The following is a 72,089-nucleotide window of genomic DNA, read 5'->3' as shown; positions in this document are numbered from 1 at the left end:
CACTTTTTACATTTGGAAAACAGTGCACAAGCCCTATCTAGAACGTTATACTTTAAGTATCCTAAAATATCTGCCTTTAATGCTAGTATTGATGATTGGATGGGTAGACAGAAATTTATCTTAGGGTTATCTTGTATTGCCCTGCTCAGTTTGAGAGGTGAGCACCATACCTCTCAACTGCCCAGATTTTTACAGAATGTCTAGCTTTTGCATCATATTTTGGTCCAGTCCTCATAAAATCTGTGTTTTTTCTTGACAAATTACCGAGGAGTGAAGTCACTGAATAATGACAGACATTTGAGTTTCAGGCTTTATGGAATTAATTTCCTTCAGAAATGCAGGCTAATGCAAAACCTGTTATTCTAGTAACTTTCTAAGTTTTTAAAAGCAATTTTTAAAATCTGTCCCTATATTTAAACATTTGTCCCCTCCATTATTTTTGAAGTTGAGAGGTATGGTGAGCACTGTTAAGCGATACTAAAGGGTGACAAGATCTATTAAGTGTATCTACTTAATATGGATAGGCACCTGGTGGCTTCTGTTGAGTGTTTGCGTGGCACTTTTCCTGTGTTATTAAAAAGAGATGAGTGAATTTTAAAGTTTTCTCAGGAGTCCTTATAAGCAGAATTCTTTTCAAAGGAACATTTTTGTTCAGCAAACATATACAACAAATAAAAATGTATTTCTTCAAGGTAGAGCAGTTTTAAATTTAATGTATGAATTATGGGCAAAGAAAGGTTTTTGTCTGAATACATGAAGCTGCTTCCTTATTAGTATAAAAGCACAGCTGTTTTAAACTCATAATTCAGTGACAATCTGAGCAACTTAAACATTGAAACTATTTAATGAATTGAATACAATCTTTCTTTGTTTTCTGACAGCATTGGAGGAGATGAAAACTTAACAACTGTTACAACATTGCCAAGTGAGTTCTGAGTCTTACCTTTGTCCTTTTTGTTTACATTCCTCCATACTCTGCAAAGTGCCTGTGATTACTATGTTTGGAATTTATTTCTAGAACTATTTTTATTGAAAATGTACACTCAGAATACACAAACTCAACCCAACCAGATCATAATAGTGCATTATTTTTATCAGAATACTTCACACACACAGACCTGCCTTTTTATATTATTGTTAGCAGAGTACAGCCTCTCCCTATTACAGCTCTTACCTTGCAGAAACATATCCACTACAAACCTTTTCTCCTTCTAATTTAAGCACTCACCTTCCTTATCACTCTTCAGTTACTATGACCTCTACTCTGTTTTTACCATCTCCCCGCACCACATTCAATTTTTTCTTTAGTCTTTTTATCCACCTTCCCTAACCTTCAGTTACTGCTACCTGCCTTTTCCACTTTCCTATATTTTCTTCCTTAACACTTCTAATAACCCCAGCTTTCCTTCCCTTTGGGGTTTTCTTTTTCGACCACGTTGCCATTAATAGTATCTCACATACATACATCTCACACTTTGTCCACATTGAAAAAATGGAACACCCATCCCACCCTTACCTCTCTGTTATATACTTTACTCCATATTGCTTTCATGTTTCTCCTTTCCTTCAGCACCACTTTACTGCATGTGAACATTTGTCTGCTTTTTTCCCCCTCCACATGTGCGTTTTCGCACTGGCTTCCTCTCTTAATATATTTGAGGTTCTACATTATCACTGTATGAGGTCTTATATTATCACTGTAACAACCCCTTTGAGCCTTAAAAGAGTTTATGTTTACTAGGTTTTTAGAATTAGAGGAAGGGAGTGCCACATCTTTGCCAGGGAAGAGGAGTACAAAGAGTCACAAGCTGAGGTTGTTAGATTTGTAACAGTTATTTACATTTTGTCAGTGTATCTCAGCTGTCCACTTGAGTTAGAGGGCTGAAGAATATTTTTAAAAAGAGATTATTTTTCTGAATAATAAATGAGTTTATGGGAAGTGACTAGTTGGGAAAGTGTAAGATAATGTCTTAGCTCTAATCACAGAAGTTTTTTTTTTTAAGGCCAGATAGTGATGTGCCCAGTAATCGGGCGGCCACGGTGGTGCAGAGTTAGCATTGTCACCTCACAGCAAGAGGTTCTCTGGTTCAATCTTTGGCTGGGGTGCCATCTGTGTGGACTCTGCAGGTCCTCCCTGTGGTCTCGTGGGTTTCCTCCGGGTGCTCCGGTTTCCTCCCACATCCCAAAGACATGCTCTAGGTGGATTGGACACTCTAAATTGGCCCTAGGTGTGAGTCTGTGCATGTGTGTGCCTTCTGTGGAAGGTTGGGTGCCGGGCTGGCAACTCAACACTGTAAAACTCCACTGCCAATCATGAGCGGACAGGTGATCTGCTGTGGCGACCCCTAACCGGGAAAAGCCAAAAGAAGAAGAAGTGATGTGCCCAGTAATGATGATTTGTGGCAAATTTTACCACCTAATTATAGCACTGATCCATAAATGAGAGTCGAGTGGATTGTAGGTTAATCAAGATGGGAGAAGCATAAGGTAGTTTGGGAATGAGAAGTGATTGAGCAATACTTTCTTTGCATTATCTCTGAGGTATTGACTCTACAAAGTGCATCTAGCTTTTGGTGGGTGTTTTTTACTACTTATTTTATGTAATGATCAGAGTTTAAGCTTTTGTCAATAGTGACTCCTAGTAGCTTAGTTTGATGTGCTAATTCTATGTTGCTGTTGTTTGAAGAAGTGATATGGAAATTATTTATGTAGTCATCTGAATGTTTTAGGGTAAACAGAATCCAATAATTTTTTTTTTGGGGGGGGGGGTTAAGGAGCAGCTGTGAATCAGACAGCCAGGACCCTATTTTGGAGAAAGACTCTTGAGTGAGTTGTTTTAATTTTATCTATGCTTTTAGCAGGAAAGATGATTGTTGAATCATCTGCATACTGTTTGATAGGGGCTTGTTTGGAAGGTAGGTGGAGATCATTAATGAATATATTAAAAAAAACAGTGGACCTAAAATGGATCCTTGAGGGATACCTGCTGTGATATGAAGGAAAGAGGAGATGACATTTTGCCATTTTACTGCTGTTGCTTATTTGAGAGATAGCTGGAGAACCAAGATAGTAAAGTTTTATATATTTCTAGGCAAGCTAGTTTTTGAAGGAATTTTTGGTGGGATACAATGTCAAACATTTTAAATAATTCTAGGCAAAGTGCTGAGACTAAGTTCCCAGAGTTTTGATATTGATTAACAGATGTTATAAAGCTAAGGAGAACACAGCCATATCATGACTAAATGGGACCCTAGGCAGGGGAATGGAGCCCCCCTTGCAGCATTTCTGGGACCTTATTACTTGTCTCTCTTTCCCCCAAAATTACCATAAGCACTGCTCAAAACTGTCTGTGTGCTTACTTGTTTCTTCTTTACTTTTGAAATGAAGGCAGAAATATGCATTTAATTTAACATTTTTAATGTAAATATCATTTCTTGACCATGTTAGTCCAACAAGGCTACTAATGTGCTTTCAGGAAAAAATCTTGGTGACATTTATACTAATAGAGGAAATTTGGCTAGGACACTGTGGAACTTCCCCCTTGCTCATTTCAGTAGCTCAGGTAGATATAAAAGATGTCTCAGCACCTATCATTAATTCAGACTGTGGGAGCTGCAGTTTAACATCTCATCCAAAGAATGAAACTCTCAGGAGTGTAAGTGCACTGCAGTGTCAGCAATCCATCTACATGGTGTGAGAGTAGAATCCACAGCCTTCTGGAGCAAAGACAAATATGCTACCTGTTGTGCTACTAAGACTGCTTTCAAAGCCTACATCACAAAGACCAATAGTCATTTGCTAAACAAAACAGTTGCACATTAAGAACAAACTCAGCATGAGCAACAGTAAGCTTCTCTTCCTTTGATACTTACATTCCTTGAAAATGCACTGTTTCAACTGTTTGCTGTTTGAGGCTGTCTTTCCTGCACTTTGTATTTTCTAGTACTTGTGTATTTCATAGCATAGGCTATTCTGACTAGACTGTCTGGCATTATCTGAGCACTAAAAACAGTCATCTTACATTAAGACGGACCCCTGCACCCTTGTGGAAGAAGAGTATAGTAAAGGACCCGTCTGAGTTGGAGATTGTTGAAATAATGCTCAGTATTGAGCATTTCAGTTGGCCAGCTTGTTTAAAAATTGCTTAACTTAGCTTGTATTTAGGCAGCATGTTTGCAAGGGCCTGTGCTCAGTTTACAGGAGTTATAGGACTGGTGTGCTCTCTTTCTGATCTTTGGAGTGAATCCAAATAAAATCCAAGGCATTCTTTGAAATCTACAGAAAAATAAGTATTTTTATTCACTGTATTACACTTTTAAACTGTGTATTACTGAATTGCCACCAACTTTTAACTGTTTTTAGTCATTTTAACTGTTTTGCTATTTCACTGTTTCAACTATATGCCTTTTGAGACTGTTTTTCCTGCACTTTACATTTTTTACTACTTGCATATTTTATAGCATAGGCTAGATTCAGATTTGCTGAATCTAGACTGTCAGTCATTATCTGAGCACTACAGCCAGACATCTTACATTCAGAGGCCCCCCCCCAAACCCTTGTGGCAGAAGAGTGTAGTAAAGGACCCATCTGGGTTGGAGACTGTTGGAATAAGGCACAGTACTGAGTATTTTCATTGGCTTGTTTGAAAATTGCTTAACTAGTTTTAAAAAAGGGTTCTCACAGTTGTTTCATAAGCCTCACATTTGCACGTGTTTGCTCCTGTTTTAATACAGCTGCACAGAGTTTGGTGACCAGCCACTGCTCTACTATCTTCATCTGAGCAATCCAAGGCAATATGTTTGCTCGTAGCACACCTTTGCACAGCAGCACGCAGTGGAGGTAACCATTGGCAGTTATAGATGCAAAAGCTAAAGTAGATTTATTTTCCCTCAGAAGCTGCCCATGCTCCAACTGAAGAGTCCCTTAAATTGTGCTTAGCTGCTTGGAGAGCATCTCAGCTGGCCTTTCTACAGCATTTGCCACCTTAACTGAAATCTCCTAATCCCTAATAGTCTCGTACCCATTGACAGCCTTATTAGTATAGACCCAGCATTAATCCTCCAATTAAATGACATCCTTCCTCATGAAGAAAATTTAGGTACTTACATATTATCACAGCCACATTCTAAACGACTCGCAGCTGATGTACTGTGGCAGCCAATCATGCTATCATTTCCTTTGGGAAAGAGCATCCACCTTTTTTAGGATGTAATGTTTAAAACACAAAGTATATGGATTTTGAACACATGAAGATGTTTTAAAAGGTTATGCTAGTCAGCATGCAAGTCGCACTGTATGATCTGTATTTTTCTGACAGAAACTCCTGCTGATATTCAACTGTGCTTTCAGTTAACTTTTTCTTCTACTTCTTATGTAAAGCCGTTTGATCAAGGCAACGTTTTAATCATTGTAACTCCTTGTGTTCTTCAGGGTTGTTTATAACAGAATAAAAAATATGTGTGAAAACAAGAAAGAAAGATGCTGGTAGACTCCCAAATGGTAATGCCATCAGGAGGTAGAAGTTTGACGAGCTACATCAAGAGTAGTTTCTGTTTCTGATGAACAGCAGTATCTTCCTAACGTGGTTACACATACCCCCAAACCTCTGAGTTCAACGTATCTGCCCAAACACAAAACATAATAGTGGGGGACAGGGTAGATAAAAGAAAAAACAGGCACAGATTTTTAGACATTGCTGGTACAAACTTGGAAAGCTGCTACAATAACACAGTTTGTGTTAGCATTCATTTTCTTGAATGATAGGAAGTCTACATTAAAAGGTATGTCATTACTTAGGCACTTCAATCCTCAACGATTGCCAGAAAACCAAATATTTTATTAGGGAGCCCCCCCCCCAAAAAAAAATTGAGGATTCAATCCTCAACAACTGCCATAAAACAAAACACTTTATGAGGAACAACCCGAAAATTATGAGGTAAACATCAGCACATTCTGCGAAATTACGGAAAAGTGAGATGTCATTTAGAATGTGATTGCAGTAATACGTTACCTACCTAATATTATGGATGGTCAGTTCTCCTGTGTTTCTCCTGCCAGCCTGATTGACATGGGTATTCTGAGGCAGTGTAGCAATTGCCTTATGTACACTGACAATACACTACTCAACCACTCAAGCTGAATTTGTGATAGATGCATATAGACTAAGAATTTGGAATCCTTGCTCTCTCGTTCACAGAACAGTGAAAGTGAACAGGTTGTCAGCCCACATTACATCTCCTGCACAAACCACAACACATAAACCATCATAATCAGAGGTACTCACTAGAAATTTACCTAAACACCAGAGACCTCCAAAACACAAACATGCTACACCTAATACAGTACCTACAGCACTCAATACATATAAAACCACCAACACAAGCATCTCACCAAACAAGCCCCTGAGGCAAAGCACTTCTAAACCAACATTTTTGGTCATAGGCAACTCCATAGTGAGACACACAGATTTCCCACTCACCAGGCTGGACAAGGAGAAGGTTACGGTCAGCTGTCTTTCGGGTGCCAGGATCCACCAGATGACACATGCACTCAAGTTTCTCCACAGCAAGTACCATTATGACTTCATCATAGTTCATATTGTTGTGAATGACTTGAGAAGTACATCACTGGACTATATGAAGGGAGACATAACTGAGCTCTCTGAATATGTGTCTCAGGCAGGGATGTACCTAGAGTTTAGTAGCATACTACCTTCACCTAAGATGATACCACAATATAAACAAAACATAATTGATTTCAACAACTAGATTAGTTTGTAGTGTCATTCTAAGGGATTCAATACATGACAGCCTGGGATAACATGGCAGTTAGACCATGCTACTTTGCCAGACATGGTCTTCATCTGCCACCTCTGGGATTTCAGTTACTGGCTAAGACTCTTGCCTCCCCTACATTGCCTTTTTTGTCAATGTCACAACAAAATTCCCAATGTAAAAATATCTTTGAAAAAGCAACCTCAAGGTTATGCTGCTAAATGCTAAGAATCTTAACTTAAAACTGCACCCACTGAAAGCAGCCCTTACCATAGAAGATGCTGACATCTGTGCAGTCAGATATTTGGTTTAAGGTCGTGGAAAGCACCCTGGCCATACTGTGTTATAATGCTTTGCACACATTCAGACCACAAATTGAAAGTGCGAGAACTAGAAGTAGAGTATCAATATTCATCAAAGATAAATACACCTCTAGACTGGTTAAACAAAAAAACAATTCCCTAGAACTAATTCAGCTCCAATTGACTGTAGGTAAGACCAAGTCAGTGTGTCAGCTATAGGACCCATGAACCAGGATATCCACACTGCATACTTGGATCTACTTGAATCACTCAAGATACAACAAAATACTGTGGTTTTAGGTGACTTTAACTACCCAGCAATAGATTGGGTAAATTATATGTGTACTAGCACACTTGCCCAAAGGTTTTTTGACTTCATCAACTCCAATGCCCTGGGCCATTTGTTTGAAACCCCCACAAGGGGCCCAAATATTCTGGATCTGGTGTTCACTAACATAGGTGACTGTTGCACCACCCCATGTGTGTGGCCCTCCCCAGTGAGGTCTATCATAAATCAGTCTCATTAGAAGTAACAATAACATCTGACCCCTCCATTAGCAGCAACTAGACAAAAAAACTTCTCCAAAGCAATTACAGCCAAGTACGTGATGGCATTAATATCTTCATAGCCCCTCCCATCACTGATGGCATGGACACCTGTACTGGGATTTACAGCAATGCCTTGTATAAGCATCTATACAAATTTATTGACTCAGCCGTACCCGATAGGACCAAAATAAGATCCTCAAGAAAGGCAGATTATATAATAAGAGAAAGAAGTTGCTGTCCAAGAGCAGGAAGGAATGGTCTTTGAATTGGAAGCATTCCCTTCTTGGCTTAAACAAGCAAATAAGACAAAGAAGGCATTCTAAAGCTAACTATGAATCCAAATTAGCCTACTTCACTAAGGATAACCATAAGACATTTTTTAGCTATGTCAGAAACCTTAATGAAAAAAAACAGATCTGAGCAGAACTGGTAGTTAATAGCACCACATATATTGAACCCACACAAACAGCCAAACTGCTAGCTGACAGGTTCAGTGAAAACTACTCCCCCCTGTCTCCACCACATATCCCCCAAAGCATCCCTACCACCTGACCTGCACCTAGTATCCCCAAGGAGCAGATGGTAAATGCTCTCTCCAAAGCCAAAAACATAGTCTGTATGGGACCTGATAATATCCCAGGCTGCAATCTAAATGGATTAAAACAGGAAATAGTTGCACTGCTGGAATCTCTTTTTAACCACAGTCTAAGCATTGGGTCTGTACCTGTTAAATGGAAAACAGCAACCATCATCCTGTTACATAAAGGAGGTGCCTCCACTGACCCTGGGAGCTATAGACTCATAAGCCTAACCAGCCTAATCTGCAAGGATATGGAAAGAATAATCATGGACCTTATCAACAAAGATATAGGAGACCTCCAAATGCTTGAGCTGACCCAGTTTGGCTTTGTTAAAGGGAGATCCTGCCTCTTGAACTTGGTGGACTTGTTTGAGACAGTCACCAAAGCCCTGGACAAAGGCAAATCCATGCATACAGCCTACCTGGACTGACCAAGGCCTTTGACACTATTCTCCAATCAGGCATCATTGATAAACTCACCCAGCTGGAGATAAATCCGTATATTGCCAGGTGGGTTACAAACTGGCTCACCAAAAGAATGCACACAGTCAAAATAGGTAAATCTATCTCCACCAGCAGACCCATAACCAGTGGTGTCCCACAGGGATCACTGCTGGGACCCCTATTGCTTGTAATCTACTTCTAGAATGTACTGGGTAAAACAAAAGGCCCATGGCTGACAAAGTTAGTTGATGATTGCAAACTGGGTGCAGTCATCAAGTCCCCAAATGATGTCAACATCCTAACAAGAGGGACTTAGACAGACATACAACTGGTGCCAAACTCATGGGCTTAAACTCAATGCAAAAAAATGCATTATCATTCCCTTTGGAAAGGGTGATGACCCTGCAGATTACCACATTAATAACAACACCCTAAACTCACAATCAGTGGTGAGAGATTTGGGCACACAGGTTGACAGCAACCTTTCTTTGACCATCACGTATTCACAGTGGTAAGAAAGGCTTTCTACATCATCCACCTCATAAATAAGAGCATTGTGTCCAGAACAAAAGAGGTTATGATCCCCATGTACTCCTCAATCATCAGGGCAATAATAGAGTATAGTGCCACCATTGGTATGTGCCTTGCCAGGCACTTGTAGCAACCGGAAAGACCTCAAAGGTTTTTGCAAAGAAAATTCTGGGTCATCAGCATATGTCATATGTTGACAGACTGAAATCACTGTCACTATACTCTGTGTCTTACAGACTACTCAGAGGTGGCCTCTGCCTTGCATATAAAGCAATCTCACATCCTGCTCTAATGGAAATGCTGCACATTTGTAAATCAAATGGCATAAGATGCACTCAGTCTATGGAATTCAGCCTAGTATGTGACAATGGGTTCCCTTCATAATTTCGAAATACTGAAATCCCGAATTTCAGTATTTCGAAATTATAACACCGAAGCTTTGAAATCCTGAAACATCAGAAGGGTGAAATTCAAAATACCAAAGTTCAGAGATGCTGGTGTTGCGGTGTGTGAATGGTAAGTATGGTTGAGTTGGTTAGGGGCTTTAGTGTATGTTAGTGTGTGTTTTGATTGTGATGTGTATGTGCAAGGGGCTGTGAAATGTGTGGGTGTCAGTTACCTTTGTGTATGTGATAGTGCAATCTCAGAGTTAGTATATATAAGTAGGGGGGTGTGGGGTGCCGGGGGGCTTGCCCACCCTTCTTGTCTGTAGTGTAGGATTGTATATTTGATTGTGGGGAGAGATTGTGTGTATGTGTATGTGTGGTGTATTTGTAGTGTAGGTTCGCGATTTTAAATTTCGTGGTTATGAGGTTTCGGGATTTCAAGCTTTCGGTTATAGAATTTCAAAATACTGAAATTCGGGATTTCAGTATTTTGGGATTCTATAGTGAATCCATGCAGACAACAGGACTTGCTAAAGAGACAGATATCTCTAACAAAGGTTACCTCTCCTCTGAAACAAACTTCCGGTTCAGGTGAAGCAGAGCCCCTCACTGACCATATTTGAGAGTAATTTGGATGGTTGGATGGGAAACCATAAATTCACCCCCAGTGTTTTACCTGTGCCCCTCTTGGACAGGGGCAATAGTTGTTGACTTAGTTCTGCTTAATACCTTGATATTCTTGGGAACAGAGGTTGTACTTGGTTAGGCTTGTAAGGGCCCTAGGGCCATTATCCTAGTAACCTCCTATGATCCTGTGATTCTCTGATCCTGTGAAACTGACATTCCTTAAAAATATAAAACAGTTGCTCATTGAAAACAGACTTGGCATGAGTAACAGTAAATTTCTCTTCCCTTGACATTCACATTCCTTGAAAATGCACTGAAACTCACATTTTTGAAAATGCAGTTTTGAATATTTTTTCATTAAACAGTGAAACAAAATGTACGTACCAATAAAAACAAAATTATCCATTTCAGAATGTTTCAGTCTGGTATCTAGTGTGGGGGATTAAGGCTCTTATGTCCTGTATCCAAGGTACAAGGGTTGAGCCTGAGCAAGCTAATTAACTAACCTGCCATCTGTAACTAGAGCATTTCACACACACACACACACACACACACACACACACACACACACACACACACACACACACACACACACTCCTAGAGAATATCTGAAGGAATGCTTGTCTCATTTCAAGACTTCATGAAAGATCCACAATGATGGTAGCAAAAAGTCCTAAAGCCTGAAGTTCCAACACTCAGATGACACACACCTTGAGAGTACCAAAAGTAACAATTATTTCAAAACTTTCTGTGCAATGGTAGCAGCAGTTTTTAATGGCTGCCCTGAATTTCCACTGCTCGATGATACCTGCACAATGGTAGCAGCTATTCTTAATGGCAACCCTGAATTTCCACTGCTCGATGATACCTGCACAATGGTAGCAGCAGTTTTTAATGGCAGCCCTGAATTTCCAATGCTCGATGATACCTGCACAATGGTAGCAGCAGTTTTTAATGGCAGCCCTGAATTTCCACTGCTCGATGATACCTGCACAATGGTAGCAGCAGTTTTTAATGGCAGCCCTGAATTTCCACTGCTCGATGATACCTGCACAATGGTAGCAGCAGTTTTTAATGGCAGCCCTGAATTTCCAATGATCGATGATACCTGCACAATGGTAGCAGCAGTTTTTAATGGCAGCCCTGAATTTCCAATGACCGATGATACCTGCACAATGGTAGCAGCAGTTTTTAATGGCAGCCTTGAGTTTCCAATTATCGATGATACCTGCACAATGGTAGCAGCAGTTTTTAATGGCGACCCTGAATTTCCACTGCTCAATGATAGCTGCACAAAGGTAGCAGCAGTTTTTAATGGTAGCCCTGAATTTCCAGTGCTCGATGATACCTGCACAGTGGTAGCAGCAGTTTTTAATGGTAGCCCTGAATTTCCAGTGATCGATGATACCTGCACAATGGTAGCAGCAGTACAGTATTTTCAATGCTCAGTGAAATCCCCAGGGTTGCCATGCATGGGTCATAATAAAGAAATGTGTCAACATTATTTTAATTGTTTAATTAAAACTAAATGCCTAGTGCTGGATCCGACTCTGAAGGAGAGCTGTACATGTATTATGAAAAGGATTAGAATTGTGCTGTATTGGGGAAAGGAATCAGTTTTCAGTGAAAAAGCTAAGGAGTTGGGACTCAATATACTTTTCAGAGTCTCTGAAAGTAGAAACAGTATGTCTATAGGCCTGAAGTTTGAGAGCTCATTTGTGTTTCCACCTTTATGGAGAGGAAGAATGTAGCACTTTTTCTATGGGGTTGGGACATAGCTTTCTGTGATGGAGTGGCTGATTAGGATAGGGATAGGAAAAACTAGGCACTGGCAGCAATTTTTAAGTACTCATATGGTATGCTATCAGGGCGTGGGTAGTAGGTTTATGGTTAGTAACAGTTTTCTTATTGTAGAAATTGAGACTGGTTTAAGTGCAAGTGTTTTTAGGGCTAACAAGGGAGGACTGGAATGTGTTTCTACCTGTACTGAGGGTTTAATAAGAGAGGTTACTCTTTGGAAGAAGTAGGTAATGAATTTGCTGGCTCTACTGTCAGTATAGTTAGATGCAGTAAATGTAGGTTGTGTTGGTGTGCTGGGTTTTAACAGCTGGTTGATTATAGTCCAAAAAACTTTGAGTTGTTATAATTTGCTGCCTGTATATTAATACAGTATTTTTTATCAGTTTTGATTTGGTTTTTAGTGGAGTTTCTGAGACATTTATGGTATTGATGGGAATCTGTGGTTTTAACATGCTTCCATTTTCCTGGCTATGTCTTTCTTTCTTTCATGAGCAATTTAGTACTTTTTGAAAACGAGGGTGCTGGATTTGATTTAATTATTTTGATTCTTATTGGGGATAGTTCTTTTAGCATGTTAAGTAAAATTGAGTTGAACAGCGATACCGTTTCATTACGTGGAAGGGTTGCAGGAGACCACCAGTCAACTGATTTTAGTGCTGTGATGAACAGGTCCTTAATATAGGAAAAGAGGTTACCAGCAAGGTTGTACCAGTGCTGTTTTTGATTAGGTGTGTGAGGTGTTATGCAGAAGATGAGCAGGTGATCACTTAAGGTATCAGGTAAGGCATCTGTTAAGAGGACTTTGTTTGGGGCATTAGAGAGAATTCAGTCTAATTCAATCTAAGGTAGAAGGTAAAGAGTCCGAATTATAGGTCTTCTGATATCTATGAGTAGCAGTCCTGGCTCTTTTATCTTTTCCTTTAAAGCCAACTTATAAAATTTAACCATAGATGACCTAACTTTCAAAAAAGCTATTTTTGCTCTTTCCCAAACTTCAGTAATAGTATCAAACATATTCTAGCCATAGTTTTTCTATTACTATTGCATAAATAATATATTTTCATGCAATTTTGGGGGTGTAATCTTCCCTTTTCCATTTATATAATGCCACCACCTCTGACTGCCATGTCCATTCATGCAGCTTTCTTTTTCTTCTTCTCCTATATTATTAAAGAAACGTACTTGGTACTCCCCTCCCTGTATTCCTACAAAATAGTAATAATCAATTGGGAAATCATCTGGACCACTTGCTTTACCTTTTTTCACATACCATTTCTCCCATATTTACCTCTTTTTTTGTGCATCTCTTCTCTGTCTCCTACTTTGATTTCTGGCCCATCATATTACTCAGAATTCATCCCACCTAATTCTTTTTATGCATAAATACCCTCATAGAATTTTCAAAATGTTTGCCTTATCTCTTTATTCTTGGCAATCCTACTTCATACTGTTTGCACTGCAGTCACCCTTTTTCTCGTCTTTGAGTCTTTGAGTCTGTACACTAAATACTAATAAGTTCACATCTATTTTCCCTTTATTTATCTGCCTAGCTCCCATCTGCTCCACTCCTTCTTGAATCTATTCTTCTTCTAGCTTTCTATCTCCTCCTGCAGCTCTTTGAACCAACCAATCCTCAATCATCTCTTCCTCTAATTGCTCTTCCTCATCTTCAATTACGTGGAGTTTCATCTCTATTTCCCCTATCTGATCCTGTTGCCATCAATTTTAATGTCCTCTGTAGCACATCAACTCAAATCTCTAAGTAGCCTTGATTCCATTCTGCTCCTTCAGTCCTTCCTCTCACTTTTCTGATTTATTCTTCCTAAATACATTTCTCATCATTGTCTGCAATCCCTCTACCTGATTTTTACCTCTTCGTGTAACTTGGGTTCCATGTGTACTTTTCCAGCCAGTCTCTGCTCACTTTCTATAACCCTTACGATGTGTGGCCATGTGCATGCATGCTTCAGACAGGTACAAGTGCTTGCACCACACAGTCCTTGTTCATAATTGTGCAAAGTTCCTTACAATGATTGAAGCACATGAATATCTGTGCAGTAATGTGATTCATTAAGCAGCATGTCAAAAAGCTTCCTTTACACAAACAAACCCAATAAACTTACCTAAACCTTTTTAAACATTATTTCTGTAGACATTTTGTGTATTGCTGGTCACTGTTTTTCTAAGAACATTTCCTACAGTAAAAGCAAAACATATATCAAAATTGAAATTAAGGAGTGTAAGGTTTAACATATTTTGAATGTTTTCTTGCATTACGTTTAGGACAGAAAGTGTGCCTACATCACTGGGAAGAGAAATGCTACTGTTACTTCTAGAAACTATCATTCAGTTAACAATTTCAACATAAACACCTAGGAATGCTTCTTTTTATTACAAGTCACAGTAAACAGTATTATATTTGTTAGTGTCATTGACACTTGGCAACACAAATATAGTGAACCATTGTGCAGTGACAGGATTGAATGGAATAAAGCATACATCATCAAACATCTTGAAGGCCATTCAGTCAAACCCCACCACCACATGACAGTTCACAGTCAAGTGATACAGGCCATTCAGTTTTTGTACTATTTGGATCAGTGGTCAAGTGCACGCATACACACACAGACACACACACACACACACACACACACACACACACACACACACACACACACACACACACACACACACACACACACTCTCACTCCACTGTAATATTAATAATCAAAGCTGGACAGACTGACATATTAGTGTTAGGGGTGGGGTACAGATTATGTATGTTCAGTTTGGTATACGGCACTCCCAAAGCTAATAAAGCCTACTATGTTGCTTCTAGAGTCAATACATTACAGCAGCAGAGAACAAAACAAAAGCAGGATAATGTCACTCCTGAGAAGAACCACATACTCATGGAGACACTTAAGACCTGTGGTAAATGCCTATTTGAAAAACAGGGTCCTTGATAAGCAGAACATGCTATAAGATGGAGCCCAGTGCTGGAAGACATAAATGCTGTTAAAGGAATAAATCATGCATTGGAACAAAGTAGAGATAGAGCTAAAAACATGGTGTCCCCTCCCAGGAATAATGCATAACAAAATTTGATTGCTTATAACACCACTGGTGGGGGTCCATCTACTGTGCAAAGCCTTGCCCTTCATGAGGAGCATTTGATAACCCTTCACAGTGAGGATTTTATGGTGAGGAAGGTGGCATGGATATTGGCAATTTGGTACTTTTAGCTATTGATACATGTCAGTATTATTATATGGCAGGTTGGACAGTGTGTCATTTGGCCTATTTATAAACAGAATTCATTACACCATACATGTTTCATTGTTTTACCAACAAGTACTTCAGGTTTGCCTGTATAACCAGATCACACAAAAACATCAAATGGTACCTATGGATTTCTTCCTTATAACCTGTACTACTAGACATTCAAGGGTTTACTGATACAAAGCAATGCATCATACAATAGTAAAGTATTAGTCATTTGTTCACAGGTATGGCAGCAGCTGCACCATCAGTGATAGACTGTAGTGAGGACAGCAGGTTAATGTGGACAGATGTGGATGTAGATGCTGAAATACTCTCATTCTCATGCCGTGTCCTGAAAACAGTGGCACACAGCTGCAAAGTGTATTGACAGGAGCACTCTCTCAGCAGGTTAATAACTGCAGCATGGTGATGCTGGGTCACAAATAGTACATTCTGAGCACTTGTCTTTACCAGAAGTGGTCGAATCTCCATGAAGCTCATTCTTTCTCTCAGATGATAGTGTAGAACCTCTGGAAAAGGGCAAAACAATTTTTGATATTTAAATACCCACCATGCAGCCTGTTCATGGCAGAGCCAGATGAAGATGATCAAATAATGATCACTTCATTGTTCAAGAATTTTGGACAAGACCACAAATCACAAAACATTTTAAATTACTCATATTCACTTAAAATTAATTAGAGTAACACATTTTGCTTCTGCCCAGCCAATTTAGTGGTATATAAGGATAAAGTTCTTACTATGACCAAGGCAACCTGAGCTTGCTTATCTGCTCAGGTGACTGACTGGCTGGCAAAGGGAGATGGGTATTGAATATCCTGTGAGGGAAGGTGTTTGTTCCTGCTTGCCTGTTTCTGTCACTCTAGGATGGTGCTACAGAAATCACACTTAGCACTGGGGAAGCATAGGCAAACCATGTGGTGACACACTTGGACATATCACTACTGGTGGTGGGGTTAGGAACAGTACACTGGTACCCTCATGGCCAGGGTGCCAATGACACCACAAAGCACCTCTGAAGTTTGCCCAGATGATGGCTCTCTGCACAAGACTCCCCAGCATATCTGAAAGGATGATGGTCCTCACCATCAGGGAATCAGTGTTGATGTAAAACTGGGAAATCTTAATGGTTAGTGGAGAAGGCAAAAAGGTAAATAAATAAAAAAAAACAGGTTTTGCATCAACCTGCATTCTCCGTCTGGAATTACTAACCAAATGTAATCTTTAAGACTTTACCAGGAAATTCAAAATTTTACAAGTTACAGGGCAAAAATATGAAGTAAAATCAGTGACATTTTGCAAAATCCAGAAAAATTAAGAGACTTGACAATCACAGCTGACTTATGACTCAAGTAAGAAATGTGTGAGGACATCACTTAGGCACAGGCTGCTGCTACTGAAAGTCAGGTAGACATGATGAGAGTGCTGCAACAAAAATGTGAGAACATTAACAATACATGGGAATGGTGAAGGCTACTTAGAGTACTGTTATGATTCTTCCACAGAGCATGGTTGCTCACACAACATCCCTATAAGTCTCTGGCGACACCCTTGTGAAGACTTAGAAGACACACATAGCTGACCAGGTGAGCATGTAAAGGGCATGTCTACATGTCTACATGCATGGAGGCCATATTGGGCACACACCACAGGTAGCCCAGCCAGCCCCAGTATCTAGATATGTGTATTTCTCCACAAATAAGCATGCTGGATATTGTCAGACTTCAAAATCATGAAGTAGGTCTTCACAGCCACGGTCACACTAATGCAATATTGGATGGTCATAATTGTGGACACACTGTCATAGCAATTCAGTGTCAAACTTTCATGGCAGCACCCAGTCCTGTTCCTTTGGACCCTTCTCACTGTGATCATTAGGGGACATTGTGTATGAGATAGTCAAAATACTGCCTGCACACCTGATACCATATGTGCTTAAAGGTCCCACTTTCCAGCCAGTGGTGGCAGCAACTAAGCAGAGCACTAGTACAGACTAAAAAGAAACAAAACAAGAAATAGCTTTGATAAGACATAATTAAAAAAAAAACGAAAATATGCACTTATCCGTTGTCAGAAGAAATAAAAAGAAAAGAAATTCTAATTATACAGCACTCAGTCAACTATACACAGTCTGAAAACCATTAAAACATACTAATCCAACAGTCCCTTCACAGAAAGGATAAGACCTAATTAAGTAGGTAAAACAGAGCATCCACAAATTTGTTATTAAGACGGTATCTCCATGTGTCATTGAACTTGTCCTGCTTCATACCTTCACCACTGTTGCAACCATTGGATCCTTTTCCTGCTAGTATGCTTAGCACTTGTGCTTCTGTCCAAGGAACACTATGCAAATTAAGATAGCTGTGACTATATTGACTATAAATCAATGTATGATGTGTGGAGAAATGGCTGATATTGTGAAAGTCAAAAGTGCACTATTCAACATAGCCTGCAGTTAACACTGCACAGGTTTTATATTTGTGACTTTACACTGTCACTTAATGATTGTCAAGGCCCCAAGTTGTAGATTAGATGCCATCACTTTGCCTGAGCTGTCATGTACCATGCACAGGCTTATTTGAGGGGGATGTCTTGTTTCTGCTGCCATGGACAGGCCATCCTGACCGACTCAAGGCTTTTGGTGTTATATGGGAGGGAGTAGCATGACCAGTAGGGAATTCAACTTTCAACAAGCTGTAAACATTATGCATACAGTATCAGAGTCTTACTGGAAACTTTCCCCGCAAGTCTTTACCAACCATTGAAAATGGGCTTTAAACAAACAGAAGACTTGTTTAATGACTATCCAGGTCTGGGTCAGGGCAGGGTGGCTGTGCTACATTTCAGCTCCCTCTGGATTATGAACTACTCTCATTAGCCATAGTTTAAATGCATAGCCTGCATCACATACAAAACAGAATGGGGAGGGTGAACTTGAAGACAAAGTGATTAATCACTAAACCTTGATCACTGTATATAAAGGTAGTTAATTGGTATTTAGAGGTTTATGGTAGACATACCTACTTGATAGCCATGTGATATCCAATCATGTAAAAAGTGGTATTACAGTGAACTTACATGCCAAATGTAGGAATTATGGGCACTGCCAGGAGACTCATCCAAGACAGGGTGATACAGACATGTGCATCACATACTGCCTGGCACTTAACAGAATGGTGTCCCTTTCTGTTATGATACCTCCAACTAGGCTCTGATAGTCACATGGATCCACCAAGCACCTCAGGGAAGTGTGCCAGAATGTAAAACCCAAACATGGTGGTAGTGCATTCCTGTGCTGTCTGTGAATGACAGATATGTAATCTACATGGGCTAAAATTTCTGCTGCAGTACTTTCAAGCCCAAACCTGTGAGACACTCAATGTGCCTCCAGCCCGTCTGTTAAAGATCCTCATGACAAGTGTAATGAGAACTATATATGCCTTGGTATCCACAGGAATCATGAGGCCGTGCATTTCTCCAGTTCCAGTTTGTGTACCATACAAGCTCAATAGCACTATGATCATTTTACACCAACAACTTTCTCCTTTTTGAACTAGAATTCCTGCTTCTGTCTTTCCTCTTCCTAGAATACAATCCATTACACCCAACTTATCTTTTTTCATTTTTCTCATCACTATCAATAAAAACCTTAACTCCTGATGGCATACATGTTTTAAATGAACACTTATCTACTAGACTGATTTACAGTATATTTATTGTCTGATAAACAAAATTTGCTTACTAGTTTTAAATTAGAGAATTCTTAAATATATTTTCTAGTGTGAAATAGGTTCATAGGTTCATAGGATGATACTAGGCTATTGGCCCAGATGTGCTTATAAGTCTAGCCAAGAATTTCATCCATGTTCCCACAAAGCCAGCACCTGTTTTCCCTGTCCAGCAGGAACACAGGTGGGATCCCAGGGGTATATTTTCTGTTTCCCATCCAGTCATCCAGGTTCCTCTTAAAGAGGGTTAGTGAGGTATTCTCCTTGACATGGAAGGAAGTCTGTTCCACAAATGGAGTCATTGGGACACAAATCTTTCCCACCAACAAGTTCTATCAATGTCACAGACCAGGTTGAGACCTTGTGTGCGGGTTGTGCAAGTGGAGTTTGACTTACAGATATGCAGCAGCTCCATCAAGGCTGAGCCTGAGATGGCCTTGTATGGCAGACACAGGTCACCTCTGAGCAGTTTGTATGAGACTGAGTAGAGGGACAGGGCTTTTAGCCCATTTGTATAGGACAGGTGTTTGAGACCCTGGATTTTCCTAGTCAGGAACCTCTGCAGTCTCTCCAACTGCTGCATGTGCTTGGCAAGGTACATGCTGAAGGGGGCATTGTACTCGATAATGGGTCTGATAAGGGAGGAGTATAGGGATGTTATGACATCCTTGTTCCTGGATGAAATACCCTTTCTTATGAGATGGGCCATGTAGAAAGCCTTCCATAAAATGGAGGCAACACGGTGGTCATAAGTCAGATTCCTATCAACCTGGGTGCCCAAGTTTCTCACAACTGATTGCGTGTTTAGTACATTGTTATTAATGTGATAATTAGTGGTGACACCATTTTCCCAAAAGGGAATAATAATGCATTTCTTTGCATTCAGTTTGAGCCATGCTTCTGGCATCAGTCATTAGTTTGGTTAAAGTCCTCTTGGACGATGTTCACATCACTAGGGGAATTTATGACAGTACACAGCTTGCAGTCATCTGCAAACTTGGTCAGCCACAGACTACTAGTTTTGGCTTGCACGTCAGAAAAGTATATCACAACAGTAGAGGCACCAAGACCAATCCTTCAGGGTACGCCTCTTGTTATGGGTTTACTACTAGAGGTGGCTTCCCCTATTTTGACTGAGTGGGTTCTATTAGTGAGCCAGTTTGCTACCCATCTGGTAATAAATGGGTTGATGCCTAGCTGGAAGAGTTTATCTATTATACCCGAGAGGGGAATAGTGTCGAAGGCTTTTGCTAGGTCAAGGTAGGCAGTGTGCACTGTCTTGTCTATACATGGCTTTGGTGACTGTTTTGAAGAAGGTGACCAGGTTTAACAGGCATAATCTCCCTTTGACAAAACCAAACTGTGTGGGATCAAGAGTTTGGAGGTTACCAATGTCCTTGTTTATAAGGTCCATGATAATGTGTTCCATGGCCTTGCAGATCAAGCTAGTTAGGCTGATGGGCCTATAATTGCCTGGGTCAGTGGATGCTCCACCTTTGTGCAGAGGGATGACAGTGGCTGTCCTCCATTCTGCTGTGATGAAGCCAGAGCACAGGCTTTGATTGAATAGGGTGCCTAGTGGTGCTGAGAGCTCTTGCCTTAGTTCATGTAGGACACAGTCAGTGATGTTGTTGAGTCCCATGGAGGCTGTATTTTTTGCCTTTGAGAAGCCATTAATAACCTGCTCCCTGGTGATGAGGGAGGGGGGGTCAGGTGCTGGGGATGTCCTGTTTTACTGATGGGAGCAGGAGGGGATGAAGCTTTCACTGAACTTGTCTGCCAGTAGGTTGGCTATATCTATGGCATTTGTGTATGTGGTATTCTTGACCACCAATTCAGAGCAGATTTGGGAGTTACCTTTGAGATTGCGGAAGTATACGAAGACAGTCTTGTGATTGTCCTTAGTAGATGTGGCCAATTTAGACTCAAAGTTAGCCTTAGAGGATTTCACCAGTGACCTTATTTGCTTGTTCAGACAAAGGAAAGATTACTTCCAGCTTGGCACCTGCTCCTTCTTGGTCCTGGACAGCAATTTTTTCCTTTTACTATAGAGTCTGTTCATTGTTGCTGTCCACTAGACAGGTTTATTCTTCCTTGAGGAAGATGATTTGGTCCTGTCAGGTTTTGCTGAGTCCATGCAGCTATATAAGTGCTCATATAGTTTAGTTTTTTGGTGTAGGCCTGGACATTAGTGCTTGTTCCAGCTGTGGGGATGGTGACTGTGAAGCTGCTTATACTTACTCTGAGGAGATTGTAGTCAGCTTTGGAAAAGTTTTTTTGTTTGCCCCTGGCAAGGGGGGGGGGGGGTTGCAGGAGAGATGGTGACTTTGAAAGTGATTGCTTATGGTCGGATCTTACAAAGGAGGATGACACTGTAGGGGGTGCTACAGTGGCTACTCATCATGGTTAGTACCATGTGCAGGATATTTTCACCTCTTGTGGGGGTGTCGACCAGCTGATCCAATGCATTGGCATTGATGAAGTTGAGGAATCTCTGGGCATTCGTGTTTGAGTTAAAATAGGTCTTCCACTCTATGGTTGTGCAATTAAAGTCACCCAGGATCAGGGTAGAGGGTTGAATACTGATAAATTCAAGTAAGTACAGATAGGTGAAGTGGGCCTCCTGAGTCATGGTTGGAGGTCTGTAGCTAGCTATGATTTGAATAGGTGTTTTGTCAACAGTTAACTGCACCTGGGGTGTCTCCTGTGTGTCATACTGTTTGACCAGCCTGGAGGTGTGTATGTCTTTGATAAATATTCAAAATCCACTTCGGTTGGCTTTGTAGCCCTCTGTTTGGGATCTGAAAGCATGGTAGGAGAAGTAACCTGGTAAGGCTGGGATGCTCTCCGCAGCTTTGAACCAGGTTTCAGTGACTGCACAAAATGAAATGTACTGACTGTTAATAACAGAATTACTCAATTAAGAATATTTCAGCAATAAAAGTGCACTTGATGCACTGTCATTATAATCCTTAACTCCATAGTAAGTAATAAATATTGATTAATATATTCATTGCAGTGTATCCTAGACAAAAAAAACTAAGTACGATTTATTTTCTAATGCAGTTCCCTTTCACATGCTTCTTGTCATTAATTGGTAAGTTATTTGAGTAAGGCAGTTGGTATTGTTTCACTTTTACATTCTGTAATGCAAGCTTACTTTAATACAGTCACAAAACAATAGGTCAGCCACATCATAAATGTCAAAAATGCCAAGGACCACTCCACTAATAATGCACTCCTGGAAACTGATCTCCCACTGGGTCAGTGCAACAATGCAGCTGAGCTAATGACAAAGAGGAAATCAGAGCAGCCATCTGTCATATTAGGGCAGCTTTTTACTACTTATGAGGTACATACTATGAAAACACGAGGAGCATCTTTCAAGGACCATATATTGCATAACATGAGGCCTTGAAGCCAGTTGTTTGAGATCACATATGTACATGTGATACAAGTTTTCTGCACAGATAGGCTATCTAAATTTCTGAGACAGTAATGGTCTCAATATTTTGGAGGAATGTGTGGCCTGAACATCACATACACACCCTTTTACAGACTACAGTGGATGCTTCCTCAAAGTACCATCTGATTGGTATTTTATTCTGCTCTGATTTAATCTGGTGATTCATTTGTAATGACACGGTGAGTATTTTCCCTTAACAGATATCTGTACAATCCTTTTAACTTTCTCATTTGGGGGGAGAAAAACACATTTAAATTTACTGTATATATAATGTGTTGAACATCCATAGTAAAACAAAAAAGTATTACCTGCAACCGCCCCTAGAACATTAACATTTTAACATCTAAACAGCTGGCTTTACTCCAAATATCTTTCCATCCCACAGAGCCCCATTTATAAGACCCTACCTAACGCATTGGTTTCCTTAAGCTTATTTTAGCGAATACATTTTGTCAACCCAGACATTTAAATACACTTTAAACAGATTCAATTGGCTATCGTAAACTCATCCTTACTCCCCGATTCATTCACTTCCAGCTCATTTTGACCAATGTGTTTTGTCGAGAAATACATTTGATTGGTTACTGCAGACATACCCCAGTTGTTTGAGACCACATATGTACATGTGATACAAGTTTTCTGCACGGATAGGCTATCTAAATTTCTGAGACAGTAATGGTCTCAATATTTTGGTTTTTTTTTTCAAAACACGTTTATTGTTTTAACATACAAGAGAAATATCATAACAATTTTATACAAGTAATTAAAAATAGATATGATTATAACATTCAACAAAACAACTAAAGTATTTACAAAGACATCCACTACAATCAGATCAATTAATTAAACTAAAATTCCATGCTATTGAAATTAGGATTTTTTTAACAAATTTTGTAAATTATCCCATGCAATATAATAAGATGTTTTTCTAGTTGTTCTTGACCTAATTGTGTTTATTTCCATATGGCACACTATATTCATAACATTTTTAAATTCATTGAATGAAGGAGGTGTATCTGAAATCCAATTTCTGGTTATTATTTTCCTAGCCACTGCTAGAATAGACCATAACAAGGGAAACTTAACCTTTTTAACACTTTGAGGTACAGGTGTGTTGAATAATATAAGAGATTTAGAAATAATGAAATTATCTGTAAAAGAGCCTGCAAAAATTCATTAACTGACTTCCAGTATTCTTTCAATTTTATACAGTCATAAAACATATGAGCCCAGTCAGCATTAATTTCTACATTACATCTCTTACATAGATTATTTTATTATTTATTTTATTCATCATCAAAGGTGTATAAAAAGATCTATGTAAAAATTTCCATGTATAAAGTCTCCAGACAATGGAAGACGTAGTTCTATAGGCAGATTCCAATATATATTGCTTATCTTGTTGATTTGGTGGGTCCCCATTAATAGAAGTGAAATAATTCCAGTATGTATCTACACTGTAAAAAAGTTTCTTGTCTGATAATTTTATGTATGTATGAAAGTTTACCTTTATCAGAAACTTTATGTTGTAAATTTAATATCACGTAATCAATCAGTGTTGGAATAGATTCTTTAACTGTTATAGACATTAGATCTATTCTATCAATGAGATGTTGTCTAAAGGTCTGAACCTCTAACCAGCAAGTTTCTCTTAGATCAAATTCTTGTTTTAAGAAATCTAGATTTTTAACTTTATTATCAGATATCAACTGATACCAGTACTCTAGATCATTATCTATAGCTAAATGAGTTCCTTCAGAAGTAGATGACAAAAGCATACCCTGAGTATACATTATAGGGAATATAATAAAATTCCATTCCCTATACTTAGGGTGCATGAATATAAAGTTACGATAGCTAATAATAATATTTAATGGGTAACAAACCATATGTTTAGGTGTAATAGGTGAAGTACAAAATTCCTTTAGTAACCATAACATGGAGTTATTTACAATCATATTTTTATGTGTTAAGGAGATTTTCATGAAGTGCATACTAATTAGCTCCCAATAATCTTTCCATTTTGCGACATATGACTGATGTATTAATAAAGTAATAACTTTTACAATAGAAGAGATAGTATATAAATTAAAGTCTGGAAAAGAAATACAAAATGCAATCCTAGGTCTATTAGGTGCCCATAGGAAATTTAACATTAGTGTATTCAGTTTCTTGATAATTATTTTTGTAGGTGGAAGTATTATTGATTGTATTAAGTATAAAATCTTGGGGAATATTATCATTTTAATAATTGTAAGTTTCTCCTCCATAGTAAAAAACATATTATTCCAGATATTAAAAAGATTTTGTATATTAAGAAAACAGGTATTATAATTTTTATATATAATAGATTTAATATCTTTAGATAGTATTATACCTAAATAAGTTATCTGACCTGAATTGGGTACATATTTAGTAAAATCACTAATGAGAATATTTTTTCGTGTATATATAGGTAGTATTTTAGTTTTTTCTTCATTGAATATTAAACCAGAAATACTTTTAAAATTCATCATTTTATCAAATAGAGACTGCATAGAAGAATTAGATCCTGCTGATGTAATTAGAACATCATCTGCAAAAAGTTGAATTTTGGATGTTGTATTTTCATCTATTTCAAAACCCTCTATGTCAGTACTGTTTCTGATCAAATTAGCCCAAGGCTCCATTACTAAAGTGAATAATAGTGGAGAAAGTGGACATCCTTGTTTTGTACCTTTAAGAATGGGTATTTTTGTGAAACATATGTTCCTACCTTAATATAAGCCAACGTTCCTTTGTATAAATGCTCAATTAGATTTACAAATGCATCTGAGAAGTTTGTGCACTTCAGTAAGGTAAACAGATAGTCCCAACTTACTGAATCAAATGCTGAACTTATATCAAGACTAATAAGTTTTAAATCTTTCTTTTTCCTATTTGCAAAATCAATTAATGTTAAAGTTCTTCTTATATTATCAAAAGTATTTCTATTTACAATGAAGCCTGTCTGATCTATATCTATAATGCCGGGAATGATTGTCTTCAATCTATCAGCAAAAATACTCATAAACATTTTATAATCAACATTAAGTAATAAGATGGGCCGATATGAAGTACATCTAGTTGGATCTTTATTAGGTTTTAAAATTGGCGAAATAAATGTATATTGCCAAGATGGGGGGGTTATTAACTCAGTTTGGGCCAAAATAAAAACCTTATGTATTAATGAATATGTACTTTTAGAAAGGATTTTATATATCTCTGGTATAATACCATCATTACCCGGTGCTTTGTTTGATTTAAGCTTATTTATTTGTGCAATAACCTCTGTATATGAAATACTTTTGTCCAATATTTTAGTCTGTTGTTTATTAAGCTTTTTATTCATGTTTGTGGTTATAAACTCCTTTATTTTATCTTTAGGTTCCATGTTAATGTTATTATTGTTAATATTGTGAAAGTGATTTCTAAATTCATCTAGTATTTCTGGTAGACTAGAAACATTCTTCTTTTTCCTTAGAGAAAAGATTTCTTTGATATGGTTTTGTTTATTCAACCTTTTTGTTTTATTTTTAAGTCTATGTAAGTATTTGGGGCTTATTGAGTAAGACAAAACTTGTATTGCTCTAGCGTTATTTTAACTTTATGAGTTAAAATTTCTTTGTATTTCTCATTTAGTTTGTTTATTTCTTCAATGACTTTCTTATCCATAATATTTTCTTTATTATTATGTTTATAAGAGTCTAATTTACTTTGAATATCTAACAATTCCTTATCCCAAGATTTCCTTTTATTATTATACCATCTTATACTTTGTCCATATAGATATGATTTTAAGGCATCCCAAACATAGACAATGGAGACTTCAGGTGTATTATTTATGTCTAGAAAATGTTGTACTTCTGAAAGTATATATTCTTTATAGTCTTTTAGTTGAGTTAAGTAGGCTGGTATCCTTTTGATCTGAACATTATGAGTATTTTTTATCATGAATTCAAAAACAATTGAATTATGATCAGATATAGGACATGAAATGATTTTGGAATTAATTAAATCTGTTACCATCTGGTTAGAAATAAAGACCCTATCTATTTTTGAATAAGTTTTGTATCTGTTAGAAAAAAAGGTGTATGGTAATGATTTTGAATCTATCTGATTATTAATATCATTCAAATTATAAGACTTAGCAAAATCATTTAAATGTTTTGCATTAGATGTAATTCTTCTTTTTCCTATAGTGGTAGTATCACTTTCATGTAGTATACAATTAAAGTCACCAGCTAAAATAATATCTCCTATAGAGAATGATATGATCTTATCAAGATGATGCTTCACTGTATTAATACCAATTCCAGGTATCCAATATACATTAATTAAAGTGTAAGTCTTCCCATTAATTTGTATTGTAACCATACAAAACATTCCTTTGTCATCCTGATAAGACTTAATGGTTTTAGGAATGGGCATACTTTTATTCCATAAAATAGCCACTCCTCTTTTTTCTGAGTGTGCTCTGAACTAACCAATACTGTATATTTGTTTGTGGCTAGTTTATCAATATCTTTTTCAAGAGATGGGTTTCTTGCAGAAAGACTAAGTTGGCCTTATGTAAATTAATGTATCTTATTAGGCTTGCCCTTTTACATGGATTATTCAATCCATTAATGTTTAAAGAAATTCCTTTAAAGATGTCATTTGGCATTTTTAAAACTTAAGAATCTTATGATCAAAATAACAAATAACAACATAAGTAATGTTACATCTCCTCCTTTAGGTGTACCTTTAAATATAGCTGTATTTATTGAATCTCTTATGGGATTTTGTATAGGATTCAATTTTGTTTGTAGTGACAATGAGTGTACAAAATATATTGTGGATGTCAAAACTATATACATATAACAATGAACAAGTGAAAATAATGTAAGGATTAAACCTTGCATCCAGCCTGGAGTTAAAACTCCAACTTAGAGTAGTATTTACCACTCAAGTTAACCCCTAACCTAAGCAGCAGTACCTCAGCTACCACCTTATCAATTTAATACTGGTTATATTTAACTTAAATTTACAGCTTTCAATTCAATTATCTAGCAAGATAAGACTACACATTTGATAAAACAGCATCATATAAACTAAAATAAACTTTTTTAAAAAACTATTCATACTACTATATACATCTATGTAATATAATACACTTGTATTCAAATAGCATTCAAATAAACTTGATATTAGGAACCAAGAGGAGAGAGAGAAATAAAAGACATGAAAGAGGGAGAGAGAGTGAAAGAGAGAAAAAAAAAAAAAAAAGGAAGGCATATTTACATATTAATTTATTCAAAGTATGTAAAAATAAGTTCTAACATTCATTTAAATCAAAAACTTTGGCTAATATGGTTCAGACATTACATATATTAAGATGCATCTATTTTCTGTCATGTAAATGCAGTCAACAGCTTCCCAAAAAACCCCTTGAATTGCTTGTATATGAGCATTTTACTCATACTCATTATTGTCAATAGAATAAAATATTATATTTATAGAAATTGTTATAAATCATACTGCATAGTTATGCAAATTCTCAGAAACACTTGCATTATTGTAAAAAAAAACATCTGTATTTTGTATGTCTATACTACTGCTTTAAAATATATCACATGACAGTTTCTTCCAGAATAGAGTTATAAAGTTATTTATGCTTGTCAATCAGATGAATTAAATGAGTTATACTAATGTATATGTTTGGAACATAAGTTTTCAACACAGATTAGTATGCTGCAGTCAAGTAGATTTTCAAAAACACTTGAATAAATGTTTCATTTTCTATGCCTTCTAAAATAAGACATTTACTTACTACAAGAAACTGCATAATTTAAAATCATTATAACTGACATATTTTATGAATTATAACATAGATATTTAAGTAATTATATAAAATAACTCACATTTAAATGTCAAAGAGTTCATTTTCCTTCACATAGTCGCATTTGCATCAGTTCTACTTCCTGGTAGAGTGTTCTTCCTGAATCTGTGATGTGTCAGTGTGATATCTGGGTCAAAGGTCAGATTGACAGCTTTCAGCTTCTCTGTGAGAATTCTGAGAGATGAAGCTTTTGAAACAGCTCAAGGACATTGTTCATGAGGTAGCCCACATCCCAGATTGTCTCCCTTAACATTTTGGCGGGAAACTTGTTAAAAACTAGTGACAAAAATTCATTTAGCAGTGTAAATGCATCTAAACATGACAAAACCTTTGCGATGTATTTTACAGGTTATTACAGCCTCTATGTAAGTGAAATTAAGCCCAAAGTTATTAACAAGTAATAAAACTCAATATTTTTGTCCCAACTCAATTTTTATGCAAATCTTATTATTTACTGTGTCTAGAGGATCAAAAGCATTTCTATATATTAATATGAGAAAAAAAATAAAGAGAAAGAATAAAGAAAAGAAAAAGAGAGTAGAAAATAAAAGAGTGTAAAGCAGAAATAAAAAAATGTAAGAGAGAGCTATAAGAAGTATATACAATGGAATATTACTTACTGTTTATATTAATAGAGTTAAAAATAAAACATATTATTTACTATTATTTAGTTCTAATTATTATTAGTTAAAGCATGACAGATTATTTACAAACAAGCATAAGCAGTATAATCAAGAAAGTATAATTAGGAATAGCATTTAAAGAACATATAAACTTTTTACAAGGAATAAATATGTTATTATTCCTTTTATCATATTTTCATTACTCTTCTCTCCCTGCCCTCCCCCACCCTTTACCCACTACATAATCTAAATAGAAAGTCATTGTTTAAACAAAGAAAAGAAGAAAAGGAGAAAAAAAAAGAGAAAACAAAATGTATCAAATTACTGACCTTACTTCTCTTTTTCAGAAAGAGAAACAAATTGAATAATAGCTTGTTATTAGTTCCTCAGATATTTTGACTGGTTACGAAACAAAACGTTTCTTTGCACACAGAGAATAACTTTGATTAAATCTTTTTCAGAACATTTGTGGCTTTCTGGAAATGCAGGAACTATATTTAAAAAGATTAATAATGAAGTAAAATGATGAGAGAAAAAGAAAAAAAACATAGAACAAATCATTTGTTCTTTAGTCTCTTCTTCTTCTCTGAAGTCTTCCACGAAGTTTCAGTTGCCAGTCTCTTTAATGAAGGACTAGCCCATTCCATTTCCTCTATTTTATCCAAAATCTTATTTTTTTGATAAACAGTAAAGCAGAGTCTAAGTCATCAAAAATTTTAGGACCATCAGGAGGGAAGATTTTTAGCTTGGCAGGAAACAGAATGTATGTTTTAAACTGTGCTTTTAAGCTCCCTTATTAGTGGCAGAAAAACTTTTCTTTTAGCTATTACCAAGGAAGAATAGTCATTGTCAAAACGCACAGTTGTCTCATTAATCTTAACAGGAGCTTTAGCCCAAGCAGATTTAAGAACCATCTCTTTATCAAAAGATGATAGAAATCTAACTATAACTGATCTAGGATAGTTTTGTTAGAGTTAGTATTAGCTATAGATCTATGTGCTCTTTCGATACCAAAAGAGAATGCTTCTGGTAAGTCTAAAGTTTTAGGGAGCCATGTTGTTAAAAAAGAAGTAATATTGTTACCTTCAATATTTTCTGACAGTCCAAAAATCCTAATGTTATTGCGCCTAGATCTATTTTCCAAGTCATCCAGCTGTTTGTAAATGTGTATTTTGTTTCAGCAGAAACTCAATGTTGATTTCCTCTTCTTGGATTCTATTTTCCATGTCATTCACAGCTTCTTCTATGCCTGTCATCTGGATCTTCTGTTGTTGCAGGTCTATATGTAACAAGTCTATTTGTTTTGTAGTTTTTTTCTATGAAGGTATCAATTTTAGTATCCATTTTATCCATCTTAGCAGTAAGTTGCTGGATTATAGTTATCAGAGACTGAAGTTCTTTCTTGATGCTGGAGTCTTGAGAATTTGTCTTACTGGAACTCATTTCAGACTGATAAACTGACAGGAAAATTTCCAATGTGATTTCTGACAGGAATATTGTTAAAATTTCCTTTCTTTTTTAGATATAGTTCAAAAACTATATAAAACAAACATATTTAGAAAGAAAATTACTTCAAAAATTAATTTTTTAAGTAATTAATTCCTGTCAGTGTAATGAAATTGGTGGAGCTGAAGAAATCTGCTGCTATCCTGTGTTCATCCTTGGCCACGCCCCTGGTCTCAATATTTTGGAGGAATGTGAGGCCCGAACATCATGTACACACCCTTTTACAGACTACAGTGAATGCTTCCTCAAAGTACCATCTGATTGGTATTTTATTCTGCTCTGATTTAATCTGGTGATTCATTTGTAATGACACGGTGAGTATTTTCCCTTAACAGATATCTGTACAATCCTTTTAACTTTCTCCTTTAGGGGGGAGAAAAACACATTTAAATTTACTGTATATATAATGTGTTGAACATCCACAGTAAAACAAAAAAGTGTTACCTGCAACCGCCCCTAGAACATTAACATTTTAACATCTAAACAGCTGGCTTTACTCCAAATATGTTTCCATCCCACAGAGCCCCATTTATAAGACCCTACCTAATGCATACCTCCCAACCCCCTTAGAGAAAGAAATCTGGACAAAGCCTAAAACAATGTGGGGGGGGGGGTTGAGACACAAAAGCCCAAAAATAGGGACAGGTTTTAAATATTAGTCTTATAAGCTTAGAATGTTGCTAGAATAAAAAAGATTGGTGTAAGCATGCATTTTCTTAAGGATATGAACTCAAATATATGTCATTATTTAGTGATTTCAAGCCTCGATTTGCTAGAAAACTACAAAATTTATGAGGATCAGACTAACAGTATGAAACAAAAATCTGGACATTCTGTGAAAATCTGTACAGTTGAGAGGAATACTATGTGACGATGTGAGGTATTGCCAGCTATGCCAGGAGAAGCAGGGCAGTAGATGTGTAATGTATGCCAGTATAGCTAGCTGGAATTTTGTAAAGAATTATATGTCATTTGTATCAACTGACAAAGTGTTCCAATACTGATAAAAAAATAATCATAATAATAATAAAACCATGGCACTACAAAACAAAATGGATAAAACCAAACTGTAATCACTTAAATAAAAATAAGAACATCAAACAGAAGCACTTTTATCCATTAACTATGGACTTCTTCAGATAGTCAATCACTTCAATTCAGAAATGTAAATACCCATTAAAACACATTTGATTGGTTACTGCAGACACACACCCAATCCCCAATTGGTTTCCTTAAGCTTATTTTAGCGAATACATTTTGTCAACCCAGACATTTAAATACACTTTAAACAGATTCAATTGGCTATCGTAAACTCATCCTTACTCCCCGATTCGTTCACTTCCAGCTCATTTTGACCAATGTGTTTTGTCGAGAAATACATTTGATTGGTTACTGCAGACACACCTCCAGTCCCCAAATGGTTTCCCCAAGCTTATTTTAACCAAAACATTCCATCAACCCAGAAATGTAAATGCCCTTTAAAACAGATTTGATTGGATATTGTAAACTCATCTCCACTCCCCAATTCAGTCACATCCAACTCGTTTTGACCAATGTATTTTGTCAGCTGCTAAACCAACCCCATTATGTGACTTTGTTACAATCATATATCCAAACATAAGTGATTCTCAAGGTCTAGGATGTTTATTCAAACATTACACACCCCATCTCTCTCTCTCTCTCTGTATATATATATATATATATATATATATATATATATATATATATATATATATATATATGATTAAATAAGTGTATTTAATATTATTTTAATAGACCCACATTACCAAAAGAAAATATTTTTTATAATACTTTAAAAAATAACAAACTTCTCTTAAGTTAAATAAAAATAAATACATAAATTTTATCGCTTGAGAGCTTTAAGTTTCAATATAAAAGTTATGGAACTCTGTTCATTAATACTTAGCCAAAGACTGTCATTAAGCTGGATTTGCTAAATGAGCTCCTTCTTCTCCAGTTGCAGAGCCTGGGGTCCACTGCTTATGTTAAGGTGTACACAATCAATAGCCATGTACCTAAATTGATATTCTAAAAATTCATAAATATGTTTGGTGGGTACATTATTTAAATTATTTTTCTTTATATTATACTCATGTTCATAAACTCTCTCTCTCTTAACTTTGTTTGAATACAGTGATACAAAATAAAGCAGCTTTGGTGTAGGGTTTCCCATTTATCAACACTCACATCAAAGACTGAAACTTTTCAGTATGGTTTGTGATACTCTACAGTGGTGTGCCAACCACGTGAGTAAAATAAATAAAGTGGGGGGGGGGTGGAGTACAGGAATATAATCTGTACATGCAGAGTCCATGTAAAATTAATGAGAATTATAAAGTGAGACACACTTTTAGAAGTACTGCAAAATACTATGCTGATGGCTTGACAACTCCATGTCCTTTAAGTATAATTTGGACAATAGTATAACATGGGATTGATGATAGTGGAAGTGGATAATGTGTGGCAGTTTTAAAAATGTCTGTCAAATATAGCCATTAATGACATTAAAAAATGCAGTCATAAGCTGAAGTGTGAACCCAGGTTAGGTTTAACAGAAAGGGATGAAATGCTTTTCTTAAAAAGAGAACAGTAGTCTGTAAGGCATATATCTGTGCAATGTATGCTTGCATTTAGGCTGCAGCAACTGTTCTGTTTACTTGCAAGTGTATGGATGGATTGAAACGGAATACTGTTTGCCAGCTAGTTGCTCCCATTTACAGCTATCTTTCCTTTTCCCTCCTTTCCCAAAAACTGCAATTTTCCATTTTTAGTTGTAGTTATCGTATCTACTGTCTGATATGAGCAGACTCGTGTAACTTTCTAGGTATTGTTAGTAACAGCATTGTAAAAAATTATGTAGTTAAAAATATCAAAAGACTGGCCATGAGTCTCATAGTTATTTTGAAGCTGGGCTGCATCTGTTAATGTTGAGATGACCGGGTCTATATTAGATCAGCGAACGTTTAAACAAGCGAACGCTGATTGATCGACCTTATTTTAGCGAAAGTGAAAAATACTGAAGCAGCAGAAACCCAAATTTTTTCCTAGGGAAAGAATGTGGTTGTCCATTTCTGTTGCTTCGGTATTTTCAGTGCTGTGGTGGAAAGTTACAGGTTGGATTCAGGTAAATGTGCGATTCTGTGGATGTGAGTGTTAGGGTGGTTTAGGTGAGATAGGGTTAGGGCTCAGGTTAGATATGTGTGTGATTGTGTGGACATGAGGGTTAGGGCGGATTTAGGTGAGTTAGGGTTAGGGAGCGGGTGAGGTGAGTGTGCAATAGTGACGGACCTTAGGGTTAGGGTTTGGGTTAAGGTAAGTGGATAGTTAGTGGTGTGTGCATAGTTTAGTGTAGGGTTAGGTGTCAGATTTTAGGTGTATGTGCTTGGATTTCTGTTTGTTTGGTGTGCTTGTGTTGTGTGTATGTGTTTTGGATCAGCGATTTTTTTCCCTATGAAAAAGAATCGCTTATCTGACAGTTCGAGATTGTAAGCTTTCGCTTACATAAAGTCGATCAATCAGCATTTGCTTTTTTAAGCGTTCACTGATATAATATAGACCTGAGATGACCATTGCAATTTTATTGGAAATCATAATGACCATTGTGATAAACCGAAATGCTGCCAGCCCAGCTAGCTGGAACTTTGTAAATAATTATACGTCACTTGAAAATATTAATATGATTTATACAAGAATTATGAAGGCTGCCAGCCCAGCTAGATATAATTTTGTAAACAATTCTATGCCATTTGTAAATATTAATATGATCCACAGGCTTACCTTACAAATGTAAGAGAATGATATGTTATGATTAAACAGTGTTATGTGCTGATCTTCAAAAGTGTAACCACAGTGCACCCTGCTAGAAAAGAGCAGAAATGTGCATATGGGCTATATGGCAATGCAAAGGTATATTTTCATACTAGAAGTTGGAGAATACAGAGTTAACTTGCAAAACTCTTAAGAAAATAAGTTAATAAGTAAAGAGTTTTACGATGTGTTATAAAGTCAGTTTATCTCAAATAAGAGACAGGATGTCTAGGCAAGGGACTTCTTTCTATTGTCTGGAAATAGAGGTAATTACAGGTTTCCAAGGTAATTGTTTTACGACTTCCAATTCAGGCAAGCTTCTGAGAGAATTGTCAGCTTCTGAGAGATAAGTATTTTTAAAAGAGACATGTTAAAATTTTAAGTTCCTGCTAGCCTGGGAAACTTTGGCAGAGGTGACAAGAATGATGTAATCTGAGATGATTTGGCAGTAATGTGTATTATTAATTATGAACTATCTCAGAGAGAAAGTGAGTGCATTTTATATTTGTCTCTGGATCTGTAAACATCCATTCAGCACTCCTTATCTGTATTTGCCTGGTTCTGTAAGTAAGTTATTTAGGTACAGTGATTTCTCTTAGAGATGGATAGAAATACAATAAGATTAGTATTGTATTTATGTGAGACTGTCCTACAATGTTGTTTTAAAATATTTCCTGTGATTCTGAACTCTATTGTCACTGTGTTGAGTTGAGTATTGTCTTGTGCTTTTATTATTTATTATTAAATATATTTTAACTTTTTAATTGTGACTGGTTTGTGTATAGATGAATAAGCTATTAGAGTACTTGCATGTGTTTGGTGATACTGTACAAGCCACTCCAATAGCCTTCAAGTTTCAGTCACACTTACCATTTGGATACAAGTAACATTGCACAGTAAAATGGGACATCCTTTGGTAATGGCCTTTATAGTAGCTGATAAGGGTAGTTGGTGGCAGGTAGTACTACCGTATAGTCTGGGCAGAAGGGGGCATAACTAGTGAACCTATGCCAACCTTCCCCAGGAGTGTCTCTGTGTTTGTATATAAATAAAATTGCAAAGTCTGTGTGTGTGTGTGTGTGTGTGTGTGTGTGTGTGTGTGTGTGTGTGTGTGTGTGTGTGTGTGTGTGTGTGTGTGTGTGTGTGTACTATTCATCCTCCCAATGTGCACATCCCTTACTGGTGTTAGTGATGAGGATTGAGGCTCCTTGATTACTGGGCCAATGCAAAGGTGTCACAACCATGATTAAAACTTACCTGCAAAGTGTCAAAGTAGCACAATATACCTTTCACTACCAAAGTCCACCACCAGACCCTGGACACAGTATGTCTCCCTGCTGAACCCACTCATATAACTGAGTATGTTAAATAAATATTTTGGATAATAGCTTATGCCAATAAGATCACAAATTTGTTTTTAAAGTAAAGTTATTACCCAGTGTATAAACACTCAGCAAAATATCTCATATCATCTCAGTGTGCATACTGACTCCATATGCCTTTTACCCTTTAGTGTCTACTGTCAATATTTAAGATAATTGAGAAGTAGATATAAATGAGCTGACTGCAGCTGTGGTTCTACAAAAAGCAAAGTATATGCACAAAGTTAAAGTGCCCAGTAAATAAGCATAATATAGAAAAATCCGACCCTGTCCACCAGTTGTGCTTTTATCTTCTGCCCAATGCCATGGCTGTTAATGCTTATGTTCCCTTAGAATCAACAATTTATATTCAGAGTAATCAAGCTATGTCCACAAATGTAGTTTTTCTGAAACGTCCACAAAACCTATACATGGTTTTCTATGAATAATCATGCCTTGTTTAATTGACCTACGATTATCTAACTCCAAAACATTTAAAACCTTGGGAGGTTACAAAATACAAAACCAGCTTTTTTTGGAGGGTGCAAGCCCCCTACAACCTCTGATGTACAACTATAAGCCACGCACCAGAAGTATAAGTATATACCAACTCTAGGTCTCACAAACTCTGAGAAGTGAAAAAAAGTTACAAAGATCCACAATCACTATCCCTGCTCTTCTCTGAATCCAACAACCGTTACAAAACAAACACAACTTTCTATCAATAACATTCTGGCCAGTAAAAAACAATAGGTTTCCCTACATACCTGTACAGATTTTTGGAGAATGTCCAAATTTTTACCTCATATGTTTGGTCAAATTCTCATAAAACTGTGTTTTTCCTGGCAAATTATTGAGGGTTGAAGTCAGAAAATAGACAGATATTTGAGTTTCAGACTTCATACCCTTCAGAATATTCATGCTAATGCAATACTTGTTATTCTATCAACTTTCTAAGTTTGTAAGAGCAATATTTAAAAAGTGTCCCTATTTTTGTGCCTTTGTCCCCCCATAATTTATGGCTTTGTCCAGATTTCCTGTTCTCAGAGGTTGATAGGTATTTTTCCCTGTATACCATTAGTGCCTATCACCTAAGTATAGTGATAAAACAAAAATAATTAGTTGAAAAAAATGAGAAAACATGCTACCAGGCATAGATAAAAGAAAGCGGCTAAGACATATAAGGACTACTTATTATTATAAAGGGGAATAGAAATCTGCTCTCCACTAGGAAGGAAAAGAGAATTAGAAAAGAATAAGAATTTAAATTTAATATGGTAACCTACTTTTAAGTCAATGATACTACAGGATGATATGGGAAAGAAGGTACAGTAAACAGGAGACAAGTGTAAACCTAACTGAAACAGATCATGAAAACCTCATGTGTTGAAACAGAATAATGAAGTGATCTTGAAGATAACTGGGTAGCCTCTTTCCCATTGTTGAGAAAGAATTGACACAGAAGCAAGGGAAAGGAAAAGTATGGGATTAGCTGAAGTCAGTATCCATACAGGTGATCTAATCCCTCAAGACCATGTACATTGAGAAACTGTTTTAGTGGAAATCTTTGTTCAAAAGAAACAAATCAGTAGCCCTGGGTAAGGTGGAAAGGAAGACATGTCTCCCATACCTGGTCATGCAGGGATCCTTGCCATATGCACCCACCTACTTAGCACAAAACATCCTCTGGAGTTTAAGAAAGTAAAGGGAAGTTTTCTATTTCTGATAAAATTGTCCGTATCTGTATCCACTTACTTAATATAAAATCCTCTGGAGTTGCTTACCCTCAGGGGAAGTTTCCTATTTTTGCTGAAATGTTTCCATCAGAGTATCAGGTCTTGCATGACTGTCCTGATCTAATAGAATTAATTATAATGTAAGAAGAACTCACATATATCTGGCATTAAACAGTGGCATATTTAATAAGACATGTATTAGGCAATCAACAGAACCAGAAGTCAGACCGAAGGACCAAATCAATTGTGAAATGCATAATGATAGTGAGAAAACCAGCTGTAGGCTGCTTGATGGGTTGCTTGATGAATACATACAGAAGGTGGACAATTGCTGTTTGGGAGGATTTGGCAAAGAGACATAAATGGATAATGACAGACAAGGGAAAGAAACACCAGAACAGGGATAAGATAGAGTTTTTGCAAGGTTGGAGGCCATACTGTTTCAGAAGGGAGCAAACCCAGGCATTGCTCACCTGAGTGGTCAATGTTTTCAGCTAGTTACTCCACCAGTTGCTAGATAGGTGAGTCCTGCCATTTCCACAATATTCTGAGCCATTGTTGAAGGGGGTCTACATTGCTGAGGTACATGTCCAGTTGCTACTGCACCACAACCATCAGCCTTTGCAGCTGGTGCTGTGAATTCAGGCTGGACCCCTCTGGACCACTTTGAGGAGAGCAGCCTTCACCACCACCAACAAGGGGTAACAGAGGGTGCAAGTGAACTCTCTAGGTCATCTCTAGTAAGGGAACCATCATTCTTCTGCTGAGAGACAGCCCTGGTGGCCATTGTTGACAAAAAACAGATGTTTCAGTTGACATAGACCATGGTGAGCATGGTCTCACTTCTTCCTGCAGAACTGCACTTGAGAAGGGCAACAAAATGGGAGAAAAATGAATATGTGCACATGCTAGCAACACCATCACAGCTGTATGGTGGATGGGCACACTATTCATACAAATGCAGCTTCTTCTGTCTTCTGAACATCCAAACATGTTCACTTCATGTTCCTTCACCACTGCAAAAGAAAGTATGCAATTAGAAATAGTGCACATAAAATAGGTAGGATACTAGAACACAATACTATTCAGAAGAATGCTTATAGTACATTTCTTGTTCTGTCTCCCTAATCTGGATCAAGGGTCTCAAACAGATGCCATATGCTGCTCGGTTAAAAAACTCCAGCTCTACTCAGTTGCATACCGCCTACTTCGAGGCGATCTATGCCTGACATACAAAGCTATGTCAAATCCAGAATTAATGGACATGCTCCACCTCAGTAAATCTAAATCCCTTAGAGCCACACGCTCGAGGGACTTGAACCTCAGCACAGAAATAAATAGAACTTGCTGGAGGGACAGGTTCATAACCCAGAAGCTCCCTTCACTCTGGAATAGAATTCCAGTTCATGTGAGGCAGAGCACCTCACTGAATCTCTTCAAGAAGAATCTCGATAAGTGGATGGGGGATCGTAAGTTTGTCCCAGGGATTACTCCCGTGTCACTATTAGACAGAGGCACAGTAAACTAAACCTTAAAAAGGGCACAGTATACTCAAATCAAGGGGTGGCGTAAGCCATACAGAATCGGGCTAGGCTTATAATTGCCCCAGGGCAGATAGCCTAGTATGAACCTATGAACCTATGAACCTATAATCTCTACCTCTCAAAGTCAAAGCCAATCAGGGTGGATCCACGAGTTGCACCACACCCCAGCCTGATAAGAATTTCTAGGGATGTACCTTCTGCAAGGGCTCATCATAATGCTCTAGAAGGTTCTCTTGGAAGTCCCTCTGCAGAAAGAAAAAAACAAATTTACTCCACTTATCCTACATATTATACTGGAACTCTGCATTTCAAAGTGCTCCAAGTAGCTATGGCCACTCTAAGGTCTTCTTACAAAAATGACAGGCCTATGTGCATGGATGTATGTCTGTAGATTGTATGTCTCACAGCCTAGTGCCACACTGTGGTTCTATTGAGACTTTCTAACATGACACCACAATAATATGAATGTGTATAGTACTACACCATGACACAGTGAGCGTACACATGCTGAATGTACAAGCATACTAATCACATGGTCCTGGTCATCGGAACATACACAGCTCCTGCAAGCTTATCTTGGTAGTGAAGTGCACTATGGTAGTGGTTCAGAAACAGTGTCATTAAGTAGCCTTATTAGCATAATAACCACCACACTAATTGTCCCTCTTTTATATCATTCATGTGATATAAAATGGTAGCACCATTTCGTACCGTCCCAATCAATGCTGTACCACTGTATTATAGGGCTATTTCAGTAGACACTATGTATATTTGCAGATTTACAGAGCTATGAAATAAGTTACAGAGTCCTTCCTTCTAAAGTGCATCAGAAAACAATAACAGCCTTGTGACTGGTGCCAGTCATATTGAGACAAATCCCATGATGTTCATTTAAATGGAAACCCAGGACACTGGCTTGGCATGGAATACACCATCAACGGTGAAAATATTATCATGAAGAACATGCCACAAAGGATGTGATTTTTCAGGACAACAAGTTGAGAAATGTCTATAGTATGTAATTGGGAGTGTGGGGGTGGGGTGAGATCCAATGCATAGCAGTAACTGCAGTTGATAAACAGGTACATAAAGGTATGTGGAAGCCTGGGATCATGGGTACAGTGTTGAAATAGATGGAAGGGGAGGCTCTGCAAAGCATTAATTATGGCACCTGATCAGATGCATAAAGCAGGTAGGAGGTAGCCCTATGTATGGCCATCTTACAGAATACCACACATACATACTGATTAATATATTTAAACTACAGGTGTACATGTATACCAACATGACCTGAAAAGGTTTACAGCCCACGAGGACAACGTCCTACTGCAGGTATTCTGCACACGAGGCATGCAATTCCTGGGCAAAGCTGCTGCAGACAAATAGTACTGGGGATGGATTTGTTAGGAAGTGGTGCAGCATGTGAATACTGTGGATGGTCATAATAGGTCTCTGTAATAGGTTTAGTGAAGTATTTTTGATATGGTATTCCATTAGAAGAAAAAGGAACAGGACATTGTGACATTATGACAGACACATCCGCCACAGTGGACCTCATTGAGGCTGACTGGTATCACTCATTGGCCAGGGAGAGTGGACACTCATAGCCAGGGGTCACTTGGATGTGGAAGCTGGGTTGGCATAAACCACCTGTGTGCCAACTGGGAACACACCAGGTTTTAACGTCCACTACACTACATTAAAGCATACTGTACTTTATTTAAAGTAAAGATCCACCAAAGCCCACCTCCAGCCACCACTACTTTGCAACTACAATGACCTGAATGACAAGGTATGTCTGTCAAAGTATGCTATAGCCTTAATCTAATGTGTAGTAGTATTCATGCCAAGGGCTTATAGGGTCATATGTGTGTACAGATAACTATGTCATGTGTGTTTCCACTTTTATATGTTCCATGGGTGGAGCATCCTGCAAAGCAGGACAATATAAGGCTGACATCAGCAGGATTTCTGTGCTCCTGTATCCCCCCTGGCTAAACTACATGAAAAGAGACATAGAGGAGCTCTCTGAGCATGTAGCCCAGGCTGGTATGACCCTGACCTTGAGTAGCATCTTACCCTCACCAAGAATGATGCCACAATATGAAGACAAGATGATCAATTTCAACAATTGCCTTAAGTATTGGTGTCATTTAAAGGGGATCCAATGCCTGTCAGCCTGGGATGACATGCTCGACAAGCCACGATGCTTCGCTAGGGATGGCTTGCATCTGTCACCCCTGGGCTTTCGGATATTGGCAAAGGCTCTTGCTACCCCCATAGTGCCTTTTTTAGGCAAGGCTCAAAAGACAAACCCACCTCCATAGGTATCACAAGGGATAAGAAACTAAGAGTAATGCTACTCAACGCCAGAAGTCTAAACCTCAAGATGCACACACTCAAAACTCTCCTTAGCATGGAGAACATCGATATCTGTGCAGTAACAGAAACCTGGTTCAAGGCTCCTGAGAGCACCCCAGCACTACCAGGTTATACCTCATACCATGCTTTTCGGCCCCAAAACTTGGACCAAACCACAAAAGGAGGGGGCGTATCAATATTCGTCAAAGATACCCACACCTCCAGGTTGGTGGCATAGCACGAAGCATCAGAAACTATCCATGTGCAACTAACAGTGGGTAAAACTGCCTTCCAGTTTATAGCCTGCTACAGACCACCCTCCCAAACCCAGGAACCCCACTCTGCCTTCCTGAGAACACTGGAAGATATGAAGGTCTCTCCAAACACCATTATACTGGGCGACTTCAACTACCCAAACATAGACTGGAGCATTACTCTAGCTCCAACACCCTAGCCCAAAGGTTCCTAGAATTTATAAACTCAAATGTTATGGAACAACTTGTTACTACTCCCACAAGAGGGGAAAACATACTGGACCTGATCATCACCAACATGGGGACTCTATGCTCCAGACCAGAAGTGTATCCCTCACTGGTAAGATCAGACCATAAACTAATCTCACTGGATATTCACATCCCGACTCCACCCTCTGCCCTGAAAACCACAGTGAAAAACTTCTGTAAAGCAAATTTCACACTCCTCAAAACTGAGGTGGAATCCTTCAAAGCCCCTGGGCCTGTGGAAAATACAGCCCAGACCGCAGAATCCTTTATAAACGCATTCTATGAACACCTTCAGGAATGCATGGATCATGCAATCCCAAATAAAACCAAGACCCAATCCTCCAAAGGCAGATGTCCTGTCTGGTGGACCCCAGCCATAAACAAACTATACAACAGAAGGAGGAAGCTACTATATGATAGAGCAAAATCCCAAAAAGGGAAGGCATCTCTGATCAATATTAGCAAAAAACTACGGGCACTCATAAAATCGTCTAAGGCCAGCTTCAAGAGAAAAATTGCACAGGACACTAAGGATAATCACAAGGCTTTCTTTAGTTATGTTAGGAACCTGGGTGGGAATTCCCAAATATGCTCAGAATTAGTCGAAAATGACAAAAAATACACCAAACCCACAGACATTGCCAACATCCTAGCTGACAGGTTCAGCGCAAACTCCCGCCCCCACCAAATGGGCAAATATCTATCCCAGCAGAGTGTTGCCCCCCCCCTGACATCTCAGATGGTCAGGTAAGAGCTGCCCTCTCCAAAGCAAAAACACACCATCAATGGGACCAGACAGTGTCCCGCGCTGTGTCCTACATGAACTCCAAGAAGAGCTAAACCCAAACATAAAACTACTGTTCAATCTCAGCCTTACTACAGGATATGTACCCAAAGAGTGGCATACAGCAACAGTGGTCCCTCTCCACAAAGGTGGTGCCTCAACGGATCCTGGAAACTATCGCCCCATAAGCCTGTCTAGCTTGGTCTGCAAAGCTATGGAAAGGATCATCATGGACCTCATAAATAAAGATATTAGGGACCTACAGACACTGGATCCTACCCAGTTCGGCTTTGTTAAGGGAAGACCCTGAAACAGTCACCAAGGCCATTGATGAGGGGAAGGTGGTCCACACCGCCTACCTGGACCTCACAAAAGCCTTCGATACAATACCCTACTCGGGCATTATTGATAAGCTCACCAGTTTAAATATAAACCCCCATGTCACTAGATGGGTTGCAAACTAGCTCAAGGACAGAACCCACATGGTTAGAATTGTTGGAGCCATGTCAGACTCCAAACCAGTTACAAGTGGCGTCCCAGAAGGCTCAGTACTGGGACCTCTCTTGTTCGGTATATATTTCTTGGAGGTACAGGCCAACACGGAAGGACTGTGGCTGACCAAGTTCGCAGATGGCTGCAAACTGGGTGCCATAATCGACTCTCCAGCTGACACAAGCATCCTCCAAAAAGGCCTCATAGAAACAGACAACTGGTGCCAGAGCCATGGCCTCAAGCTAAATGCCAAAAAGTGTATAGTCATCCCCTTTGGCAAAAACAAAGTGCTCACAAATTACCACATAGGTGGTAATCCATTAAGTACAGAAGAAGTAATTAGGGACCTGGGAACCCAAGTTGATATTAATCTCTCATTTGACAACCACGTGGCCAAAGTGGTTAGAAAAACATTTTATATAGCCCACCTAATCATGAAGGGATTCACATCTAGATCAGGGGAGGTCATCGTGCCTCTTTACTCATCCCTCATCAGGCCCATAATTGAGTACAATGCCCCTTTTGGGATGTACCTTACCAGACACCTGCAACAACTGGAAAGACCCCAAAAATACCTCACCAAGAGGATCAAAGGGCTCAAACAGATGTCATATGCTGCTCGTTTAAAGAAACTCCAGCTCTACTCAGTGGCATACCGCCTGCTCAGAGGCAATCTGTGCCTGACATATAAAGCCATGTCCAACCCGGAATTAATAGACATGCTGCACCTCAGAAAATACAAATCCCATCAAGCTATGCGCTCGAGAGACTTGAACCTCAGCACTGAAATAAATATGACATGCTGGAGGGACAGATTCATAACCCAGAGGCTCCCTTCACTCTGGAATAAAATCCCAATCCAGGTTAGGCAGAGTCCCTCATTAACTCTCTTCAAGAGGAATCTTGATGAGTGGATGGGAGATTGTAGGTTTACCCCGGGTATCACTTCTGTGTCACTGTTAGACAGAGGCACAGTATACTAACCTCGAAAAAGGGCATAGCAAAATTAATTTAAAATGGGTGGTGAAAGCCAAACACACTCTGGCTAGGCTTATAAATGCCCTAGGGCAGATAGCCTAGTATGAACCTATGAACCTATGTCTCATTAGAGCACTTCACCTAACTTATGTAACTCTGCTAAGCCAACCGATCATAGTACTGTACCAACTTAGGACTGTTAATCTACTGCTCATCCCATCTCTCCAGGAGTTAGGGAAAACTACCCCAGCAATGTTGAACTCTCCATAAGCAATTAAAACCAGGAGAAGACATATTGTAAATCAATTTGTTATCCTTCTCAACTAAAACAAGGCGAAGACATATAGTGAATCAATTTGTTATCCTTCTCAACTATAGCGAGCATCATCTGCTCTCTCGGAGCCTTATTCTATGTCTCTCTGCTTTTACTCTCATAGTAAATCTATCACAGGAATCCTAAACTTAGGAATATCTTCTAAAATTTTATATTATATTGTAGAGAACTAATGTATCCTATCTGTTAGTTAATATGTATGTCAAAGTCTCTTCTATGGAAATTGTATGTCAAAAGTCTGTCCTTAAAACTAGGTTTTGTAAAAAAATGTTCTCTTGGAGCTTTTCTCCCCGGGCCACCGCTGAAAATGGACTTGTAATCCAGTTGGACTCTCCCGGTCAACAAATGTAAAATAAATAAATAAAATTTCTGTAACTGGCAATACTGCAGTGTGCAAATGGAACACTCTGATGACATAATGGCATTGTCTCTAACAATACAGGAAGAGGAGTCACCCATATTCAGCACATCCACCATTACAAAAGCTCTTGTAGAGACACAGGCTAAGCATACAGCCTCACCAGGGCAAGATCTGATAGCTCTATGTGGCCTCTTCCTGTACTCCCAGCATGCAAGGCAGCTGAAAAGTGCATCAGCTCTGAGATGTACATACTCACCACAGACTTTAGACTTGGGGGAGGTATGAGCCAGTATGAATTTGGGAGGGACCATTCCTGATATGATTGTAATACCTAGCATTAATCTAGAAAATGGCAAGTCAGTGATTATGGTGCAGTCAGCAGTTACTCATCATCATGCATCGTGGACATAGTAAGTGTGCTCTGTGTATTCCATTATGACATGCAACAAGTGCATAGTGACATGAATATGAGGAATAGGGAGAGGGAGTAGACGGCACTGCTGAGGTCATTGCTGGCAAACATCAGTCCCTCCATGAGATACATTGCATTCATCCTGTAATCTGCCTCTACAGGCCATATCTTACATACTTGTACAAGTACTAGGATGTAGGAAGGTTAGTCATATACTGTTACAAATCTGAGAGATGAGACCATTGGAAAGACATCATCATCATCATCATCATCTGTAGCCACAAGTCTACCACAACAGTCATGGGCATCATCTAGGTCATGGCTGATGGTACTCCTCAAGCTCTACAGACACCTCATCAGGCTACTCAGCATTGGTCCCATAGTTCAACCCCCTCTCTGTTGCCATGGATACGCAGGCTGCTACCCCCTCTCATGGCTGTTGCCCGCTTCATGGGTAATGGCATTCTTCAGTGTAGCACAGAGTATGCCCCACCAGGGTGAATGCTCACTGTCCCATAGACCTAGACCTTTCCTGTCATGGATTGCATCAAACCCTGACAGCACAAGCAACCACAATGGCTAGAGCCGATGGTCATAATATGGCAGCTTGACTTGCCACAACCATTGGATGATATGATCCCTGACTCTCAACAACCTTCCAGATTATGTGGCTAAAATGTTCAGCTTTCATGACACTATCCTATCTCATAGTGTCCATTCCAGTCACATATATCTGTCTTAACACAAATACCTGCTCAAGTAATGTTGATAACTCTGGACTGCACACCACCTGACCTGTGTGGGAATAGTGATGTGTGATGCACAGTGTGGTCACTGCAAGAACTGCTTTGCAGTACCTGAGTGTGATAACAAATGTTTCATTTTATTCTGTGCTGCCTGTACCATGAGCTATAGTTGTGGATCAGACATTACCTTTTTGTTAGCTTCACACTGTGTTGTGGCTGTGTCTGACTCAGCTGTGGTACTGCTGCTGAATACTCCTTACCAGGCTATTTATCCTTTTATTCTGCTACTGGTAAACCTGGCATGGAAGTTCCTACCCAGAAATTAATTTTCTGCATCTTATAGCTACGTTTCTGAGGGGAAACATTTAGCTACTGTACAAATGATGTTTGTGCAAGTGCCATTACCGAGAATGAAAATTGCTCAAAACAGCATCCGATGATCACTACAGTTGCTCTTGTCACCACTATTGTGTCACCAATGTATACATAGGATCATAGGAAGTTACTAGGCTAATAGCCCCCAGAGCCCTTACAAGCCAAGCCAAGTTCAGCCCATGTTCCCAAGGGTGTCTGTTTCAAGCAGACACTAAAATCAACAACTATTTCACCTGTCCAAGGACACAAGTGGACCCCACCTCGGTTAATTTCCTGTTTCCCATCCAATCATCCAAATTACACTTACTGATTCCCTCCAGTACAGGTCTTTGGAATGTGTACCTTTAACTCCCAGTGCATGTGGTTTCAGCCTTTTAAAACATGAAGTTATCACCTTACAATTCTAATAAATGCTCATTGACAGAGGTCAATTACAAATACAATTTGCCATCATTTATTCTTCAAGATAAAATATTCTGATACCTTGTGTGCAGCATGGTTTTGGAATTATTAATGCAACATGAACTATCAATATTTGATGCCTAGAGGCACAGTAGGAGGTAACTGCAGAAATGCCTGGAGGTGCAGCTGGCTGTAATGAGTTAAATAGGGCCAACGATGGGATTTGTTTAACATGAGTAGGAAGCTTGTTCCAAAGGTAGGGCAACCTCTGTGAGACAAATGTGTCTCTCCAGCAAGTTCTGTTGATGTCACATGCCAGGTTAAGGTCCTCTGAGTGAGTGATCGGTGTGCCATTTGACTTGCGACTGCAGCATTTCCATTAAAGCTAGGTCAGAGATTGCTCTATATGCGAGGCATAGGTTGCCTTTGAGCAGTCTATAAGAAACGAAGTAAAGTGACGATGATTTTAATCTGTCCGCGTAAGACAGATCTTGAAGTCCCTGAATTTTCTTTGTAAGAAACCTTTTTTTGTCTTTCCAATTGCTGCAGGTGTTTGGAAAAGAATATACCAAAGGAGCATTGTACTCTATAATTGGGCTGGTGAGGGAAGAGTACAGGGGGGTTATAACCTCTTTTCTTCTGGTGGCAATGCCCTCACTTATGAGATGAGCAATATAAAATGCCTTTCTTACCACTGTGGAAACATGGTGATTGAAGTTAATGTTGCTGTTGACCTGTGTGCCCACATTTCTCACCACTGACTGTGCTTAGGGTATTGCTACTGATATGGTAGTTTGCAGGAACATCACCCTTGCCGAAGGACATGATAATGCATTTTTTGCATTAAGTTTGAGACCATGACTTCAGCACCAATCATTAGTCTGCGTAAGACCTTCTTGCAAGATGTTGACATCACTAGAGGTTTCAATGATCACTCCCATTTTGCAGTTCTCAGCAAACTTTGTCAGCCACAGTCCTTTAGGTTTAGCCTGTACTTCAGAGAAGTAGATTCCAGACAGTAGAGGTCTCAGAACTGATCCCTGTGGAACATCACTGGTTACAGGTCTGCTACTGGAGGTGGAGTCCCCGTTTTGAAGATATGAGTTCTATAACTGAGCCAGTTTGCAACCTACCTGACAATATATGGTTATTAACCATGTGTGAGTTTATCAATGATGACTGAGTAGGGGATTGACAAAATGTAGCTTACCTACATCTAAGTTGGTCTCCTTAGTTATAAAGGGTACTTCCATTGTGTCCATAGAGAAATAAGGTTTAGTACTATCATTCCTACAGCTCAAGACATATTCAATTTCCATATCTAGGGACTCCCTTTTATAGCCCCTCTCAGTCACTTTTTACTTTTATACCTAATCGTTATGGCACTGATGCCGTAAGGAAACTGTTGGTCAAAAATAGGCAATACTCTGGTAGATTCAGTGAAACTATGTGTGAACTATTCCAGTTAGTACTAGATAATTAATTTTCAATGAAAGAATTTACCATCAAATATCTGGCATAGCAATGGGTACTCCCATTGCTAATACATATGCCAACCTAGTACTGGATAAATGAGAGACTGAATTTATATGTCATGGGCCACAGCAATATTCTCAGAATATTATTTGCTTTAAAAGATATGTGGATGATTTGTTTTTTGTTTGGCATGGTAGTAGGGATGAACTAGATGTGTTTTTAAACCATTTAAACAAAAGCACTGAATTTTTACATTTTTCTATGACATGTTCACATACTAGCATTATAGGGTCATAGGTTCATACGTCGGTACTAGGCTATTGGCCCTAGGGCCTATATAAGCCTAGCCAAAAAGGTACTCTGGCTTTCGCCACCCAAGAAAATTATTTTCCTGTGCCCCTGTCGAGCAGAGGCACAGAGGTGATCCCCGGGGTGAATTTCCTATTTCCCATCCAATCATCAAGATTTTTCTTGGAGTGCTAATGAGGAACTTTGTTTGATATAGATAGGTAGTTTGTTCCAGAGTATGTGAAGTCTCTGGGACAGGAATCTATCCCTCCAGCATGTTCTGTTTAATGTGGTGACAAAGTTTAGGTCCCGAGAGCATGTAGCTCAGAGGGATTGGGATTTCTTTAAGTGGACCATGTTCAACAGCTCTGGGTTTGACATAGCTTTTTATTTTAGGCAGAGATTGCATCTGAGTAGGAGATATGTGACAGATAAAGCTGGAGTTTTTTGATAGACTCTGCACAGGGCATCTGTTTGAGGCCAGTAATCCTCTTTGTGAGGTATTTCTGTAGCCTTTCCAGTTGTTGTAGATGTCTTGTGAGGTAGATACCAAAAGGGGCGTTGTACTCTATAAAGGGTCTAATGGGTGATAAGTAGAGGGGAACAATGACCTCTTTTTTCCTGGATGAGAAACCTTTTGTGATGAGGTGTGCCACCTAGAAGGATTTCCTGACTACTGTGGTGATGTGATTATCAAAAGGAGTGACTTCTGTCCACCTGTGTCCCAAGGTCTCTTATCACACTTTCAGTATTAAGTAGATTACCACCTATGTGGTAGCTCATGGCTACAGAGTTTTTACCAAAGGGATTGACAATGCACTTTTTGGCATTGAGCTTGAGGCCATGGCTTTGACACCAGGCATCTGTCTCAGTGAGGCCCTTTTGTAGGATTTCCACATTATTAAGAGTTTCAATTATGGCTCCTAGTTTGCAGTCATATATGAACTTCATTAGCCAAAGACCTTCTGTGTTAGCCTGTATTTCAGCAAAGTAAATATCAGACAGGAGAGAACCCAGGACTGAACCCTGTGGTACTCCACTTTTCACTGGTCTGTAGTCAGATTTGGAGTCTGCTACTTTCGCAGTGAGAGTTCTGTCAGTGAGCCAGTTGGCAACCCATCTTGTGACATAGGGATTTATACCTAGTTTAGTGAGTTTATCTATAATTCCAGAGTGGAGGATGGTGTCAAAGGCCTTGGCAAGATTTAGATAGGCTCTGTGAACCACCTTAGCCTCTTCTACAGCTTTGGTGACTGCTTCAAAGAATTCTATCAGGTTTAGGAGACATGATCAGCCTTTTACAAACCCAAACTCGGTAGGGTCCAGAGTTTGGAGATTACCAATGTCTTTGTTTATAAGTTCCATGATGATAAATTCCATGGCCATGCAGACCAGGCTCATAAGGCTAATGGGGTGGTAGTTCCCAGGGTCCATGTTGGCTCCTCCTTTGTGGAGTGGGATGCCAGTTCATTCTGTAGTTCATGTAGAATGCAGCCTGGGATGTTGTCAGGTCCCATGGCTGCTGTATTCTTGGCTTGGAGAGTGTGTTTTTTACCTGTACAGCTGATATGACAGGAACTTTGCATTCTTCCAGTATAGAGATGGGCCCTTTAAGGGGCGAGAGGGGGCTAAAGTTAGCACTGAACCTATCTGCCAGGATGTTGGCAATATCAGTTTGTTCTGTACATTTAGTGCCATTGTGCAGTAACTCAGAGCATATCTGAGTGTTGCCATTGAGATTCTTGACATAGTTATGGAATGCTTTGTGGTTGTCTTTAGAATCAGTGAAGATTTTGTTTTCGTAACTACCTTTGGAGGATTTTATGAGGGATCTCACCTTCTTACTGAGGCTGACCAGGGAGTTCCTCCAATTATGGGATTTTGCTTTTTTGCAACAGTTTCTTTCTTCTGTTGTAGAGTTTGTTTATGGCAGGGGACCACCAGATTGGCTTCCTTTATTGGAGGATAGCATCTTGGTTCTGTTAGGGATAGCATGATCCATGCACTCGTGTAAGTGCTTATAAAGTGCATTTGTGTAGGATTCAGCAGTCGTACCTCTATTGTCCGTCTGCATGGGTGTCATGAGGTTTGCCACTTCTGTCTTAAAAAGCGTGAAGTTGGCTTTGGAGACATTTTTACAGTGGTTTCCCTAATGGGGGGTAGGGGTGGGATGTGGATGTCTAAGGTGATTAGCTTGTGCTCAGATCTGACCAACGAGGACTTGACCTCTGGTGTGGAACACCGGTTGCCCATAATGGTAATGACCAGGTCTACGATATTGCTGCCCCTGTTAGGGGTGTGGATAAGTTGATCCAAGGCATTGGAATTTATGAATTCCAGAAAACATTGAGCAAGAGTTGGTACATGAGTAGTTTTCCCAGTTAATGGTGGGATAGTTGAAATCACCCATTATTAGGGTGTTGGGTTGTACCCTAATATTTTCCAGTGTATCATGAAATGAGGAGTGGGAATCCTGGCGCATGGTGGGGGATCAGTAGCAAGTTACAATTTGGATTGCGGTTTTGCCCATGGTTAGTTGCACTTAGATAATCTCGGATGCATTATGGTGAGCAACTAGCATGGAGATGTGGATATCCTGAATGAATATGGACACGCCTCCGCCTTTAGTGTTTCGGTCCAGGTGATGTGGCCGAAAGGTGTGATATGAATTATAGCCTGGTAATGCAGGGATGCTCTCTGGAGCCTTGAACCAGGTCTCTGTCACTGCACAGATGTTGATGTTCTCCATTTTAAGGAGTGCCTCGAGTGAATGCATTTTGAGGTTTAGACTTCTAGCACTGAGTAGCATTAACCTCAGATTTTGCTTGTTTGTATCTGTTACGGTGGTGAATTTGTTATTTGAACCTTGCCTAAAAAAGACACTATAGGGGTGGAAAGAGCCTTAGACAGTATCTGGAATCCCAACGGTGACAGGTGCAGACCATCTCTGTCTATCGTGGTCTGTCGATCATGTCATCCCAGGCAGACAGATACTGGATCCCCGTAGAATGACACCAGAAGCTTAGCCAATTGTTGAAGTCAATCATTTTGTCTTTGTATTGGGTAATGGCAGGATGCTACTCAGGGCTAGGGTCATACTTGCCTGGGCTACAAGATCAGAGAGCTCCTCGACATCTCTTTTCATGTAGTCCAGGGAGGTACATCTCAGGTCATTCACACCAACATGGACAATGACAGAGTCATATTTGTACTTGCTGTGGAGTGACCTGAGCGTGTGCGTTATGTGGTGGATCCTGGCACCCGATAGGCAGCTGGGATGTGAGAATTTTGTTTGATGGTACTGAAATTTAAACTACTGTTTATAAAAAACCTACACATAGGAATACATTTCTCCATCGAAACGGTATGTATGCACCACACATGTTTAAAAGTGTCACAAAAACTCAGTTTGTTAGAATTAGTAGACAATACTTCTATAGAAGAATGTAAGAAACAAATGCAAGAACTGAAAGAGGAATTTATGGAGAGGGGCTATAATAGGGAGTCCCTAGATATGGAAATTGAATATGTCTTGAGCTGTAGGGATGATAGTACTAAGCTTTATTTCTCTATGAACACAATGGAAGTACACTTTATAGCTAAGGAGACCAACTTAGATGTAGGTAAGCTGTGTTTTTTACAGCTTTCAACAGAGCTACTTCTGAGGTAAGAACAATTATTAATAATAACTGGTGTATATTAGCATCTCTACCTGAATTATGTCCCATAGTTGGCATGAAACCCAGTTTCTCATACAGAAACTGTCAGAGTTTAAAGCAGAAGTTATGTTATAAAGACATGGGTGTCAAGAATGGGGGTGGGGGTAACAGCAGCTAAATCAGGTACCTTTCCTTGCTACAAATGTAGCTGTTGTGAAGTCATTAACAAAAATAATACTTTTCAACACCCTATAACTAGAAAGAATTATATATTTTCTGGCTTAGCAATATGTGTTACAATGAATATAATATACCTAGCTACCTGTAATAGATGTCAGGCATTTTATGTTGGAAATCTACCAGAAAACTAAAGGAAAGAATAACTGAGCACCATTTATAAATAAGAAGAAATATTGACACTAATTCCTTGGCTAAGCATATCAGTACATATGGAAATGCACATAAATTCTATTTTAGGGTGATAGAGTATGTAAGGATATACGAGGGGGATCTTAACAATAATCTTGAGATGAAGGAATATCAGTGGATAATACGCCTTTGTGCTGATGTATTACCAGGTTTAAACCAGACTGTTTCTTTAAAACCTGTACTAAGGTATAAACAAATGTGTTTGAACATACACACACACACACACACACACACACACACACACACACACACACACACACACACACACACACACACACACACACACACACACACACACACACACACACACACACACACACACACACACACACACACACCTAAGAAAGGCTGGCACAGACTTACTTTGTCTGTTACCCTTTGCCCATTCTATAAGGTAGTTACTGCCATAAGACACTCAAAAGCCAGCTACTCTAAGATTCTTACAAGTGTACCCAATTATACTGACTGAAATTAATAGTAATACAAATGGTAGTATTTGACCAATGCAGCAAAGCTTTTAAAAGTGGCCACAGTGTCACCAAATACATATATGTTCTCTCAAACATTAAAATATTCTCTAAAAGACCAGCCACAATGAAAAGTTTAAATATGTTTAATAATAAATAATAAAAGAACATAAAAATACTATCCATTTACAATAAACTCCAGAGTTTCATTTAGAGGAAATATTAAAATAATGCAGATAAACAGATTCACACAGATACAGAAAAACAGTGCTTAACTAATCTCACTATATTTTCCTGACTGATCTAAAGAACAATATTCCCTTTTTACTTACTAAAGTGAGGCAAGAGGAAATGAGTGAGTGATCCTTTTTTGTCAGGTTTCAGGCAACCGAGTGCTCTGACACTTCAGTTTCATCTAGTATTAAAACATAACTTTTATGCTGGATTACAGAATGACATCATATACATCTGGTCATCTTACTTTTGGTTCCCATACTACCCCTTTTTACTAGAAACTGAACCAGAATCTTGCGCATGTGTTATCATACACACAGATAGAGCTTTGCTAAGCTGTGTTGCAGCTTCTGGAAGTCATAAAACAATTTCAAACTTCCATCCTTCTAGAGTAGCAATTAGTTCACCTCTAAGGACAATACAGAAGGCTTCCTAGTACAGACTTTTTGTCTGTGGCTGTATTGAGACCTGTGAGATACCATCTTTATGGCCAAATTACATCATCAGTCTCCCTGCTAGACAGGGGTCCAGGGAAATAAATACCGTGGGAAGAAATAGCCAGGGAATTGTTATGGCTAGGCTTGTTTAGGCCTTAGGGCCGATAGCCTAGTACCAACCTATGAACCTATGAAATTAAGTAATTTGATTAAAGGATATTTTTCTAAAAGTTAGCTGTGGCTGAGCTTAACCTCTTTTCTTCCAATATCCTCTGTTACAATATTATTTTAAACAGTTACACTACAGTCTGACGTACAGTTGTATTTCTTTTTTCTGTCCAGCAGGATCGACATTTGGTACATTTTTTTAACACAAGCAGCTTTACAAATAAATTTTCAACACAAACACCTGTACAAATCAGTTTGATATACAAATGACATATAACTCTTTATAAAACCCCAGCTAGTTATGCTGGCATAAGTTACACATCCACTGCCCTACTTCTCCTGGCATAGCTGGCAATACCTCCCAGGAAGGGGATCACAAAGTGTGTTTTCTGTTTTGAAACCATTCCTTCCTACTCTTAGACATCAATTTCTTTCTCCTGTTGTATAGCCTATTAATGGCAGTTATCCACCAGGTTGGTTTGTTTTTTCTTGAAGATCTTGCTTTGGTTCTAATAGGTACAGCAGAGTCAATACAATTGTACAGGTGCTCTTATAAAGCATTGGTGTATAATTCAGCATAGGTGTCTGTTCCATCAGTGGGAGGAGGGGCTATAAAGCTATTTATGCTGTCAAGTAAGAGGTTGTAATTGGCCTTGGAGAAGTGTTTTAGTCTAGTTGTTGCTAAGGGAATGTCTTGTGTTATAGTTACTTCTAGCAAGACTGATTTGTGGTCAGATCTCACTAGGTATGGCCACACACTGGGGGTGGTGTAGCGGTCCCCATTGTTGATGAGCACCAGATCCAAGATGTTTGAGCCCCTTGTGGGTATGTCAACCAGCTGGTCCAGAGCACTGGAGTTAATAAAGTCCAGGAACCTCTGGGCAAGTGAGTTAAAGCACTTATAATTTACCCATTCAGTGGATGGGTAATTAAAGTCACCCCAAACCAGGGTGTTTCATTGTATCTTGATTGACTCAGGTAGATCCAAGTAGGCTGTGTGGATGTTCTGATTCATGGTGGGGGTTCTATAACTGGCAATGAACTAAATCCGGATCTTAGTTACAGTCAATTAGACCTGAAGTAATTTAAGGGAATCATGCTATTTAACTAGTCTAGAGGTGTTTTTATCTTTAATGAACATTGACATAGCACCTCCTTTAGTTTTCATGCCTTAGTTTGTGGTCTGAATTTGTGGAAGGAAATGTAACCTGGTATAGCTGGGGTGCTCTCCACAGCCTTAAACCAGGTCTCAGTGACGACACAAATGCCAGCATCTTTCATGGTGAGGACTGCTTCCAGTGAGTACAGTTTCTGGTTTAGACTCCTAGCATTTAGCAGCATAACCCTGAGGTTGTTTTTAGAGGGTTTTACATCTGGAATTTTATTCTTGTGACATTACCTAAAAAAAGCACTATGGGGTGGCAAGAGCCTTAGCCAGTAACCAAAATCCCAGTGGTGACAGATGAAAACCATCTCTGGCAAAGCATCGAGGTCCGCTGACCATGTCTTCCCAGGCTGACATATACTGGATCTCCTTTGAATGACACTAGAAACTAAGCCAATTGTTGAAGTCAATCATTTTTTTGTTTGTATTGAGGTATCATCCTAGGCGAAGGTAAAATGCTGCTTACGTTTTGTGTGTGTGTGTGTGTGTGTGTGTGTGTGTGTGTGTGTGTGTGTGTGTGTGTGTGTGTGTGTGTGTGTGTGTGTGTGTATGTGTATGCATGCGTGTAGTCTCCCCTTCATTGGCATTTCATTCACCTTACCCCCTCACATAAAATAGATGTGCCTCTTTATCTGTGAAATTTGTTTTGATTTTTTGTTTTTTAGCTATATGAATTTGGAATAAATACACTCCCTAAAATTATTATTGGTGAGCTATCATGAATCCATTTTTGAACAGGTAGATCACCTTGTACTTGTCTTTTATCCTTTCTAAGGTTGCCAGTTCCTTCTAAATTTCTTCTCTGTTTAGTCTAGTGTTTCTTTACTGTTCTCCCCATCTGCCTTGCATTCCTCTCAGCATGGTGCACTTCCCTTCCTTTCCTTTGTGAAGACTGAAGCAAAGTATTCACTCAGTATTTCTAATGTGCCCAGTATTCTATGATCTCTTCCCTGTTATTTCTACCTGGCCAGTTCTGTCTCTCTCTTCCTTCTTTCTGCTATGTACTTAAAATAGCACTAGGTGTTCTTTCTTGGTCATTTCTGCTAAGTGTTTTTCAGCTTTAGACTGAGGCTTGGCTATCCTTATTTACCACTCTTTTTGCTTGCTGTCTCCTCTATCTCCCCATCCCATCATTATAGGCTCTGTTTTTTACCCTAATTTCTAGTTGCACATTCCTGCGTCAGCACACTGGTAGTCCTCTCTTATTACTTGCTCATCAAACCCATGCCTGTAGTTCTGAGTATTCCCTCTATAATCCGTGCACATTGCTTATTTACTTCTTCAATTTGTCACAGTCTCCTAACTCATCCTTGACCACCACCTCAGCACAGCTCAGTCCACTCTTCTATGGTCCTACCTCATCATCTTTGTTTATTTATTCTTATACCCTCCCTTCCATTAAACCATAAAGTGGCATGGTTACATTTAACTAATGGTACCTTAGCCTGGCCATTTATGATGCCTCTCCACCGTGGTTAGTACTGTGTTCAGAACTGCATCTTTTCTGGCGATGTCCTGAATCAGTTTGTTGAACCCTTTTGGTCCAGGACTTCTATCATCTCCTATTCCCTCCCTACACTGGAGGTAATACATTTTAAGTTTGCTTCTGGAAGATCTTGATTTCCCAAGAGTTTTGCCTTCTTTTTTTATCACTCTTGTTTATTTTCTCATTTGGTCTCTCATTCTCCTATCATGTTGTGTTTGCTTGTTTATTTGTTTACCAAAATAAACACCATTGTTTCTTCTGGGTGGAAACTGTTCTGCACAGAGCTGTTTTCTCTGCCAGTTTCTCCTTCTTCCTACTAGTTCTAACCTTTTATAGCTTGTCCAGCACCAGACCCAGTCAACATACTTCCAAATACTGTGAATGAGTGGTCCAATATCCTTTACTATGTTTTTACTTATTTTCTCTGTTTGTTTGTTTACCAGAGTAGAACACTAATCATAAATGACCAATTTCAACTACAGCTCAGATGGATAAGAAACAAGTGTTATACAGATTACAAGTAAAATCATAGAGACTGACAAAACAGGCTATAAAAACTAAAATTTATATTGAATATATCTGATGTGTACATATGGTATACCAGATTTGGATTCAAAGCAATGACCCCCCTCAAAAATTAACAAGATGCAATAATAACCAGGATGTGTTAATAGTTTGTAAGAACAGTTTAGTTAGTTAGTTGTTTGGCTATTTCATTTGCTTCATTTGTTTACCAGCAAAGTCTGAATGGGCCATAATAACCCCATTTCAGTGGAGGTCTGGAAAAAAATTTCTCAGGCACACCAATGAAAAAGGCAAAAAATGAAAAAATATAAGAAGAAACAAAATCACAGTCTATAATAAGTAGAAATAAATAATTCAAAGTATAAATGGATGTGTGTAAATTTAGGATATATAAAAACAAAGCAGGATTACTGGTAATAATGTGTGGAAGTAAAAGCTAGGAACTCAGTATGAAAATACCTCAAAATAGGTATATAGAGAGGAAAGAACAGAAAGTTACATTGGTAGCATAATGCTAGTGAATGTTTATGGGGCAAGTGAATGATGTGATGAAGAGGTCTGCTTAGGAGAAGCAGTCACTACAATAGTTTTTCTTTGATTAAATGTATGAGAGAGTTGCACACATTAAGGATTGATGATAAAAGAACATTCCTATATCGAAAGAAGAGAGTAGCAAAGTGAATTAGATAATGATGTATGATTTCTAGACTATCCTGAGGATAGCCAGACATGTAGGATAAGCGGATTGTTTCTAATAGAAAAAGTGTATGATGAGGTTAGGAGGCCTCTCCTGAGATGAAGTATTTGCACAGGCTTTGATTAATGACATGGGCTTTAAAATGGAGTTTGAATTTAGTGTAAGAGTTACGGTCTTTTAAGATAAGAGGTAATGACTGACAAAGTTAAGGTGCTATTAGAAAAAAGGCTGTGGTTTGTGCAGTGTAGTTTTATTAGAGGGTTAGTAGTATAGGTTATCCTGGAGCATGCCCTTCTTTGTATTTCTTCCTCTACTTTAACTGCCAATTCACTTATCCAAGTTCTCACCTTGGGTACAATATTATTCATTGCTGATTAGGTGTTTTTCCTCCTCCTGTCTGATTTCATATCTGATGCTTTCATTTATGTAGATTGTTACTCCACTCCTATCTCTTTCTTTTCTGTTGCTCCCAAACAACCTGTGCCCAGGCATTTGCATGTTGTACCCCCCTTTCATGAGTCCATATTTCTGAGAAACCATCGATGCCCACTCTTCCATCCCCACCTGAATTAGTGCTTGAATAAACCCCATCTTGTTATCCAGAATTCTAACATAGCAGAGTAAGACTATCCAACCATGGTCCAAGTCACGGTTGTTTTCTCCTCTACTTTGTTTTGCATTTCTTTTACCCGTCTGTTTACTGCCTAAACATCTATCTTTTTCATCTTTCTAACATGCACTTCTTTACATTTTGAATCAATATTCCTTAACAAATCAAAATATTTCTCCTTTTCAGCTTCAATAGTGTACATTAAATCACTAATAATGTTGTTAGAAAGATGAAAAAGATAGATAGAGATATTAATGAATGCAAAGAGAATGTGCACTATCCCAAACCTAGGCAGGGGGCTAGGTTTTATGGTAATGACAATTTAAACAGGGAAAGCGTACATGATGGTGGGTAGGTCAATGATGTTCCTTTTAAAATTCGGGACCCTTCGGAAATGTACTCAAAGACTCTTGGGACATTTTGAAAAAACTGCATTTGGGTCTTTATTGTGACAAACTTACTTTTATCAAGGTTGATGTGATAGATTTATTTTCTTCAATACCCCACACTCTGGATTTAGAATGGTTAGAAGAGGTTTTAAGTGATACTAATGACATAAGTTATAATGATTTTAGAACATGTTTAATCTTAATGGATGTGATTTAAAAAAAAACAATTTTATATTTTTTGAGGGTGAGTATTTTAAACAACTAAGAGGTGTTGTTATTGGGGCCCATTGTGCCCCCACGTACGTTAACATTATACTTTCCTACTCGGAAAAGAAATTTGTGTTCAATTGTGATTTCAGGTGTTGTTGGAACTTTTATGCTCGTTTTTGCATGACATTTGTTTATTTTGGGTAGAACCTGAGAGTAGGTTTTTAGATTTCTTTAACTATTTGCCTAGCACCACAGATTTCTTAAGATTTACGTATGAAATCAATTCTGATGAAATGAGATACTTGGACCTCAGTATCAGTAAGGCTGGAGGGAAAGCTAGAGTTTACAGAAAAGCAACATTTTCAAACTCTTGCCTATATTATACCAGTGCACACCCACATCACCAGAAGAAAGGGGTAGTAAAGGGTCAGTTTGTTCGAATATCCAGAATAACCTCAGATGACAATGATTTTATTAATGAAATTGCTTATCTTATGGATTTGTTTGGATATGCTTTACATTTTTTAATATCGTGTGCGATCAATAAAACAGTGGATTTTATTCTGGCGAACCTTCCAGTACCTTATTTTTGGTTATTGTTAATAATATGATAAAGGCGGCACAGTGGATGAATAATTATTGTTTTGCAATAATATGATTATTAATAGATGAAACTAAAGACAATGTTGTTGAATTCACCTCTGCTTTCGTTTCAGACATATTGCGTGAATTTAACCCCTCACTGGTTGGATATTCGACTCGAACAGGTGCTCAGAGCTCAGCTAATGCATTTTTGAATCAGGCTGTCCCTGGGGCAAATGCTCAGTAAGTACCAGGGGAAAGTCATAGTTATTAATCAGACATCAGCTGACTTCAGTAGTCTAAATCTATAGCAATTTTCTTAATGTCAAGAGTTGTTTTTTCATTTTTATAAATGTAGTGAAGATCTTCAGTGGACATGTGCCATGGAAAAATAAGTATGATATACGTATTTTAATAAAGGCACAGTTGGTCTTTTTTGTTATAATGCAATTAACATGTGTTATATTACTGTTGTATACAAACCTTATCAGGAAACTATAAGTCCTCTCATTGGCGATGATCACTTTCTCCACATACTAATAATCTAATAATTATGATATACTACATTATCACTTTTAAGCCATTTGCAACTATGTAACTTTCATCTGCTAAAGTAGAGATATTATCTGGCATGAAAACTATAATATTATAGTCCTTATTAGTGAAGCATTGTGTACAAAAGCCATAACAAAAGTATGGATTGCAAAAGGCTATAGCCAGATCATTTCATATAAAGAATTGGTTGTATCTGTGACTTGAGGAAAGAGAAGTGGGAGGTAAAAAAGGAACTAGATATTTATGCTGCAGAAAAATGCGACTTTGAGATTAGAAGGGAAATAAAGGCTGTAGTACTGGAAAAGTATATTAATAGAAATTCTCCCCATGTTATAGGCAAACTGGATATTCAAACATGGAAAAAAGACACAGAAATAGGAAGAACAGACCAAGTGGAGAGATGGCAGTTACTTATACTGTATTGCAGGCTGCATACCTGATTTTATCCCAGGCTCGGCTGCAAAATTGCTACTGATTTTTATTTCATCATTTGTTAACTGGGAAAGTCCGACTTGGAATGAAGCCAATTTTCAGTGGAGGCCTGGGGAGAAACACTCCAGACGCATGTCTTTGTAACGTGGGAGGAAACGGGAGCACCCAAAGGAAATCCACACAAATGCAGGGAGGACATGCAGACTCCACACAGAAGGCACCCCGGCCGTGAATCAAACTGGAGAACCTCTTGCTGTGCTGCATTACTGTGCCATCCATTGTGATGCGTTTCAGCACTTCTAGCTTTTTTTTTTTACCAAATGTAATCCTAATAGGGATTGCTAACAGATTATAGGCACACATAAAGGGACAAGGGACTGCTATGTGAAAAAAAATGCTCTGACAGAGTTTTTTATTTCACTCTGGAACAGACGTTACTATTACAAAGGGGATAATTAGTATGATAAAAGATTGCATGATAACTGTAAGATTAAATGAGTTTAGGTTAGGGAAGATAAAAGGAAAGACAATTTATAAAGAACAATGAGAGGAAATTTGTAAGGCTCCTGTGTATTCAATAAATTTGTATTTTTTATCTTATGTAGATTTCATAGTATTTTTCCTCAGGTAGATAGCAAATGTGTGAGGTATGATGGAAAGTGAGAGAGGTAATCGGTAACATGTTTGCTAGAAATGTAATTAGATGGAAGAATTTAAAAATTCACTACAGAATGGAGGTCAAACCCTCGCTGGTTAGATCAGACCATAGACCAATCACTCTGGATATCCACATTCTGCCCCCACCCCCAATCAAGGAAACCACCGTGAAAAACTTTTCAAAAGCAAACTTCACGTTACTTAAGACTGAGGTGGAAAGGTTCACAGCCCCCATGCTAAAGGACAATGCTGTCCAAGCTGCTGAATCCCTTAGAAAGGCACTCTATGAGCACCTGCAAGAATGCATGGATCATGCTATCCCAAGCAAAACCAAGACTCACTCCTCCAAGAAAAGGAAACCAGTCTGGTGGACCCCTGCCATAAACAAGCTATACAATAGAAGGAGGAAACTAGTGCAGAAAAGAGTAAAATCCCAAGAAGGAAAGACATCCCTGATTAGTATCAGCAAGAAACTATGATCCCTCATAAAATCATCCAAGGCTAGCTTCAAAAGAAAAATTGCCAAGGACTCCAAAGGTAACCACAAAGCGTTTTTTAACTATGTCAAGAACCTAAGTGGAAAGTCTCAGATCTGCTCTGAGTTAGTGCAGAGTGGCACAAAATACACTGAAATGACTGATATTGCCAATATTCCGGCAGACAGGTTTAGTGCAAACTTCACCCCACCCACCCCCTGAAGGGCCCATAACCATACCAAAGAATGTAGTGCCCCGGCAATCACTGACACACAGGTTAAAACAGCCCAATCCAAAGCCAATGGGACCAGACGGTGTCCCAGGCTATGTCTTACATGAGCTCTAAAATGAACTAACCCCTCACCGAAACACACTGTTCAAACTCAGCCTCTCTACAGGCTATGTACCCATAGAGTGGCACACAGCAACAGTTATCCTGCTCCACAAAGGTGGAGCCACAAAGGACCCCAGGAACTATCGCCCTATAAGCCTGACTAGCCTGGTCTGCAAGGCTATGGAGCACATCATCATGGAATTCATTAACAGAGACATTGGGGACCTTCAGACATTGGACTCTATCCAGTGTGGCTTTGTTAAGGGCAGATCATGCCTCCTAAACCTGGTGGACTTCTTTGAGACAGTTACCAAGGCTTTAGATGAGGGAAAGGAGGTCCACACAGCCTACCTACTCCTTGCAAAGGCTTTCGACACCATTCCCCATTCTGGTATTATAGACAAGCTCATCAGCCTGAACATAAACCCCTACATCATGAGATGGGTTGCCAATTGGCTCACGGATAGAACCCAAATGGTGAGAGTTGCAGGCTCTAGGTCTGACTCTAAACCAGTTACAAGTGGCATCCCTCCAGGGCTCAGTCCTGGGGCCCCTCCTGTTTGGTATATACTTCTCAGAGGTACAGGCAAGCACAGGAGTACTATGGCTGACCAAGTTCTCAGACAACTGCAAACTGGGGGCCATAATTGACTCTCCAGCTGATACAGACATCTTCTAAAAAGGTCTCACTGAGACAGATACCTGGTGTCAAAATCATGGTCTCAAGCTAAATGCCAAAAAGTGCATAGTCATCCCCTTTGGAAAAACAAAGTACCCTTGAACTACCACATATGTGGCAGCCCCCTAAATACAGAAAATGTAATAAGGGATCTGGGGACCCAAGTAGATAGTAATCTATCCTTTGATAAACATATTGCCAAGGTGGTTAACAAATCCTTCTATGTGGCCCACCTAATCACAAAAGGGTTCACATCTAGAACAAAAGAGGTTATTGTGCCCCTCTACTCATCACTCATCAGACCCATCATAGAGTACAACGCCCCATTTGGGATGTACCTTACAAGACACCTGCAACAGCTGGAAGGACCACAAAAGTACCTCACCAAGAGGATTACTGGCCTCAAACATATGCCCTATGCAGCCCGACTGAAGAAACTCCAGCTGTACTCAGTTGCATACCGCTTACTCAGAGGTGATCTCTGCCTGACATACAAGGCCATGTCCAACCCAGAATTGATGGAAATGCTCCACGTAAAAAAAAAAAAAACAAATCCCCGAGATCCACACGCTCTAGGGATCTAAACCTCACCACAACACTAAATAGGATGTGCTGGAGGGATAGATTCCTGTCCCAGAGACTCCCCATGCTTTGGAACAGGATTCCAATCTACATTAGGCAGAACCCCTCATTAAAACTCTTTCAAGAGAAACCTTGACAAGTGGATGGGAAACAGAAAATTTACCCCGGGGATCACTGCAGTGGCTCTGCTGGACAGAGGCACAGGGAACTAATGGCTCTGCTGGACCGAGGCACAGGGAACTAATCTAAGGGGGCGGCGAAAGCCAACACATTCTGGCTAGGCTTATAGATGCCCCTGGGCAGATAGCCTAGTATTTACCTATGAACCTAAGAATGCATTGACACAGATGCTGGAGGAGCAAATGTATCTAAAAAAATTATTCTTTTGAGCTAGGATATAGGATGTGAATTGTTTAGAGTAAAGCTTTACTTAATTTAATGCGACTGGCTGCCAAAAAAAATTATTACAAAATGAAAATCAAGCTCTAAATCAAGTGTAATCGAAGCACTGAATATTGTGAAGGAGATAAAATAACTGGTGGTGGATCTTTAAAAATGGAAGGAACAAATGTTATAGCTATAAGAGGAATTTGTGGGAACAATAAAAGCAGAATAATATTCATAAGGAGGAGTGAGGTTAAAGAGAAGGCAGGAATTGAATGATTTATGTAATATTGGAGCAAATAAAAACAAAAGAAAAAAAAGAAAATATATATGTATTCAGCATAAAAATGGAAATGTATTACAGTTTTTTCTACTAATGCACATATACTCATGTTACATAGAAATATGGTGATTTAATAAAGATGTAAGGAAAAATATCAACAGCACTTGAATGCAGGAATGCTTTGCAGGCACCTCTGTGTGAGCATTAAGTACCCTTATGCTAAAGTGTAGCAGTCTCAGGGAGAACTGTATAAAGCAAAAGAGGGACATCTGAAAATGTGATGAGAGGAATGGGAGACTGAGAAGAAGTTGTACATGATGATTAAAAGGGGCATGGAGTATCAACATTAGTATTAAAACTAAGAGAGGAGTTGCAATAAACTCAGATTACTCCTGAAAGAACTTTAACTTGGCATTTTAAACAAATGTGTTACAGACAGCAGCATGAGACTCGAATACACAAGGTCAATTTAGAAGTTAGGACTATGATAGGAATATCAAGCAGGTAAAAATAATAACTAGGAAGATATAATGAGCATTAAGTAAAGCAAGCATATGGGATCATCCAGAATCATTTTCCTCCATATAGGAATGCTTAAGAAGGACAGATACTGACTGTAGCCTGATTAACATTAGGATATGATGAGAGGCCAGGGTCGGAAGCCATGTAACAGAGATTATATAATACGGGTTACAGCAAAAAAAATTGTTAGCACAAAATAATCGAATATTTTGCATCATGGGGAGGAGTAACAAAAATATTTTTAAGATAATGGAAATGTCTTTTACACTTAACCCCACCTCAACTTCTTGCATAAAATTGTTGCTTAAATTAAAACCTTGTTCCACCTCCTCTGACAACCTTCATTCCCTCTTTCTTAAATTAGCTGCTCACTCAATAGCCTACCCTGTTTCCATTTTGGTTAATAGATCTATACAGGAATCCATCATCCCAGACATTTGGAAAGCTTTTTACACCATCCCATTACACAAAGGAGGAATAATAAAGAACCATCCAGCTACAGACCTTTGCAATCCTCTCTCCACTATCTAAACTTCTTGAAAAATGCATACATGAACAGATATTTAATTATTTAATAGACAAAAACCTCCTAACCCCTACTCAACATGGATTCAGGCCCCATCATAGTACATCCACTGCCCTTCTGTCATTTACTCAGACTGCTACTGAAGCCAGAGACAAAAATGTACTTGTTTTGTGGGTCTTTCTTGACCTCTTAAAGGCTTTCAATACTGTCTCTCGCTCTAGACTTCTTAATAAACTATCCAATCTCAACCTATCCTCCTCTACTATTAAATGGTTCTCTAGCTATCGCACCAATAGGCAACAGTCAGTAAGATGGCAGGCCACCTGCTCCCTTTTTTTACCCATTCATACTGGGGTCCCTCAAGGCTGCATTCTTTGCTCTCTACTCTTTAATATCTTTGCCAACCAATTACACATTTCCAGTACAACTTCTACCCTTATACATTATGTGGACAACTCCTGCTCTGACAACATTTTTAACCTCCTCTCTATCACTGAGAATAGCTTTCTATGCATAGAAAAATGGCTAAGTGACAACCAATACATAACCCCAAGAAAACTAAACTTTTAATCTTTCTTCCCAAAACCCTCTCTCACCTCAAAACAACCTTCAATATTTCTTCTCTGGATAATACCATCATTCATGCTGAATCACAGATAAAGCTCCTCGGTATAATAATCGATGACCAATTTAAATTTGATACCGATATACAGCACTGTATCAAAAAGACAAATCAGAAACTTGGTTTATTCTATGAAAATAAAAAATACCTAACCCCTGACTCCAAACTCTAGCTAAGGAATTTCTCCTTCCTTATCTTCTATAAGCCTTTCCTAGCTTTACACATCTACAGCCAACCCTTTTAGCTAAACTTATTCAAACCTATTACAGTGTTGCAAGAGTTGTCAGTAACCAACCTTACAAATCACATCACTGCCTTGCTTTGAAACAATTTCACTGGCTGGATTTCCCCGAACACCTGATTCTCTACCAGCTGCAACTCACATACTGTTTACTTTCTAAACCCTTAGCTTGTCCTTCTCTCTCCTCCCTAATATCCCTTTACACCCCATCTCACACTCTTTGTAGCTCAAATCAGCACCTACTTGACACCTACAAACCTAACAAAAATACTGGCAAACATTTTTACAAAAACAGTGTGTCCCAGGCTTGGAACAAGCTCCCCCCTAACATCCGAACCATTACTGGCACAAATCTCTTTAAATCCAAACTCAAAAATTTGCTCCTAAATACCAGCACCTGCCATTGCCAAGATCTTACTTACTCTCCCATGCCTCCCAATCTTACACCTGTTTGTCATATCTCATATTACTACCGGAGCTGTCTTCCTTGACTCCTTACCCACTTCTTACAATAATTTCTTGTGCTCTGCATCTGTCTCTCACCTACATACATCTTATTACTTAATACCATGCTATTTCTAACACATAACCTCAGTTTGTGTATACTCATTTCTAGTTCTGCCTGTAATTACTATAAAACATTTTTCTAAGCCTTTAATTTATTTTTCTTTCTAGTCTGTCAAAAAAAATTGTATTTGCTGTAATGTATATCATTATTTTGAAATGTTTCATAAAGTGTATTTTTTTTATCATAATTTGGAGCTTTTCACCTCAGGTCTCCACTGAAAATGGGCTACTGGCTCAGTTGGACTAACCCAGTTAATAAACAACAAATAAAAATAAATAAATAAATGAACAAATATAATGTTATAGGTAAAAAAATATAAGATACTCTATTCATAAATGTATGTATGTATGCATTATACATATTATTGATATGCTGGCCATCAGAATTCAGTTTCAGATAATTTGAAATAATAATAAATATCATAAGTAAGCATACAAAATCTTAAAAAAGAGACAAATTTTATACATGCAAGAAGAGTACATATATAACGTCACTGTTAATACATAACATTAAGTAATACAGGAGGAAATTGTTATAAATAAATGTGTAAACATTTAAATGTATGCTGCTCCAATCATACACATTTTAATGTAATAAGTTAACTAATCTAACCTGTTAACAGGAAAGTGATTACTTTAACATGGTATGCAAATGCCACCTCTGCTAATTCAGTGCAACTAGTGAAGTGTAGTTACCAGATGTTTCATATGAGGAAAAACAAAATGAATGTTTAGGGCAGAATCTATTAAGAATGACAAACGTTTTGTAGGTTTTAGAAAAAAATCAGTATGGGTTGGTAATAAATAGGATCCAAATTAGGTCTATGGATCTAAACCTTTTCTGCAACATCAGAATAATGGTTTAGAGGTACAGGTGTATCTCTCAGGGGATACTGCTGCTGTGGAAGAGACTTCCCATCCACATAAAACAAAGCTCACCCTGTCCATATTCAAGCACAACTTAGATCTGTAGATGGGAAACATGAAATGTACTCCAGGAGTGTCACCTGTACTACTAATGGACAGATGCAGCCACTAAATGCTTTATCCCATGCATGGGTTCCCTCAAATTATCTATGGGGTGATTCCAGTTATTCTCATTAGGGATAATATATAATTATTAACCATGGGATGAATAAAGCCAATCTAAAATCAAATGGAATAGGTTATTTCAAGCATGAAAAGGAAAACTGGCAAGGCTTTAAATGGTAGCAAGGGCAGCTAGCCTAGTACTTACCCATGAACCTATAAACCCTGGGAGGTAAAGGATGTTACTGGCAAAATGTATCAGTTGATTAATTCCAGCATGGGTCTAATGAACATAATTCATTTAAGTCACTTCTGACAAGCATGTATCTAAAGTATCTATCCTATCTGTCCATTTTCTGAACTACTTTTTAGGTGAGAATATCAATGGTAGTAAACTGAGCAGGGAAGACCAGACTACCCTATGCCCCACTACAGTTTCCAATTGTTAATTATTCCTAGGCAGACTGAAAGACTTCCAGCATGCCTTTGTTCTACCCTTGGATTTTAGCTCAGTAGGTCATAACAGGTAGACTTCTCATGGGACTTGCCTAGGAGCCATCCTTTCTAACTACTTAATGTAACTGAACAGATTCCTTTCACCGCTGAGGAACACTAGCTATAGTCTGAGATCCTCATGGATTACTGAACTTCTCATTCAATCATAAAAAGTGAGCTTTGTTATCCTGTGAATTTAGCCCCTTTATGCTACTGATATCTCTGATTTTATTCTTTCTGTCACCTCACAAAGCTCATGGCTATAGCTGATGGATGTGACATATATTGACTGGTAAAATGAGAACTTTGTCTATGACTAAGTTTATTTATTTATTACAATTTGATAAATAGGTTGGTGGGCTGGTATGAGGACCATTTTCATCCACAACTCATTTCAAGCCTGCATAAACTAAATGCACTGTTGGTGATTCCCTGTTGGGTGAGGAAAGTAAACCTATATTTTTTTTGTCTGTGAGTGATAGATCTGCTTTCTGTTTTATCTTCTCCATTTTGTTTTCTGTTTTAAGAAATCTGTTTGTCTTGGTGTTTTTGTTCTATGTGACAGATAGATACTTACATTATCCAGGCTGCAAATTTTATAAGTTTTTTTTATTAGTTAAATTATTTCTTGAGTGATACTTAAAAACAATGAATTTCTGGGTTTTTGTTTTTTTGTGAAAAGATTTCAAGCCTATATAAACTAAAAGCACTGCTGGTGATTCCCTGCTGGGTGAGAAAAGTAAGAAAAGTAAACTTATATTTTTGTCAGATCTTGATAGAGCTATTTTTTGTTTCACCTGCTCCATTTGTTTCTGTTTTAAGAAATCTGCTTGGCCTAGTGCTTTTGTTCTATGTGAGAGATAGATACGTAAATTAACTAGGATGCACATTTCACATGTTTTTTTTTTTTTTGCATTGGTTAAATTTCTTGCACGATACTTAAATACACAGTGAATTTCTTGGTCTTTGTCTTTTTCTGAAAAAGATTTCAACTCTACATAACTGAAAGCTCTGCTAGTGATTCCCTGCTAGTTATTTTCCCACTCACCCTATCCTTCACTGATCTGCTTTTAAACCTGGTGATTTTAAGTTGCCAACACCTAATATAAATTGAGCTTATTTATTTATTTATTTATTTATTTATTTGACATTTGTTTTCCGTGGTGGTCTAACTGGGTCTACAGAAGCCATTTTCAGCAGAGGCCTAGGGAGAAAAGCTCCACATATGGTACAATAAAAATACAGTAAAATCCAATACAGTACAAATTACATTAGAAATACTATAAAAAATAAGTTGAAAGAACAAACTATGTTACAATATGTTACAATATATATATATATATATATATATATATATATATATATATATATATATATATATATATATGGGATCTGGACAGATGCTCGACTAGCACATGTCTGAATCACAAAACATCAAACACACATACACGAAAGCGCTTAACATCGACAAGCACTTCCATGTATGTGTGCCTGTTTCGTAAATTCCCTTTTCCTCACTGTAGTGCGATCTCAGAGTGAGAATAATAAAGTAGGGGGGGCTGGGGGTCATTTTAATTCACATATATCCAGATGCACATCTAGTACTCTCCCTTGCATGTCTTTAACTATTTGTTTTGTTGCTAAGAACTTAAATGTGTTGTCATCATATTCCATTATATGCCTACTCATATATAGGTGAATTAAAATTGCAGTTGCTTTTCAATGCAACTCAATATCCAGGTATTAACGAGAATGTTAGCATAGCTAGTGTGTTAAAATTAAAAAAATATTTTAGGTTGATGTTCTATGCAGTTTACATTGTAGTATTGTATTTAAATGGTGAAATGTTTTAAAATGGTCAGATTGTATTGTAATTATTTGTAATTTATTGCAATCTGTTGTTATTTGTAATTAATTAATTAGTTTAAATTAATTTAAATTGATGTTCATATTTAAGGGTTGGGTTCAAAGTTTAGAATTGTTCTGAGGGAGTCCCCAAATTGAGGGAAGAAAGCACTTAACCCTGGTTTTACATTAAAGCTTTTGGACTTTTGGACTACTCATTGTTGCTGGTTTCCACCTTGGTGCAATAGAAACAATACCACCTGAGCAGTAGCTTAGGGATATAGTATAGAAACAGAGAAGGAGTTAGAAGAGCCTTAGGATCTTACAGACTGTGAAGGATTGAAATGTGACTGAAGAGGAGGATGAGGCTAATGTGGAAGAAGAGGAAGTGCTGAGCATCAGACAGGCTTTATGCAGGAATAGAGCCATGTCTTTTTGAGATGATTTTTGAAAGAGGCTTTGAAATGAGTTAGGCCAGGCATAGACCTGGTACCTAGAGGTAGTGAATTCCAAAGTATATAGACAGAGTATGAATACAGCGAGTAACCTGGTTTTCTTGTGGGTTTTGAGATAGCTAAGAGGTTTTTGTCTTCTGATTGTAGAGATCGATTTGGTGTGTAAGGTGTGACTAGGCTGGTTAGTGCTGAGCAGGCAATAGGCTTGAAAATAAGGTTGTGCAAGGTGGATAGCTGAATAAAGGCAGGTTGGTTGGGGATTTTAAGCCAGTTTAATTCTAGGAGTGGTTTACAGTGGCATGTATGATATTTTGAGTTTGTGGCAAACTTTGCAACTTTGTTGTAGCACTGTTATATCTTGCTTATGGTAGAATTTCATAAGTTAGGATAGGGGCAACATAAAGAAGGGAAGGAAGTAAAAATGTTTTTGCAAGGGTAGTTTTGGTTGCTGCTGTAAAGAAACGTTTGTTTCTATATAAGAGCACCCATTTTTGCTGAGTTTCCTTTATATTTTGCTGTATATGAGGGTCAAATGAAAGTTTATTGTCAATGATAACTCCTAGAAGTTTGGTTTCCTGCACTATTTTTATGACAGTGTCATCAGATGCAAGGATGTTAAAATGATCAGTGACCCAGGAGGTGTTCTTGGGATGAAAGAATACTAGTTTTGTCTTCTTTGGATTAAGAAAGAGTTGGGCATTTCTTAGCCGGGAACCAACTTCAGTAAAGGACTGTTGAGTTTTTGAAAGTAGTTCTGGTAGTGATTGAGCAGTACAGATTATGATGGAATCATCAGTGCATTGAATGAGGGTCCCAGGGTGAGAGTCAGTGTAAAGGTTGTTTGTGAAAATGTGGAAGAGTAGGGGTCCTTGGATGGAGCCTTGAGGGACTCCAGTAGGGTTGTGGAGAAAGGGTGAGAGTTCATTGGACCATTTCACTGCTTGTTTACCTTGAGGTAGCTCTGAAATCATTTTACTATGTTATGTGAGAACGTGAACAGTGTGTTTAATAGTAAGGGAGGAGACACTGTGTCAACTTCCTTGGAGAGATCAAGAAATATTGAGGCTGTATAGTATCCTGCATATCTGGCCTTGTTTACGGTGTGTGTAAAAGATAATAGGGCTGTATCTGTGCTGTGGCTAGGTTGGAAGCCATGTTGGCTTTTGGATAAAAGATTGTTTTGCAATAAATATTGCATTACCTGCTGATGGATACCCCTCTCAAGAATTTTGGATATGGCTGATAAGATGGATATAGGGCAGAAATTGGATGGATAAAAAGAGTGGCATCCTTTGTGGATGGGGGTGATGTGAGATTGTTTCCATATGGTAAATACTTCTGATTCAGATAAAGACCTATTTATAAGGATACTGATTGGGTAGGTTAGCAGCCAGTCTGAGTTAGTGTGGTGGAAGATTATTAGCTGAGGTAGAGCAGGGTTTTCGTTTATGTAGCAGTTTCTTAATGGTGTCAGTAGGTATGGGCTGAAGTGAGAATGGGTTTTTTATGACATTTTGTTCAGTAGGGGAGTAGTAATGACAGGGTTAGAAGTAGTTCATAGGTTCATAGGTTGGTACTAGGCTATCAGCCCTAGGGCCTGTACAAGCCTAGCCATAACAATTCCCTGGCTATTTCTTCCCACATTATTTACTTTCCTGGACCCCTGTCTAGCAGGGTGACTGATGTGATCCCTGGGGTGAATTTCCTTTCTCCCATCCAATCATCAAGGTTCCTCTTGAAGAGGTCCAAAGAGGCACTCTGCTTGACATGTATGGGCAATCTATTCCAGAGTCTGGGGAGTCTCTGTGTCAGGAACCTATCCCTCCAGCATGTTTTGTTTATTGTGATGACAAGGTTTAGATCT

Source organism: Protopterus annectens, chromosome 1.part1 (assembly GCF_019279795.1).
Source record: "Protopterus annectens isolate FY-2018-M chromosome 1.part1, PAN1.0, whole genome shotgun sequence".
Classification (NCBI taxonomy): domain Eukaryota; kingdom Metazoa; phylum Chordata; order Ceratodontiformes; family Protopteridae; genus Protopterus; species Protopterus annectens.
Note: the sequence above shows the minus strand (reverse complement) of the source record.